This window comes from Nothoprocta perdicaria, unplaced genomic scaffold (genome assembly GCF_003342845.1).
Source record: "Nothoprocta perdicaria isolate Ctin4 unplaced genomic scaffold, notPer1 scaffold_61, whole genome shotgun sequence".
Classification (NCBI taxonomy): domain Eukaryota; kingdom Metazoa; phylum Chordata; class Aves; order Tinamiformes; family Tinamidae; genus Nothoprocta; species Nothoprocta perdicaria.
This window is the reverse complement of record NW_020455877.1, coordinates 3,888,222-3,958,875: the sequence shown is the minus strand read 5'-3', so window position 1 is coordinate 3,958,875 and position 70,654 is coordinate 3,888,222. Positions and strand designations below refer to the sequence as shown.

Here is a 70,654-nt window from a genome sequence, read left to right as displayed (position 1 = left end):
CTTTGATTGATGTAAATGTTAGTTTTGTAATACTGAAACATCTGACATGTCAATTCTCGTGTAGTGACGAGTGTCAATCTAGCTATGAAGCAACAGTTGCTCACTGAACCAAGGATGTTTTTTGTATCCCTTCAATTTGTTGCAAAGTAAGCAATACTTAACAGTATTCTGAACATCTTCATCTGTCTGCTTTCCTAGGATGCCTCTCTTTCAGGGCATGAAATTGAAATATGCTGAGAGACCGTAAGTATCATCATACACAAAATTTAATGTAGATTTCCCTTTAGTAAAGGCACAGCCTGCCTTTGCTGTATGAGCATTGCTCAGGCACAGGGTGACTGCTGCCTTTTTCTGTTGAAAAGCATTTGAAGTCCTCATGATGGACATGTAGCAATAGCAGAGTTTTGGAAGATACCTCAAGAGGATGATTCATGATAACGTGGTATGGATTAACTAGGAGAAAAGATGATGATGAGTTATCCAGTTATGAACTGATATTACTGGTTAGCCAAATAAAGATAAAAAAAAAAAAAAAAAAAAAAAAAAAAGGACAACTTGAAGAGAATAGCATAAAGTTTGCTGGGTAACTATTCTGTCTTTCAAGAAATACTTAGTTGAACCTTTAGAGCTAGACAAAGCATTCCAGAGACCATTGTGTGTTGAGGTGTAAAAGCAGGGAAGTAGCATTTCTGTCTTGTTTTTTCCTTTGAGGATGCAGAGGCTTTGTATGTACATTGTAATGCTCCTTGTCATTCTCTACTAGATGCTGGTTAGTTTGGCTGAAAACTTAAAAGATTATTTTAAGTTTATTTTAAGAGTGTTTAAATAAAGTGTCTAAACTTCTGAAGTGTTACCCTCAACCTTTGCTTAAGTCTGCATTTCAACAGTAAATTAATCTCTTAAAGAAAACTTCATAATTATATTTATTTGACTATTATTGCTTACTAAATATTACCCATTTTAAAAAATGTGGCAAAGCTACTTGAGTTAAATGATATTAGGCAAATTCAGAGTGACTGGCAAATCAAAGGACAAGAATGGAGATCCACAAATTTGGAACCATGTAATGACTGTCAGTTTGGAAGAAAAGTAGTAGTTTCTTTTTACAATCTTCGGCAGTCAGCAGAGTAGAAAATGAGTGCTTAGACCTGCTGTGATTTCATAGGTTCAGCAATGGATTTGATAAAATCCATTTTTACTTCTTCAGCCCCTTCCTCTTCATCCTCCCAGAAAAGCTAAAACACTTCCCCCAAGTGTAATTTGCCACAAGTGTTTAAACATACCTGACAGGTAAAGAAGACTTGGGACCCTCTTCTCAGTGCTGCCTAGTGAACAGATAAGAGGCAACTGGCACAAAGTGAAACACAGAAAGTCCCATTTAAACATAAGAAAAAGCTTTTGTACTGTGAAGGTGGTCAAACGCTGGAGCCTGGGGAAGTTGCTGGGGTTGACCCTGCTTGGAGTAGGGGTTATTTGTCTAGATGGTCTCCAGAAGTCCCTGTCAAAATCAATCAGTCTGTGACTCTGCAAAATCCTTAAGCAGAGGAAGAGATGTGTTGCTCTCTAGGGTCATGGATGCTGTGTGGACATGGAGATGGAATTCTACAAGCAAATTATCACTGATCCTGATCTAGTGATCATTTTGAGCCAAATGAGCCAAAAGATCAAATGAATTATTAAAATTGAGGGAAAAAAAAAAAAAAAAAAAAAAAAAGGAACTTCGCTTGCCTTTCTGTTGTCTTGAACTGACCAATGCTGATAGCAAAGCCCTGACCTCTGTTGTTACAGTAAGTGATTCTGAAGGATGGTTGATGCTGGCTCTGTGTGTGCGTGTGTGTGTGTAGAATGAATGTTTTTAAAAGGTGCCAGTGCTGCTAGTTATGCTCTGTAAGGTCATGTTGAGCCTTTTAAATGTTGACACTCATGCTGTTGTTCCTCGAATAGAAAAAGGCCGTCCTTGTAGTTTCAACAACTTTTCTGTTCAAACCCGGTTCTTTTCAGACTACTTGTCGAAAGAGCTGTCCCATCAGTTGCTCCAGATGACAGTACTGGAAGATTATACCATTTTAAAAGTATTTCCAAATGGTATCATTAAGTATAATCAACTATACTTTTCTTCATGTTTTCCTATCTAAAATGCTATAACTATAGGCTTTAAGTTACTGCATGAAAGATGCTCTTCTATTAACTTGTTAAGTATCCTAGAGGACTTACAGCAGAGGAATTCAGATGGTCAGAAATTTCTTTAGTGACTTTGATCATTTTTTAAAAATGCTCATTGAAGAAAACTTGCAGTGCCTATTTCCCTGCAGAAGTATCTTTTAATGAAGTATTTTATTTGTTGCTCATCCTACTGGCAACTCTTCTCCTCCCACCGTTACATCTTTTGAAAATGGAATAAAAAAATAATACTTGTCTTTTGTTAAGACAAGATAAGCTAGATCTTGAGCAAAACTTGGAGGCTTGTCTGGGTGCAAATAATGTTACTCAAATATTGTTCTTAAAACTGTTAAAACTGTTCATTTAAACTTAAAACTGTTCTCTCATGATCTGAACTTAGGTTCAAGATTAATCTTGAAGTCAGATATGGTCAGGAATTAAGTTACTAGTCATGAAGAGAAGTTCATTCTAGGATACTGCAAAGAGCCTGGCCCCATCATCTTTATACCTTCCCTTCAGATAGATAATATGCATTGATAAAATCCCCTCCACCTCACAACCTTCTCTTAAGAGGGATGCTCCAGTCCCATGATCATAAGACCAAACATTCTGTTTGGAAAACACCTCATCGAATCAATCATCAAATCCAACCATAAGCCCCTCAACACCATACCTGCTAAACCATGTCCCTAAGTGCCTCATCTACACATTTCTTGAACGGTGCTAGGGACAAGGACCACTTCCCAGGGCAGCCTGTTCCAATGCTTCACCAATCTTTCTGTGTAGAAATTCTTCCTAATATCTAACCTGAATCTCCCCTGGTGCAACTTGAGGCCATTTACTGTTGTCCTATGGGCAGTTAATTCTGGAGAAGAGATCAACCCCCATCTCGCTACAATCTCTTGTAGAGAGCGGTAAGGTCTCCCCTGAGCCTCCTCTTCTCCACACGAAATAACTGCAGCTCCCTCAGCTGCTCCTCGTAAGCTCTGTGCTCCAGCACATCATAGCAGCGCTTTGCTGGATGTGCTCTAGTAGCTCCTTACCCCTCTGGTACGGAGGAGCTAGACAGGCTGTCCTGGTGCAGCTTCCCCAGGGCTGAGTAGAGGGGCACGATGGCCCTTTTTGATCTGCAGGCAAAGCTCTGCCCAGCACAGCCCAGGGTGCTGTTAGTCGCTGTTGTTGTGAGGGTGCAATGGTGGCTGGTAGCCCTTGTTGAGGGGCACGCTCTCCCTTAGTCATTGATGACTAAGTTGAACAAGGGCAGATCCAGTGCTGACCTCTGGGGGACACTGCCCGCTACAGCCCGACCCGTCTGTGTCACTGATCACAAGCCTCTGGACTCTGCCTTTCAGCTAGTCTGGAGTCCACTGCCTGCTCAGCTAATCTAGAGTGCATCAGCTTTTCTATGAGGGTGTGATGGGAGGCAGTGTTAAAAACCTTACTGAAGTCAAGTTTGTAATACTGAGGTTTTAACTGATCCAAATGGCGAATGCTTATTAAAAATAATTTCAATAATAATAGAAACTAAAAATTTAAATGAAATTGAGAAGCTGCCTTTTCTCTTTAGTACAGTTTGCAAAGTGGTTATTTAGTTGAGGGAAATAAATATCAGTTAAAATAAATGAAGTATCAGTGCCACTGTTAAATAGAAATACCTCCCCTTTTGCATCATAACTAAAATACTTTGTCACACTTGGAGAGTTTAGCACTTTCAAGTTTGATTTCTTTTTACTGATTCTCAGACAATGACATAAAATTTCAAATCCATGCAGTTTGCAGATATTGTAATACTAATGGAGGAAGCCTTATGCTATAAAGATGACATTTCAGTCTTTCATCTGTCACATGATGAAAGCGTAAGATGTATAACAAACGAGCTGGCTGGCTGGCCAAATGTTAAAGTAATGTTAGATGATTCAAATAGAAATCTGTCATTCTAGGTATTGAAAAAAAAAGAAATCTGCAAAACAAGCTGTCATAGCGATGTTATTTATAAAAAATCTTTCAACTAAAAAAAAGATTTGAATTAAATATGTATAGAAGATGTGGGAGGGAATGCCTACAATGCTAAATCTTTAACATGCTGTGTTCTGGCTCTGTACCTATCTGGATGCTATCTGACCTAGTGGTGCAGAAATTCCTTAATTTTCTTCTGTACTGCAAGCTTATTGCTATGTATTTCATTTAAAAGCCATTAGTATTTCAGTAAAGGATGAAATAAATTCTATAACAAGAGGTTAAGAGATGCTGAAGTGCCTTTTTTAAAGAGCTTGGTGGATGCCAAGCATACTCCAGACACAACATTACCTGAACACAATTAGGCTGGAGCTTTAGCTCTAATTAATTAACTTCTTTTTAAATAAAAAAGGACTGCAAGCATTTCAATTTTGAATATCAAGATTGATACTAATCAATATGATCAGCATTTTTTTAACAGCTACAGGCTTTTTGATCATTGGATAAGGATCATGAGCTGATAATATTCCACTTGTGAATGTAGTACTGTTCTGCATCAGCTTTCTTCATTGCTAATCCTAAAGTTAGTCAGCAAAGACAACAAAAGCAGCTGTTTCCCAAAGACAAGCTTCATTTCCAATATTTTCAAAAACTGAAACAAAACCATATTCCTTTATGCTGTCATAGCCTTAATTTCAAACACTGCTTCGTCAGCTAAACAGTTAAGCCATAGAAGGTGTTTCTAGGCTGGCTACCGTTCGGATATTGCCAAGTGCAAGATGCTTTTCTGGCTTCCTTGCCTGGCCTCAGCAGTGCAAAGCATGATGCTTGCACTGTAACTAAAGAGTGGGGTTTCTGAGGAAACTTTATTGAAAATCCACCCTAAACCCAAACCACGCTAATACAACTGTATAGTACTTTGAGGAGAATCAAGCTTTTCAGTAAAATGGTTCAGCCTTTTCCAAAAATGAAATTGAAAAGTGTTGTTTTTCTTGTAACACTTGTCACTTTGCTGCTATTTTGCCACCTCCAAACTTCAGGAAGAGTTGACTGTTGCCAAGGAGGCTCTCTTGGTGCCTTGAATCTCTTGCTATCCCATAGGAAAACATGGACAAGTTGCAACCTGTTAAATACCTGTGTATTCAGCCTTGTCAGTTGTCCATCAAAATCTGCGGAAACTTCTACTTGTTCTGAGCAAGCTGCCTTGTCCAGGTGCGGGGACTGACCTGGTTGCAACAGATCCTAGTGCTCGTCAGGCACTAGCAGGTACACAGGCTGTGCTCTGGACAGCAAAACTTGAGCAGAAAGGTTTTACCCTCTGAGTCACCTAATACTCCAGTAACCTAGGGGAAAAACAACTGCTAACACACTGTGAGCAAAGGAAGTTGAGTGAGAAAGAAGGATGGGAAGAAAAGCCTGAGCAGAAAGGAGGCTTTTTCAAAACTTCAAGGAAAATAAAAGAGAAAAGTGATGTCATACACTTATATAGTATATAAGTGCTACACTTAAACAGGTAGGAGTAAAAGGAAGGCAGATACAAGTTGAAAGATATGTAACTAGTATAACAGTCCTCCAGCTGTAGCCTTAAGAGTGCTACAAACTCTGTAGCTCTATCACTACATATATTTGAGCATCTTGTTATTTTCTCCACTTTTTGCTCTCATTTATAGAAGAGAACAACCTGGGATCTGTACTGTTAGTCTGAATACTTAAATGTGACAACCAAAGTGGCTGGTGGTATGATACCACATAAATGACTCAAGTTTCATGATCACCTGCAGTGCTAAAGAAGAAACCCTTCCTTGAAACAGAAGGGATAAACAGTGGCCATTTGTTGAAGGAACCTCTTGGGGTAAGCACACAAGATCCTTTTCTAACAGGAGCTGGAAAATCCACCCTCTTCTTTGGGTTCCAGCACAAGCTGTTTATGTTACCAATAAGTTGTCATCTTCAAAACACAGTCTAGTTCTCTTAAAGTGGTGTGGAAAAAAATATTTTTGAAGGCTAAGACTTGGTGCAAAAGATTTGAGCAGTGCAAAAAGCAAATTAGGTGCTTTGCTCTCTAATAGGCCACTTGTGATTACTTGTGATAAAATTAATAATTTGTCTCCATCAAAGATATACTGTGCTGTGTGATAGTCTTATACTACACTAAAGTAAAAGCATATGAATTGCTCCTAGAGCTAAATCATTATTGTAGCAGGCAGGTGCAATTAGGTGGTTCAAAAACCTTCTGTTCAAAAAAAAAAAAAAAAGTGCCAGCTTTCAAAAGAGGATAAATCAGAGTCTATTCCTGTGCAGCTCATGCCACTTTATTTGCAGCCTTCTGCTCTCTTTCTTGATGTGCCCAGGGCCTGCAGACAGAAGGTGGATGCTGCACATCCAAAGCCCTCTCCGTCCTCCTCACTGCTGGGACCAGGCTCTGTAGCACCTGATTGATAAATGCCATTGAAAAACACCCTGGCTCTGCATAAATGTTATGTCCCTGCACAGCAGCTCTATGACTAGAAGGGTCCAAAACGATAAAAACAAATAACAGAAAATTTTATGATATGACAGACCAATATGTGCAGCTGGAGACTATCCCTGCTTTGAAGAGTTTTGCTCTATAATCCTGCTAGGCAGTGAGGTAAAGCTCCCTAGTCCATACTTACCCAGATCCTGCTTTTTGCCCTAGTGAAGCTGGGTGTGGCATTTTTTTCTGGTCATCAGGAACGTCCCCAGATCACCAGGATTACAAAAATGATCAAGTGCAACCTTGAAATGCTATCAGCCAGCTCCCTCAGTGTCCTTTTGATGCATCCTATCTGGTCACATGGACTTGCATATTATCAATTGATTTAAGTGCTCTCTAACTGGAAGATGGGAAAATCCTTCAAACTCCCTAGTCAGCTCAGGGATCTGGTAGCTTGGAGCAAAACTTTGTAAATGAAAGCAGCCGAAAGCATGAAGTACCTAATTTTTTCCATGTCCTTTATTAGTAGGTCCCCATCTGCACTGAATTGTAAACTCACACTTTCCATAACCTTCCTTTTGCTGCCAAGGTACTTGAAGAAATCACTGATGCTCTTCACATTCCTCTTTAGCCCCAATTCCAGCTAAACTTTGGCTTTCTAAAATTCATCATTGTTTACTCAGAAGATTACACCGCAACTGTTTTCCTCCTCCTAAAGCTCTACAGCCAACCTTTATCTTCCCTGTGTTTGCCTTGCTGACTTTGACCTCCAGCCACTGCTCCTTGTGTCTGCAGGCAGCATTTGGGATTGGGAACACCAACAGAGATGCCTGTGAGTGTGACTTACCGAGTCATGCCAGGACACGTAGCACCATCTGACAGATATGGCCAGGAAAGAACCTTTGAAAGTTGCTTGCAATTTGCACAGCTGAACAAAAGTCAGCTAAAGAGGATCTGTTCCACCCTGGCTGTCTGTGCAGGAGGCTGCAAACAAAGCCAGTGAGACCCAGCAGTGGCACACTGCAGTGCAGCTTCTGGAAAAAGGAGAGAAAGCAGAATTATCACATACCTACCCTGAAGTCACTTCATAATAAAACCTGCCTGCATCTAGCAATCCAAATAGAAGATAAGCTGGAGGAAAAGGATGTGAGGCAATACCAAGCTTCACATACAGAGATGTCTGAAGCTTCTATCTGTGCAGTCGCTGCATATGCCCTAAGCTAAGACTGCACAGCAGCTGTGCACTGGGAGAGTCCAGAGGGGCTCATTCCGGCTGCAGCCCGTAGCACTTCCCTTCCGGTGCATGTGCCAGAAAGGCACTGGAAAAGAGAGGGAAACACCCCACAACTCTGGCTGTAACTGAACCACACACCCAGACAGGGCAACTCTGAAGCGCTCCTGAGGCTGATTCAAGCACATCCATTGAAGGCTGAATCCAAGTAGCATCAAGCTATAAATTCTGATTAACAGAGAAGTAGGACCCATTTCAAACACTTCAGCCTTCTGTTCTATTGAAATACATACCCATCATATGCACATCTTGTAATTTTTCACTCACACCCACTAGTTCCCCAAAGCCTCAAGTTAACACCTACACTTTCAGAGCTATCAAGTTTTATTCCTCTAAGTTCAGAACAAAACACATGCCAGTCTTAAGGCTCCCTCTGCATATTATCAAGCAACCTCACTGTTACGCTCTGCATTAGGGCTGGATTACAGCTGTTTCTAGCAGCTCTTTGAGTTGCTGAAATATAGTTATCAGTTGCAACTGGAAGTGATAAAAGATACATTTCCCCATTTTCTAGCTAAAACTAATGCATATGTATGCACTATTTCCCTTTAGAAAGCAGAGTAAAAAATCTCCAGTTTTAAGGTTTCAAAACCTCACTCTACAGTTTTATATTAAAAAACTAAACTTTAGTTTAAAACAATCAATGTGAACTTATAAAACATCTCCTAATATAAATTCTGCTATATCCAAACTTCTCCTCAACAACCAGCAAATAGATGTACTGTCACCCTTTATTCATAAATTTGTTAAGCCAGAATTAGATTTCAAAAATGTTTTGACTTCCAGAAGACTTTTGATTTTTTCTAAAATTGAGCAGGTTACTTCAGATATTAAAAGTTATTTTGCTAATTAAATTTCTTATTTTCATTTCTCTCCTTCCTGCTTATTCCATTTTCTACCTCATTGTCATTATTGGTTTTCTTTAGGTATAGGCCACGGCCTTGTCATATGTAAATAAGCAGATACTTCATCAAGCTTCATATTCCCAATAACACATCAATTGCAGCCACCTTCTTCTCGTTGATTCAGTCTTACAAAATATATCTATATATTATATATAGATATTAATTGTAATATCTATATATAGATATTAATTCTAATATCTATATATATTAGCTGATGCCATTGCTTAAATGTACTAAATGGAGATATTCTACCCATTCCATTCTACGCCATCCGCTGAAGCACAAAGAATTTTAGACTAATCTTTGCTTCACTTGCTGAATTCTTCCAAACTTGTTCTAAACTTCATAAACTTAGTCAGACACATAAAAGACCCCAATTTTAAGCATGTCTAGCCACAACCCTCACTAAAGGAACTTGATTCCAGCACATGCAATTTTAAAATATACAATACCTTAAAATGGTATAAATAGTAAATAGCCATCATTAACACACATCCATTTAGAAAGTTACTGCTTTACTTGTTATTAGAATAGAAAAGCTGGATACAAGCACACAAATAAACTATTTACCAACATCCCATGGCACTGTCAACAAAACACTTATTACTGATACTGACTACTCATTAAAACATTGAAATAAAAAAAAAAGAGGAACAGAGAAAAAAAAAAAAAAAGTCTTTTAAATTTAGAATTGCAAATGGGTATAGAGCCAGGTAATGATGTTACTGCTACAAAACATCATATTAAATCCCAGGAAGTGTCATTAGTCAGACAAATCCTATCACCAGAAAATAATCAGTGGTGACAAATGTTCTTACGAATTCCAAAAAAAAGCATATATATTATAGGAACTATTATATAATTCTAATCTGGCATTGAAGATAACACTAATATAAGTTTCCATGCAGTTCACTGCATGTTAAAATTACCACATGAAGCATTTTTGCTGTGTTATTTTGCTAACTATAGAGAAATCCTTTGAAATTTAAATCCTAAAGTCATTAGAAAGATACATCTTTTGCACTATAGCAGCCAATTGAAGAAAAAAACTCTTTTTGGGTAACACCCATTTTTATACAAATTCCCATGAATTTAAGGCAGGCTCTCTGGCAGAGTTAAGTGCCACTTCTAGTCTAGATCATTATTTGCCTTACAACAGCACTTCTAAATTATGTAGTTTTCCTATATATGCTCCCCTTGATGCACTTTAAAGTTTCCATCCATCAGTACAAAACAAGGAAAAAACTCATACATCCACCAGCTTCAAGCTCACTTGCCTACACTAAAAGCTATTTGGGAGTTTCAATATATTGTTGCTGTACTTAAACAAGTCCCTACCACATATCCCTGCTCTCTCAGCGCATTTCAAGAATCAATGACTTCTGTATTATTTGTCTCTAAATGTAAACTTGTTGCCAGCTTTCCTGAATCAACAAAATCATAAAACTGACTCTAAGAAAGAACTTCTGACATTAATCCAACTTATTCTACATAATTCTAAAACACAATTCTAATTACTACTAATTTCTACCTGGAAAACCACACATGATTTGTATGTAATACCTAAATTGCCTGTTTCCAGAAAAAAAAAATCCAAACTGTTTTGCAGAACACAACAGTTATGAAGAGAACAGTGAAATAAAAACATTATAGACATTTCAAGAATGGTAGGCCAGTAGCACTATAATGCATTTTAGAAGGGCTGCAGCTATTTCAAGCTGAAAAAGTATCGGCCAAAACCACACCTAATATTACCCAGGTACCTTTTACTCGTTTTATATGCTGTCGTAGAATGAGTTAATAGACTGAACAAAGATGCATGGTGCTTAGCTATTTTATTTATTTATTTTTATGTATTTGTTGAGTGGTATCACAAATGTGAAAAACCTTCCTGAATTTTCTCTCTATTTCTCATACACACGGTTCTGACACTCAAAACACACAGCAAAACTTACCTCTTCCCACTCATGGCTGATGTAATGAAATTTAGATTTCTTTTAGATGAAACTGATGTTATTCTTAAGCCTATGGAAACAACACAATATAGATATTTTTTACTAGATCAAGTGATACAAGAAGAATTAAACCAACATTTTCCAATAAAAACATTTAAGGGCCATCTTTGGAGTAGAAACATTTTTTAAACTCTCCTCAAAGGTCTTCACAAAACAGAAGATGTTACATTCTTTTAGGCTAAAAATGACATGAAAGACGTTCAGGATCATCCTTGCATTTCAATCTCTCTGTACTAACTCACCATCCTTCTCTTCCACATTTTTGCTTCTGTTGCTGAACAGACTTTGACAACAAAGTTTCTCCAACCCAGCAATATTCCACAAATGACTTACAGCCCCAACACCTCCTTTCTCAACTGCTTTAACCTAGCAGAAAAAAAAAATATATAATAAAAGATCTCTAAGACTAGAAAGATGCTGAGGCAAAAGAGTATACAATCTTTAAGTTAATCTATTGATGTATTGATGTGCAGGCTGCAGCCTTGCACTGCGGTGAGCGCGAGTGACTGAGCAGCCCGCTGAGCCAGGGAGCGCACAGGTTGCATCCCCCTCGAGCGCCCAAGCGGCATCATCACCTGCTTCACGTGAGATGGGACAATTTCAGTTAGACTAGTACATTAAAACTGTCCCCTTGTGCACAGGAGGTTACTTCAGTTATTCTGAAATACCATGGGATCAGTGTAATTTATAGCTGCTTTGCAACATGTTAAATTTGTCAATGTGTCCTTGAATTCTATACATAGTTAAAATATGTCCGTTCCTAATAGGAGCATGCGATCTGTACTAACTTTAGGGCTTCTGGGGAAAGAAGTCTCATTCATAGCTAATTATTAAAAAATGAAATGTATAGAAGATAATGTTTCCTGCATATATATGGCTGTAACTCAGTACCTGTGAATAATCTTCACAGCTGCTGAAGCCCAGTGAGACATAATGCTTGGAAAATACTTTCTGATGCACCATTTATTTTGCCATCACAGTGTACAACAACTTGACACAGCAGATGCCACTTGTATACTGCAGAAGAATTTTTCTAAACCTTAGAAAATAGTTGCAACTCATAATTGTGTTATTAGAAATCACATTTATCTTGAAATAATTCTTAAAAAAAAATGCCAATGAGAAAAAAAATAATCACTATGAAAACTGTGAAAGATTAGCCACCAGCTTTGTACCTACAATCCTTACACGTAGTTGTGTAAGTCTGCAGCAGGGGGATATTTTGCTTGCTGTTGCTAGTGGCAGTCAAAGTGCTCTCAGTTGAGGACAGGCATCAAGGAACAATTCTCTTTGTAAATCCTGTAATCAGCAAAACGACTTTCCAGAACTTCATAGAGAGAAGGATGCCTCTCTCTTCCTCTCCGTAGTCAATTTTCCTCCCTCTTTGTGCCCATCACATGGCACTTTGCAGGTCAGGAATTTTATCAGCAGACACTGTTTGAGTTTATGGTCAACACACAGAATAAAGGGCAAAGATCTGCATGAAGAGGAACAGCTGTCAAGGCTGCAAATGGAGAAAGATTGAGCATAGATGGAAATTCTCACCTAATTTGCTAGCTAATTTTTTTTTTTTTTTTTTCTGGTGGGCGAGGGTACTTTGAAATCCAACAGGTTTTGAGGAACTTCTGCAACACACCTTGTACCATATGGTGCAGCAGACACATTAAACACTTACTGCAGCATGGAGGGCAATTTTTCTCATGGAAGAGAAATGAAAAGGAGATTACAGAACAACCTTGACCATTTAAAGCATGGTAATAATACCACATCTCAAAGGAATTTGATCTAAAACTAAACTGGTTACTTCCCTGCTGAAAGTCATCAGACACTGCTAATAAACCCAAAATAAAGAGGATGGTCGGAAGAATGGTTGAGAAATAGGTGGAAAACTTCAGCATTGGTGAGGAGGCCAACTGAATTTAAGTTTTATTAGTCACTACTTCTGTAGCACAGGACAACGCAAGGTGTTAAACTCTTCTCATTATCAACCTTTTTTTTTTCACTTAGTGATAACTAAAGCATATGAGCAAACACAAAGTGAGCTCAGTGAGGGTTTTTTTTTTTTTTTTTTAAGGACAGGTTAAGGACAACTCTATATAACTGGTCTCTATACAAAATACAAACACGAGCCCCAGAAAGCACCAGGAAGCCAGGAACCTATGGGGAAAATGCTGTTTAAGGAAACAATAGCACTGTAGCACCTACACTAGCTTAACACAAAGCCACTGCCTGAAGTGGAAAAGCAGCAATTAAGAAGTAACAATGTTCGGGTAATATTACTCAGATCTTCCACAGCTCTGAACATTTTACCTCCTCCAACAATGATCTGAAGGGAGGGGGGAAATTAAGAAGAGACAATCTAAAGCACTGGTAGATTTTAAAATGAGTGTTATTCTATTAAAGAGGTAGAATTTCAAATACATCGGAGGGGCAACCCCCTTTAACCACCGCATGCCCGCTCCCGCCCGCGCCCCGGTATCCCGAGGGCAGTAACGCACACCACCGCCTGCACTCAGGGCGCATGCGCACGGCGCGAGGTTAACGGCCGCGCAGGCCCCGCCCCCAGACAGGCGGGGCGTCCGGCGGAGGACTCGCCGCCCGCCCGCGGCGTAGCCAGGCAACGGCGCTAGTCGAGCGCCGATGCGCTGGATCGGGGGCTGCGGGCGAATGGGCGGATCCAAGGACGCAGCGCGGGCGCCGCGCGCGCTCGGGGCTCGGCTGGCGGCGCCTGGAGCGCGCGGCGTTTGAGGGCGCCGCGGTGCCGCCGCCGCGCGCCCATGGCCGCCGCGCTGGTAGGGGCGGCCCCGGGGCGGGCGGACGGGCCCGGGCCGCGGCGGGCGCCTCGCAAAGGGTCTCGGCGGGCGGAGTTGCGGACGCCCCTCACAGTGTCCCCCTCTTTCCCGCCAGGAGGACCCCGCGCTGATCCGTCCCTTCCGCGGGCACCAGGCGGCCGTGACCGGCGTCGCCTTCGGCGCGGGCGCCGCGGGGCTGGGTGAGTGCGCGGCGCGGCGGGACGGGACGGGGCGGGGCGGGGCGGGCGCGGAGAGTCTCGGCCCCTTTCGCTAAGCGACAACTTCTGGAGCGAACCGCGCAGCGGGGGCGGGCCCGGTCCCGCGGCGGCGGCGGGAGGGGAAGGAGGAAGCGGCCGCAGCAGCCGGGGGCGGCGGCGCCGCTCTGCGCCGCGCTCCGCGATGCGGCTCCGCCGGGCGCGCGGCTGGACGTGGCTGGGCCGCGGCTGCGCCCTCCTGGGCCTCCTCTCGGCCGCCGTGCTGGTGCTCGAGCTCTCGCTGTCGGCCCCGGGCGGCGGCGGCGGCACCGCGGGCGGCGGGGGGCGGTCGCGGCGCCTGCCCGGCGCGGCGCGCGAGCCGCTCGACCTGGCGCGGCCCGTGTACGAGAAGCCGCCGGCGGATCCGCGCGCGCCCGGCGAGTGGGGCAAGGCGGCCCGGCTGCCGCTGAGCGGGCGCGAGCGGAAGCGCGAGGAGGAGCTGCTCGAGAGCTACGCGATCAACGTGCACCTGAGCGACCGCATCTCCCTGCACCGGCACATCGAGGACAACCGCATGGCCGCGTGCCGGGCCAAGAGCTACAGCTACCGCCGCCTGCCCACCACCTCCGTCGTGATCGCCTTCTACAACGAGGCGTGGTCCACGCTGCTGCGCACCGTGCACAGCGTCCTCGAGACGTCCCCTTCCGTCCTGCTCAAGGAGATCATACTGGTCGACGACTTGAGCGATAAAGTGTACCTGAAGGCGGAGCTGGAGAAGTACATCAGCAACCTGAAAAGGGTCCGCCTGATAAGAACCAACAAGCGGGAGGGCCTGGTCCGCGCGCGCCTCATCGGCGCTACCTTCGCCACTGGCGACGTCCTGACGTTTCTCGACTGCCACTGCGAGTGCGTGTCCGGCTGGCTGGAGCCGCTGCTCGAGAGGATCGCCGAGAACGAGACCGTCGTCATTTGCCCTGTTATTGACACCATCGACTGGAACACGTTCGAGTTCTACATGCAAACCACAGAGCCCATGATCGGGGGCTTCGACTGGCGGCTGACGTTTCAGTGGCACTCGGTGCCCAAGCATGAGCGTCTCAGGCGCAAATCCGAAACCGACCCCATCAGGTCCCCGACTATGGCTGGCGGCTTGTTTGCCGTCAGCAAGAAATATTTTGAGTACCTGGGCACGTATGATACGGGGATGGATGTTTGGGGAGGGGAGAACTTGGAGCTCTCGTTCAGGGTTTGGCAGTGCGGGGGCACGCTGGAGATCCACCCGTGCTCCCATGTGGGCCACGTGTTTCCGAAGCGGGCACCATATGCTCGACCAAACTTCCTTCAGAACACAGCGCGTGCCGCCGAGGTGTGGATGGATGAGTTTAAAGAGCATTTTTACAACAGAAATCCTTCGGCGAGGAAAGAAAACTATGGAGACATATCTGAACGGAAGCTGCTAAGAGAGCGTTTGAAGTGTAAGGATTTTAACTGGTACTTAAAGAACGTGTTTTCGGAGTTGCATGTACCAGAAGATCGGCCTGGCTGGCATGGTGCTATCCGCAGCATGGGCATATCCTCAGAGTGCCTCGACTATGCCTTACCAGAACACAATCCCACTGGGGCTCACCTGTCTCTCTTCGGATGCCATGGTCAAGGAGGAAATCAGTTTTTTGAATATACATCAAATAAGGAGATTAGATTTAACTCTGTAACTGAACTCTGTGCTGAAGTCCCTGAACAGAAGGATTTCATCGGTATGAGGAGCTGCCCAAAAGATGGATCTCCTATTCCACAAAATATTATATGGCATTTCAAAAGCGATGGGACTATTTATCATCCTCAGTCAGGAAAGTGCCTTAGTGCTTATCGCACGACAGAGGGGCGGCCTGATGTGCAAATGAGAACTTGTAATGCTGCAGATAAAAACCAAATTTGGAAGTTTGAGAAATAATGTTTACTGCTAGAAGGAATCAAATGGACTGCAATCACCAAGGCTTTTACCTTCATGGGCAAAGGGCTACATTTGACTGTGAATGTCTTCAAAAGTGTCTTCCTTGTAGTGGTGCAGAAACTGTGTCTACTGCTGTGAGCAGTATGGAAAGCAAAAGCAATAATGGGGTTTAGTTTCTAAAACATTGGGTCCAGATTTAGGACTTTTTATTTTTGTAGAGTGCTGATCCTCAATTTCTTATTTTGGGCTGCCTTAATTACAAAGCCTGTATGGTGGACTGAACAGTTGTTTCTATTTTAGTACTAAACCTGCAAGATTATCTGCTATGTAAATTAAAGGATATATGCCTAGGGAAATAAAGGTTAAGGCTCTCGCAGCAATATTAACCAACCTACTTTGCAGCACCATTTTAATATATGCATTTGGTGTGCTATATAATGCCAGGGTAGCATATAGGTTGATTAGACTTGCTTTCTGGATTCTGGCCTTGGAATTCTGGTCTTGAATTTTCATATCCTTAAGGATTTTAGGGTGGCACCTAACTATGTTTGAAGAAGAAGGGAGTGGTTTTTTTGTTGGTTTGTTTTTGTTTATTAGTATATATAGTAGATGGGAATGGGGAAATGGTAGATTTTTGTCTTGGATGCTTCGTTTTGGCACTTGCAGCCTTGTCCCTGTGCTGGATGGTGGTCTGGCAAGGGTGACTGGGGAATCCGTATACGTTTGGAAATGAGAACGTAGTAGCACTGGAAACAAGGACATGCTCCATGAAGAGAGGAGAAGAAACATAAGGATAGTTAGAAGGAAGAGTTCTATTGATGAAGAAGCAAAGAGCGCACACGGACTTGCATGAGTCACTACTGCTTCTTAGAGATATATTTCTTATTTACATAGTATTTGCGTAAGCTTTCCCATGTTAAGCTGGAATTCCTAGGGAGCAACTGTACCACGCATCAATTTTGCCAGTTCAGAAAAAAAAAAAAAGGTCACCTCTTACAAACACTTGTATAAATCCTGAAGTGGCAGCAGAGTGGAGGAGAGAGGCACAAGGGAAAAGTTGGGCTGTTGTATTTTGCCACACGTGCTGTGTTTTGGCAGCAGCTGGCAGGCCCTGCTCCGTACGTGGTGCTCTGAAAGAGCTGCAGTATGTGCTGCTGCTTTCCAGTGACAGCAGTGTTGCAGGAGACGTGGAAGTTGGGCTTGCTTAGGTGAGGGGAATTGAAGCTACAAAAGACAAATCTTAAGAAACTTTTTCTTTTTTTTTTCTAGTTCTCAGAGGAACTTTTCATTTTGAGCATGTGTGGTATTCTGTTATTCTGTGTCCTGTTATGCTGAGCACTAAAGAATAATGGTTTCTGAATTGTGCCACTAGCTCATTTTCTTGTATTTGAGTGTGGTTACTGACAGTGAGTGTGATCAGCATTTTGTGTACTTGGAAAAAACATCCTGTGGTAGTGTCCATGTTTTTGCCCATAAACAATTGAGTAGAACATTTACCTTAATTTTGCTTTTTTTTAAATTACTTTCCTTGCTATAACAGATGTTTACAGTAGAACAGCAGCAATAAAGTAAATGTTGACACTGGACTGGAAGACAGGAACTTGAGCTGGTGAGCAATGAGAATGTGGATAAACACACTCAAGGAATGTAGTAGATGCAAGTTTGCTGGAGGCGTTGGTGAGTGTAAGAGTTGAAAGGGAAGCAAGTGGGACCTGAAGTAAGGGCAGGTTTGCCACAAAAAGACAAAGCAAAAGTAAATTAACATATACCTTTGAATCTGTGTGACTGGAAAGAGTATAAAGTTTTGGGTGACCACTGACAAGCAAGTTAAAACAGGCTAAAATAGAAGGGGAGCATAGGAGAAAAATTTGCATGTGGTGATTGATATAGGGCTCATAATAAAAGTGCTTGCCACTGTGTGGCATGGCTTGCTTCAAACCTTGGTAGCTTCTTTTAAAGAGCCTACTTGCAATTTGATTTTTTTTTTTCTGAGCTGATTTTGTGGGGGGAAAGTGGAATGTGTTTACTGTATAAGGAAGGCAGAAAATGAGCTTTTCCTGCTGCGACCAGGAGTTCTTTTGTGGACCAACAAGCTATGAATCATTTATAAGACGGCCACCCATTATGTACTGGGCAGCAAATTATACCGAGTCCCTGCTTTTGTGGAAAGCTTGCCGTTAACTGCTAAATTAGCTAGAAACAGCAGGAAAAGGACACGAGTACTCCTACGTAGCAGAGGCATTGCTGTATATGCAGTGCATGCTTCCTCGGATGAAAGTAACTGATCAGTGTGACTATTGACTATGCAACTTTTTAATACAGTTTTAACTTTTATTAAAGACTTGGTGAAAGTGGTGTTTTCTATGGAGAGTTACTTACATGCTATGTATGACATTCAAAGTGCTGTTAGAGCCAAAAAAAAAAAAAAATCTAGGTGAACCAGTCTCTTGAATTTTGAAGCCCTATTCTCTTTTCATATGTCTGAATCCTTCCTCCTCTCCACCTCATTCCATTATATTTATGGTTGTTTTAAAATATCAAAGTGAAAAGGAATGTGTGAATCAAAAGTAAATGATCTGGCCCTAAAAAAGTATTGTTACTTAAACAATATTACTTAATATTTACTTAATTTACTTAATATACAAAAGTATTGTTGCTTAAAGTAATTAAAAATTATAGTAAAATATAGTGGTGAGTAACTGAGGAAGGAGGGAAATGAGAGGGAGAGAAAGGATGAGAGAACAGCTACCATTCTAAGTTCAGCTAGCATTGAACTTAATTGTAGCAATGCTACAGAAATATTTTAATCCAGTCATTTTTCAGTGTGTACAGATTTCTGGCAAATCTGAAACTCTGGAAGATTTTATATTACATTATACTTTAAGAATTTAGGAACCATTTGTATATATTTTAAACTACTGATTTTTAAATCACTTAAAAACAATTGAATGTGAATTTAACACTGAATAAATAGGGGAGGGCTTGGGGGTTTCTTTTGAAAAATAAAATTTGTAATTATAAATATATATTGACTAATGTGCTGATTTTCTTTTTCCAATTGTCTATTTGTGTAAGTGTTAACATAGTATAAGTTTGTAAGTAACATTGTGTAAGTGACAGAATATAAGTACATAAGTAACATAGAGTATACAATGAAACTGCCACGGACTTCATGAGACTTATTAAAGATTTGTCATAATTTATCCACTATATTTATAACACCATATTAGTCCCTTGAGAGGGTTTAATTAATGTGTTTTTTTTCTCCAGGTAGGAAATTTTCAGAATCATTGTGAAATGTTTGCATTTTGACCTTGTCACAATAAGAGATTAGGTTCCAAGTTAGATTTTTCATGTATTTATTTTTACATCCACACCCTGCACACATCCTGGTATTCTGTATGTCCTATAATTCATGCACTGTGTGAGATACCTTAACTACGCTTGGATATTTATAGAAAAGACGGGTTATAAATTGGGCTATGTTGCATAGAGGCATCAACCTAGCATGAATTTTCTTTTCTGATTTCCTTTCTGGTGGTATTTTGTGGCTGGTCACATACCGTTGCTGTTGTGTCATGACCAGAGTGTTTTGGCTTTCACCGCCCAGTGTAGTTGAGGTTGTTTTTCTTGTGAGGGGTGCGTGCAACAGACCTCCCTGTGGTGCAGGCTTTCTTTAAAAACCCTTCTGGACCTTTCTTGCTCCTCGTGCTTTCTGTGCGGCTATTGTAGTGTAGCTTTGGAGATCTGCTTGTGGACCGTTTACTAGTGGTCTGGTAACTGAGAGTGAGACTTCAGAGTCCTGGCTTTTTATCTCATGCACAGAACATGAGGACTGGGTCCAGCCTGCCCTGGTGCAAAGAGCTCTGTGTAGTTTGTCTTGAAAGATTCTTCCTCCCATCTTTTTGAGCACTTACATATGTGCTGTATGAGCTTGAGATAAAGAAATGCAAAAAAGAAAACAAAATCTCTTAAGTTAGAATAAAAAGAGAAATAGAACTTGATTTGATAGTAGTAGCTTAGTGTATTTTTCTCACATGTAACACAGTTCTAAAAAATTAGTATTGATAATGGAAATCATTAGCAATGCTGTCTTGTGGTCTCTTGCGTTTACAGAGAGAGGTTGTGCTTTCCTTGCTTTGGAAACCGTCAGTCTTGTCGTCTATTCCACTTTTCCAAGATGATGTCTTCAAATTCTACTTTGGTTTTTATTTTACTTTTCTTTCTATTTTATGTGATTCTGGATAACTCTTTTCTGAATTGGAAGAAAAAAAATCATTCAAGTACAATTACAGCCTGCTAAAAAAACAAGCAGCTTTGAAAAGTTGAAGGGGAAGAAATAGCCTATGTTTCTGTGCCAAATTCAGGCCACCTTTTGCAGGTGTAGGGATAGTCCTGACCCCATCTTTTACCAGAAAACAGTATAGTTTTCAAGTAAAGTGACAGAGCAGAATTCTGGTGGGGAGTTTAACATCTGATCTGTTGTTCAAGCCTTGCCATGATGTATGTGCAATACGTAGACTCCTCTCCTTCTAAGGCTGTTTGTGCTGTGTTGGTACCTGCAGCAGATTTATCTTCCTTCTTTCATGTCCTCTTCAGTTTCTAGGAGCTCACTATTCTCCCATCCCTTCCTCTTTCTTTCTGTTAACAGGCCAAATGTTTCACATTCTACTTTTGAGCTACCAAGTGTTAGCATTAAAAGTGTGGTATTTGGGTAGAGTTTCAAAATTATATTTGGAGGTTAATTTCAGATGGTGTGCCCGGTGATGTCTTCAATTAGTTCTCTGAATTAGCTTCTTTATCCCCTGAATTAAATAGTTGGAGCTTTAAATGGAGCTTGGAGACGAGAGTGAAGTTCTGAGCATATCATTGAAAGTGTCTTCTCTTGCAGGTGAATATTAAGTAATGAGAATTCTGGATAGATTCATAATGATCTGTGTGATTTTTCTTTTTTTCTTAAAGTGTTTCAGAAGCCATTTGCTCAATTCTTGGGACAAGCAGTAAGATTTTTACTTAGCTAATGATTTGGTGTAATAGACAATATCTTTCAATTATCTCTTGCCAGCTACCTGTTCTCTGGATAGGTATCTCATGGTGTGGAAGCTGACGGGGCAGTGCAGAGCGTTCAGATTCGCAGGCCACGCAGACGCCGTGACGGGCGTGCAGTTCTCCCCGGATGGGCAGCTCGTTGCCTCCGCCTCTCAGGATCGTACGGTCCGACTGTGGATTCCTTGCATGTGAGTGAGTATAGGTGGGCAGGGCTGGCAATGGGTTTTGTTGCTGCTTTTGTTCTATGTGCACTGTGAATACTGGAGGAGCTTGATATGTTAAATATTTCTGTTTCCTTCCCATATCCCTCATTGAGCTTAGCCAGAAACAGAGACTGTAGGGGACTAATAACACAATTCTTTGCTCCAGGTTACTCTGCAGTTCCCAAGGAAAAGTATAGCAATTCAGAGGTCGTAGTTCCATGCGTGGGTCGGGCTGCTCTTGCTTCTGTGCTATTTCTCTGGTTTAAAGGATATATTTCTTCTCGTAAGGACTGCATAACTAGGTCTCATTTGGTGGAGACAAGTTGTAAAGAAAACGTAAATACCATTTGGAGAGAGGGAGAAAAAAAAAAGTTTTTCTCTTCAGACTTTTATTCTCCAGCGGCAGTGATTATGAACTATTAATGATCTTAAACTAGCACTACTTAAGCTTTAATTAAATTCTCTTCTAAATAGTATGTAGAGGCAAATGCTGCTACTTAATTGCTCTGTATTCAAAAATTGGTCACCTAAATGTGTATGATTACTTTGAAAGTCTGCATTCTGGTGTTTGCTTTACATATAGGGAAAACTGACGGCAACCACACAGTTTAGCTAGCCTACATTGTTTGGGTTTTGCATGAAATGTATAGTCATCCAGATTTATAAAGAGTAGCTTGGTTTAATACTTTCCTGTTGTTTTGTTTCTCCTTCCCCTGCCTTGGCCCAGTCATGGAGAATCATCAGCCCTGAAAGGCCACACGGCGCCTGTTCGCAGCGTGAGCTTCTCACATGACGGCCACTTCGTGGTTTCCGCATCCAATGATAAATCAATCAAAATATGGAGCATTCACCGCCAGCGCCTCTTCTTTTCTATATCCCAGCACACTCGCTGGGTTCGCTGTGCCAGGTGGGTGTCCATAAGCAGGCAGTTTGGGTGAATTTCTTGCACAAGGCTCTTCATACAGGATGTGTGTTGCCCAGGGCCATAACTAAGAGAGAGGGGAAAAAATCATAGAATCATAGAATGTTCGAGGTTGGAAGGGACCTCTAGAGATCATCTAGTCCAACCTTCCTGCTCAAGCAGGGACACCCAGAGCATGTGGCACAGGGTGGCATCCAGGTGGGTTTGGAAGACATCCAGAGAAGGAGACACTACAGCCTCCCTGGGCAGCCTGTGCCAGGGCTCTGTCACCCTCGCAGTGAAGAAGTTCATCCTCACATGGAGATGGAACTTCCTGTGTTTCAGCTTATGCCCATTTCCCCTTGTCCTATCGCTGGCCACCAATGAGAAGAGCTTGTCCCCTTCCTCCCTGCATTCTCCCTTCCTGAACTTATACATGTTAATCATATCCCCTCTCGAAAAATCATATCCCCTCTCAAAAATGTGAGAAAGGTAAAATTGATACATCAATAATAAGTTTTTAATCAGTAATATATATGTGTATAAGAATATAAACATAACAATGTTTTATATGTGTATAAAACACATGAATGTGTATAAAATATTTATGTGTATATATATACAAAATCTAATTGAAGTTTGAAAGCCTAGTATTATTAGCCTACATATATTCATTAAACATCTGTCATAGACTGTTAAGGTAAGTATGGATCAGAAGAAAAATATTTTGAAGAAGAGGTGGAGTCCTCTGTAATAACAATTTCAGTCAATATCCTGCCCTACTAATGTGTTCTTTGTGCTGTGCTGATAACTTGTTTCTTAGCATTCATTGTTATCTTGATTTCTTTATAATTCATGGTAGGGTTTTTTAAAAAAAAAATTTAGAGAACAGTAAGGGCACAAAAAAGAGAGGCCATGAACTAAAATGAGTTGCACTTCTAAAATTGGAAAGGATAAAAGGAAATATATTTGCGTGGAAAATTAAGTACTCTGCTTAAAGGGAGAATAGCCCTTCAGGGAAAAGAAAAGATATTTAACTGTTTTGTTTCCATATTAACAGAAAATATGCAAACTTCTTAATAGAAGATCTATAGCTAAGAAAACATCTTGGGAAGGAAGTCTGGAATACTAGAGAACTTGAAGAGTCCTGAAAAGTTCTGTAATATCTAATGATTGAGAAGAAAAATTGAATTTCTAAAAAAAAAAAAAAATCATGTTTGGAAATTATTGAAGAGTGTTTCAATATCGTTTTTAGTGCAATTGGTCACTCTGAGGAATAACGAGAAATGGTAAAATTACAGACAAAACAGCTTTTTTTAAAAAAAAACTAGTTTGTTAGCCAAGGGATGAGCTCAATGTTTTGCTAGCAGTTAGGAAGTTTAGAGAGAACTCACAGGAGAATATATATCTAGGTTATAATTGAATGTAAAGTTCCATCATGTCCTCTTTTATTTTCCTTCTCCCTCACCCTCCTTTTTCATCTGTAATTTCTATAATATAGAAATATAATTTCTATAAGCTTTTTGGCATCTAAAATGCCTCCTTTAGACTACCCTTTTCCTCACCTCTGGATTTGTTTTAATTAACTGGAGATGATTGTGTAATAACTAAAAACAAAAATCTTATTTATTAATTGAAAATACTCTTTTAACTTTTATTTCCAAGCAGACTTTCTTGGTTCTGATGTTTTGCTATCAATGTGTTTAATACCAAACATCTGATACTACCTAAAATAGAAATGCATATGTCTGTATATTCTAGATTTTCACCTGATGGAAGGCTAATAGCATCTTGCAGTGAAGATAAAACTGTTAAAATATGGGATACAAGAAATAAAACATGTGTTGATACCTTCATAGATTATGGAGGGTAAGTGTTACTCTCTTTTAAAAAGTCAATAAAATGCATAATTTAAATGAGATTGAAATCATAATTTCTGCTGTTAACATCTGTCTGTCATAGCTAAAATTAGATCAGTGTTCTGTCATCCATTAAAACTAATACTCATTTTGCATTTTTCTAAAGAGGTTAAGTGGTTCTATCTACCCAGCTATAAGAAATAAACCACAGAGAAGTTGTATTATTTAGTGGATTTTGACTTTGTTCATGTTTCCTTCATGTTTTTTTCCTTCTGTTTGGATCACTTTACTGTCAGGTGGTTTAACAGAAAGATATGTTCAGGAATTCTCCACCTACACAGTGTTGTTGATGAAGAAGGTATTCTGTTAACTTTGGTGGTCTGATTTGCTTAGTTATGAAAAACAAACGTTACTGACACTACTCTCAACCCTTGATGTTATATAAGTGTCTTCATGCTTCAGGGCTACTTTTGCTTCTTCTGCAGATTTTATACAATCTAGGTTGTGAAGATTTGAACCAGTATGATTGTACTGTCTTCTTGGCCGAAGACAGGTTATACAATCTGATTTTCCAGGCACATCTATTTTTTTCATGTTTGTCTGAAATACCTTACTTGAGTTTTTGTGGCAAATTATGTTGTCAATATTAAACATTAAATATTTCTACCAAAATGAATAATCAATCTATTTTCATGCATTATATTTAGATTTGCAAATTTTGTGGATTTCAATCCAAGTGGTACATGTATAGCTTCCGCAGGCTCCAATCATACAGTGAGACTGTGGGATATTCGAATGAACAAGCTACTCCAGCATTACAGAGGTAAAAACAACATGGTTTGTTGCATTTTCTTTCAACTGGAATTCTTTGCAACAAAATGTGATCAGTGTTCATGCATGACTTAATTTCTTACTGTGAATAGTGAGGGAAAATGGTATTTTGCAAGTATTCTTTTTGCAGATCTATAGATTAGACAATCTTAAAGAAATGAAAAAATAAACTGCATCCTGGTTATTCCTTTGCAATAGTGCTCTTGATTTTTAGAATAGAGCTTAATAAATGTTTTGGAGATTCTCCTATGCATCTAAGACTTTGTTTGTTTGTTAGTGGAGTCATTTTTTCCTTGGGAAATAGAAAAGAGGTAATTATTGGAAATGTATGTTTTATTTCTTAAATATCTCATATCTAATTCTAATCCTATTTAATCAGTTCACAGAGCAGGGGTTAACTGTGTGTCGTTCCATCCTTCCGGTAACTACCTCATCACTGCTTCTACTGATGGCACCCTTAAGATTTTGGACCTCTTGGGAGGAAGACTTATTTACACACTTCATGGACACAAGGTATACAAAATTATTCAAATCTTAAGATTTTAATGGGTTATGCAAAATCTTTTCACAGGGAAAATAACATTTATACCAACATGTCTTTGTCTTGCTGCTCTGGAACAACTTCTATGAAGAGTGCCGTGTGTTGCATTAATTCAGCTTGTCATAAATGGCCAAGGAGATGCATCCACTTTAGGCCAACAGTCAATATTGTATTCATGTTTAATCATGAGTAATAGTTCTTGTTTTGCTTTAATTAAGAGATAATTAATTATAGAAATCAAAAGTTAGTTACCTGGAATATTAGTTTTTTGTCTGCGGACAAGTAGTGCAGCAGTCCACCAGCTGAGGGAGAGAAAAGTTCATGAAAAATGTTTTCTGTGAGGAATGACAGCCTTTTTTCCTTATCTTCCCATGCAAAACAAACCCTACTTGTAATAACAAATATTCAAGCAAATTGCCAAATGTATATTGCTACAGACAATGCCACTATCTTCCTGTGTTTGGTTGTAGTAATCATAATGCAAATTCTTATCAAGATGTACAATATTCATTCTTCGTCAATAAAATGGAGTTTCATAAAAATTTTGCTGCAGTTGAACCATTCCTTATCTTGCTAAAATTGAAGAATATGTTTTCATTAACATTGTATATTATACAATGTTATATGCATGCAAGTATTTTTCTCTTTGCATTAAAATACTATGATTACAATAGTAACATAACTTTGCAGTACACTAATTAGTTTTTTACTTTACAGGGACCAGTCCTTTCTGTAGCTTTTTCAAAAGGTGGTGAAAAATTTGCCTCAGGTGGAGCAGATGCTCAGGTTTGTGATATTGGCTTTTTGAATAAAATGTCTTTTCAATGTTTGTTACATTGAATACATAAACTTACATAAACTTAATATACCATAGAATACAATAAACTTAAATACATAAACTTAATACACCAAAGTAACATGGTAATTGTAGTATGCTGACATGATTCCTTTGCATTTCTTCTTCTGTTGTGTTACATAGGCATTATTTGTCCTAAAGTTAAATTTCATGAGGCAAATACTAAATACGTAGTTGTAAAAGTTAATGTTAACTTGTTAAGTTGAATATCCTGAAGAGGAGAAAACCACAGTACTGGGCATTTCTATTATGCAAATTATATTAAAGGAGTGATTTTTAAGTATAAGCATTTTTAAAACTTTGCAATTCAATGTCAAGGAAGTAATTTTGCTGAATGCACATTTCATTAGGTTTTCTCTCCTCCTTTTGAATTCACTACTTTAACTGTATTCATTGAGTGAAATGTATTTCAAGAAGTAACAGAAAGAAATAGCCTTGAGAATAATTTCTTTTGAATGAAAAATATCAATTTGTTTAAAATGAATACAGCTGTCCTCAGTCTATCCTTCAGGTAGTACCCTTTCTAAAAATGATTTAAAGGCTCCCAAAAGAAATGGAAAGAGTTGCTTTCCATCACAAGGAATTAATAAGAAGCAATGGCAATTGTTAGAAAAGTGCACATCAGCAATCTTTTGATATTAATTTTGCAAGCAGGGGGAAAAAAAAACAAGAGTGGAGAGAGATGTGTATTTCTTGAGCACCTTTTGCTTTCTTTTGTTTCCATGCTCAAGGTTTTGAATGAGTGTTTTCCATTTCAAAAGGAAACTTTGATTCTTGGGGATTCCTGAATTGTTGCCCTCTATTTTCCTTTGATATTTATGAGGACTAGTATAGAATACTTTTACATTAACTTAACTTGAGAGAAAGAGATGTTTGTGAGGTATTTAATTAGGTCACAGTGCTGGAAGATTCATCATAGAAGCTCTGAAGGCTCAGGGCCTACCAAATGCACGTGTTTGGTGCAATGATGTCACTGCCTTTCTCCTGCTCTGACTCCATGCTGTAAAGCCAGTGGTACATGGAGTCGTGGAATGAGTGCGATTTTTATTGTTATAATTTTTAATTATGCATTTTGCAATATATATGCAAAACCCATAAAATGATTCCCAGCAGAGTTTGGTGGATTGGTCTCATGTTCAATGTATGAGAAGAAAGTTTCGTAAGGAAGTGATTTCTACGTAAAACTACCATAACCACTTCTTATTGCCTGTTAGTTGCTAACTCTTTTTTATTTTCCTTATTGAAAAGCATTTTTTCAGTTGATTATCTTTTCATTTCAATTTTTTTTGTAAGAGAGGGTCACTTTTTTGCTTCGACTACTTTTTATTTCTTAAGTTTTAAAATGTACAGTGTTACAATCTGTGTACGTTCTATTTTTATAACTATTGATATATATGGCTTTATCTGGGGTGAACACTAATGTATTCCTCAGCTTTTGTTTGCTGCTAACGTATGCTAACACATGCACCTGCTCTGCAAACATCAGTGTTTGCTGACCTCTCCATATAGCCCATGCAGGTCTGCCAGCACAGAAGCAGTGGGAGTGCTCGAGTGGATTTAATGTGGGCACTGCAAATGAAGATCTCTCCAGAATTACCTTGGGTTAAACCTTTTAGGGACTATTTATTTGAAAAGTTCTTACAGCAGATTTTCATAGGCAGTTGATCAATCACAATCAACCACAAGTTGATCAGCCCAGTCTGGCTGCAGAAGTAGAATCTCTTTCAGTGCAGAATCCTGAATATACTGTCTGCCCACAGCATGAGTTGGGGACACCTGATTCATTGTATACTTCCCATAGATTACTTGCCATGTACACGTTCTTCTGAGACCATGTTATTTTCCTTCAGATGAGTCTGTGGATTTTTATTTTACTTTGTTTTTCTCTATCAAACAGGGAAAACTGGTATCTCTGCTTCTAGTTTCAGGTTTTTTACTGGTCAGTGCTCAGCCAACCGAGAGGGGAGCTTTATTCAGAAGTACATTAAGAATATATAACAAGGACTGGATACTCCTTTGTTTCTTCCTTTTTACTTCCTTTATCAGTAAAAAAAAAAAAAAAAACAAAAAAACCCAAGCACCATACAATTCAGATATTTGACTATGCACTCATATGCCCAGTTATTTCACCTACCAGCATCATTGAGAAATTTAAGACTTTTAACGCTTACTTTTAAGTGAAAAAGCAAAGTTGCAACTGTTTCTCTTGAAGGTAGTTGTCCTGTGCTACCTTGCATGATGATGATTTCTAGTTGAGCTATGGCCATTTGGGTTGGAATGGAATTGCTATGTCATGTTACTACCTGGACATCAAGAAAAATACTTCCATATGGAATATTTACCTTTCTAGACTTGTGCCAACTACTTTGTATAGTTTGCACTGCAAGGGCAAACTATATACACTCACTCATGCTTGCATGGATGAGTCCTTGCTAGGTTTAATCTAGTTTAATTCTGCTACAGTGGCAGGTTTTCAGTTTAGAGTGGGAGAAAACAGTTTTGGATCTTGAGCAGCTCAAATGGCTCACTGCTGATGAAAGCCAAGGGTTGTATTTCTACTGCATTCCTTCTATATCTTTGTCTACTCAGATACCACTCAATGCTGAGCAAATTCAAATGGCTAAGCCAGCAGAAAATTAGTCTGGAAAGAAAAATAACAGAAAAGCTCAAGGCCATAAAAAAAAAAGGGGGAAAAATTGCTTTTAGAGATCTTTGACTTTTTTTTTCTTCCAAGTAAGATTAAACTGCAACTATTAGACTTGCAGTAAACTATACTACAGGGAAGTGCTTGTGATGAGACAAATGATGATAGCAGGCTTAGTCTAATGTTATGATCTATTAGTAATAACAGAGATCATTGAATAATTATATTTTGTGCATTGAATAAGCTTGAATTGGAGTTACTGATATGATGTCTTTTCACAGGTATTTCTCTGGAAAACCAATTTTGATTCACTTGATTATAAAGAAGTTCTTAAGGAACATATTAGAAGAGTGCATACTGATGACCCTCCTCACCTTCTTGACATTTACCCAAGGTCACCACATCCCCATAATGAGAGATTTCAGTCAATTGAGGTAAGTGCAATAGGTACTCTAATACATACAACCCAAAGCAGTGAACACCTTCTATCTAGCACTTACTGTTAAATGTGGGGTATGTATACCAGACAGTCTTTTTGTGTGCACAATATTTTGGAGACAACCATAAGTATCAGGAGCAGCGTAGCCAGCAGGACCGGGAAAGTGATTGTCCCCCTATACTCTGTGCTGTTGAGGCCGCACTTCAAATACTGTGTTCAGTTTTGGAGAATCTCACTACAAGAAAGTCATGGAGGTGCTGGAGCACATCCAAAGAAGGGCAGCAAAACTGCTGGGGTTATTTAGTGTGAAGAAGAGTAAGCTCAGGGGAGACCTTGTTGCTTCCTACAGCTACCTGAAAGGAGGTTGTAGTGAGGCAGGGGTCCATCACTTCTCCAGAATAACTACCCATACAACAGTAAATGACCTCAAGTTTCACCAAGAGAGCTTCAGGTTAGACATTAGGAAGAATTTCTACACAGAAAGTTTGGTGAAGCATTGGAACAGGCTGCCCAGGGATGTGGCGGAGTCACCATCCATGGCAGTGTTCAAGAAATGTGTGGATGAGGTGCTTAGGGACATGGTTTAGCAGGTATGCTGTTGAGGGGCTTATGGTTGGATTAGATGATCTCAAAGGTCTTTTCACAGAATCACAGTAATTTAGAAGTTTTTAGTAACTGCTTTCAGCACAGACAGCCAGCTATGGAACTCAGTCACAGTATTTGCCATCATATTAAATCGCTCTTACTTTACCAATATTTTGCCTCAAGACCCATTCAAACTGCACCTCTTTATTACCTGTGCTAAACAAACATGTTAGCACCTTGTTTGTTATCAACCCTGAAAGGTCATATAAAGCAAATCTTAATTGAATGCCAAGTTGTTTATAATGTGAACTTTGAAAAATTTAAACTAATGTCTGCATTTCTGCTATAACATTTGTGATAGTTTTATAGGCTTCTGGATTAGCTGCTTTCTATTAGCAAAGGAAGTTTGTGGCTTTGTCATTCAAAGTTTGAGGCTCCCCTGATATCTTGCCATAATTCTTCTCATGATCAGTCTGGGGATATTAACAGTAAGGTTACTAGTCTGATTTTAAATTAACATCACTTTTTATGTAAATGTCTTGCTCTCAAACCACTGTGAAATGTATTGTATTTACAGATTGGTAAACTGATACTTAGTTACTGATAAAGTTTTAGTGAAATGGATACTACTATGATGTCACTGTTTTATTTGTAAATTAAACAATTTACTAAAAATAAATGAGGTCTCTTTTGCAACTGATTTTCAGAATTGATAATGTAAAAGTTTAGATAAAGTATCAAAGTTAAACTTACTGAGTTTTAATTTCTTCATGTGTGACTTTCCCTGTATGCACTGCTCCTCCTGTCTATCCAAACAAAAATGTTGTTTGTTATAAGGAGGAAGAATGGGCCTCACCATCTGCAGATAGCCATAATTTACCTAGAGAAAATAGTGTCAGGTTATAACCACCACTGACATGCTTTAGTTACACTAACTATGCTTGAAATTTTGTAGTGTTCCTAAATATTGTTCACGACAATAAAGCAATGTTTTTCAGAGTCTTCCTACCTATTACCTCCCTTAGCTGAAAAATAAAACATTTCTACCCCCGTTGTGCTACAGTACTTTAGAATTTTCTCCTGCTTTCTTTTTTTTTTTCCTCCTAAAAATCATTCCAACATTTTTCTTGCGATAGGAAGTAGGTGATTTTATCACTAGGTGGGCTGACTGACTGCTGCAACCTCAACCTTATTCTTCAAGTTGCTCATCGTGTCCCCAGTTCTGTATCAGGAAAGCAGGAAATGAATTGCAGAAATGTTGATTAGAGGGAATTTCTGGAGGTCACCCAGCCCTACCCCCTGCTCGCTGTGGGAATGTTTCCAGGAGGCAGTCAGAGATCCCTGACTTTGCCTACTTGGCTGTTGAGCAAGGATGGAGATTCCACAGTGCTCGTGCAGCCCTGCACGGCCCATCCCGTGAAGCAGCTTTCCAGAGTGTCCAAGCTAAGCCTCTGACAAATTTTTTTTTTGTTCATTTTTTGTTAATTTTTTACATTTGTAAAAATTTACATTTTACATTTAAAACATTTGTTCATGTTTTGTTAAGAGCTTTTTTAAGAAATTTGGTAGTGTATGTAAATATTACAGGCAGGTAAGAAGACTAGTTGGAATACAGGAAATTGAAAGAACTGATGATCTTTTAAAGTTTGTTACAAGCAATTACAATGTCATCTAGATATGGTAAAAATGCATCGAATGTTGAGATGAATCCTAATCATTGTCCTTTGCTGAAATAAGGATTTTTTTTTTTGAAAATGGTATATTTATTTGGAAATAGTGTATATATTCAATAGTGTAGCTGTAGTGAATTATACAAAAAATGCAACTTTTCTCCTAATGGAAAGTTTTATTTCCAAATTTTCCGTTTTTTTGTGTTATTAATCCTTAGTATATCATAGACCTCCTTAAAGCTGTTGAAAGACTGTTCAAACTTCTTTAAAAAAAAGATATTATTTCAACCCAAGATGTTTTGGGTTTGTATCTTGAGCGTAAACATCTTCTGTTGATTTTTCATTTCCCATTAAAATCTTCAGTGTAATTTTGGAAGCAAATATTTTTTTTTCTAGATGAATAAAATGTGAGTCTACACTAGGTGGCAGTATAAATAAGAGAATAACTATTGCTTGTTCGTCCTGAGAACTCCAGTCTAACGTGAAATTAGTTTAATCATATTTAAATTTCTTCCTAGTATGTTTGCAAAGAGCTTTTCCACAGCTAAGTACATCACTCTTTCAAAGACATTTTGTGCCATTCAATTAAAACTCATATATTTAGCTTCATTCTATTACTTCATGAACTTTTGGTATAATATCCATGTTTTATGAAAGGCATTATAGAAATGTGACGTAAAACCTGCTGTGTTCTTTTAAAGATTGAATATACTCTATTAAATCCAGCAGAGGAATATTCATTTACCTAAAGCTTATGGTGAAGAATTAATGTCCTTAGATGATGCTGCTATGTTAGAGCCTCCCTTATTTCTCTGCTGCCTTAAGCAACAATCTTAATTCGTGCTTTTTATTTTCTTAAAGTAGCATTGTGTTTTGTACTACTGTAGTCTTCAGAGGTCTCTAATTCCCTACATATGAGGTTCTGGAGAACCTGTACTTTAAAAGTAGGAGGAGATTCGTGTTTGAATTTTGTTTTTAATTCTATGGGTCATTTAATAATATGTAATTTAATTACATTTAATAATATGTAATATAATATTGGAAGAAGATGCTCTATAACGTAGTTTACCAAATAATTAAAGGAAATACCAATTAAAAAAAAAAAAAAAAGCATCAACAACTTCAACACATGATTATTCTCTTTACATCACTTCTCAGTGTTCTGGTTTTCTCTCTTGTTTTTATTTATTTTTTTTTTTCCAAATGTTTGATGGGATTATTTCACAGCTAACTACATCACTTCATCAGGAGGTGTGTCAAGTGAGTCATTTGAAACTTTTCTATTTAGCTCCATTACTTCATTAACTTTTAGAGCAATATTAAATGCAGCTTACTCATTGAAAGGGTGTAGTTACACCCTTCATGTTTTATGCTGTTTTTTCCTTATGAGCTGTGCTATGCTTGAGCTGATGCTTAACAATTCTGTGCATATTTAGTTCTCTCCAGATTCAGTTCCTGCAGCACTGGTCAGTGGTTCCAGGTCTCCTCCTCCTCCCCTATCTCTGATAAAGTGGAAGCCAGAAATATTTGCAGAGGAGACTTGCATTCCAGTGCCAGGATGAGATACTCCTGCATAAGCAGCACTTTTTCTTCATGTAATCATACCACTTATTTAGCAATGCAACATCAGAAAAAAAAAATGTTTGCAATAATTTTGTATGCAACAAAGAGATTTTATTGCAAAGAAGGTAATAATTGTTAGTGATAGTGCCAGAGTAATTCAAGTTGGTCCTCTACATCAGAATTTTGATGGCATCTGGTGTCCCTATTCTGTGGTGTCCCGCAGGTGCCATGTCCTCTGTTCTTTTCAGTTCCTAAAGGGTACATGTCCAAAAAGGACTGGGCTCAGCTGCCAGTGGTGCCAATGACATTTAGCTGATATATTTATTACAGGAAGTTCTGACAGTCAGACACAGATCAGACCTTTTTATGCTGGACACTAAATAAACAGTACCTGATTATGAATCTTTGAATATTTTAAATAAATAGTAAATACCTATTTTCTGTTTCATTTAAATAGATGAGGTATGTATAGGGGAAAGAGTAAAATTTTTGGCATAGGATTTTTGCTGTATTGGTAGCAAAGTCCAGTTAAAACTTTAGATCTTTCAGATAAAGACAAAGTTACTGCTTAGACTGTGTTATCTGGCTCCATTTTATCTTTTTGCCTTTCTTTACTTTAAACTCATTTGACAAAATTGGAGAGAGAGACAAAAAGAGAGAGAGGAAAAAATAAAATAAAATAAAATGCCTCTTAATCATATTTTCTACAAATTGAGGAAGACTACTGACAGCTCTCAGTTCTTATAACCCTGTAATTGGTCGAGTGCAGAGAATTCCTCAATTGACCCAACAACAATCTGAATTAAAAGTCTGAATACCTACCAAAAGAGCTCATGGATGAAGAACAGCTTGTCTGAACTGAATTCAAGCAAATCTAAGCGTTGCTAGTCAGAAATGGTGATCTAGCTTAAAAAAAGGGGTTGAGATATCCCTTTAATGAAGTCTTGTCATCTCTGGGTTGTCAGTACTGCAAAGCAGGAGGATGCTTGAATGATCAGGTGACATCTGAGTCTAAATATGCCTTTTTTTTTTCCCCCTAAAGCTTGCAAGGAAACTTTGTAACTCATTTTCTTTTTTCCATAACCTCCCTTCCCCCATGAAGATCTTACTCTAGGGAACTTTCTTTATGCCAGTTCCAATCTGAATTGCATGACATAAGTTATAGAAATCTAAATAAGCTGAAAGAAAAGGCTCCAGGCAGTGCAGGATGCTATTGCCTGTCTCTCCTGGCTGCTAATTCTAGTTTAAAGCTTCTAGCTGCTTACTCAACTAATGGATGTGTGGCCTAAAAGGCTCTACTTCCATTTCCAGATCAAGCAGTTTAGGTTGAGGGAGTCCCACTGAAGTAGTCACGGAACAAGCAGCTCAGACTAGTCTGAAGTTGTGAAAGCCCTCAGGTGAGGTGATAGGTCCTTTCTTCTTAAATAGATGAGATAAAATGCTGTTTTTATCTTATAAATCTCCAGCAAGAAAAAGAGAAAAAATCACTAGGCAGGTGTGGAGGATTTATTTGTTTTTAGTTGAAAGTAAGATAGCTAGAGATAATAGCCTTTGATAAGTCTATTGATGCAAAGTTGAAAAGAAGAAAGTTTCTCTTTACTACTCCAGACTTCTTGATGATTTGGAAGTCATCTAGCGTTTCTTTGAATTTTGTCAGTTCATAAAATAGTTTGTACATCATCCTCAAAGGAAAAATATGTTAGGCCATGATGTGCCCAGATAATAAAATGATAAGGAAAATATGCAATGAAGCTTTCATAAGAATGAGATTCTGATTCTTAAGTCAGAACCAAAAACAAATAAAAGCAGCAGCTTTTTTTCCCCACAGTTCTTTATACTCTCTTACTTTTTATTAATATTTTACTTTTCAGGAATGGACATTAGGAAAATATTGTATTAGATTATTTCCTATTGCCAACAATAAATGAGTACTCAAACTGCAATACTAAAAGTCAGATTTTCAGACCTTGTGATGATATTTGTATATCTGAAACAGAATGTTCCCTCTTGTGTTGAAATCAGCCTCTGGAATTATCCAGTTTTTCGTATGACTTTAGGGACAGCAAGATTTCTATTTAGCTAGCTGATATTTAGCTAGCTGACTTATCACAGAAGTCAGTGTTGCCTGATACCTATTTTCCACAATAATGTTCTTTGCTGCTATTCTAAAATATCAGGAGTATCTTGTAAGAAGCAAACAAGTCTCTGGATTGCTCTGATAAGTGACTGGGGAAGTTGAGCATGAACTTGAAATGGAGCTATCTCTGCAGCAAAATGTATGCTCACAGATGCTTCTGGTGCTAACGATGCAGTACTTTAATAAGGCAATTTAGGCTCCTATATATTCACTGAGACAGAGTGGCTGCAATTGTATGGAGCCCAGGTGAAGCTGTTTTACCCTTTCCATTTTACTCTAGTGAGCTTCATGTCACACACCCAACACCAACTTACCAAAAAAAATATGGTAATGGAACTTGGAAGCTGTGGTATGAGACTGTGAGCCAGGATGTGCCTGTCGTACAACTGGCTGGGGCCCAACTTAACATAAAAACTTGGGTACTGTGTGCAGAAACCACAGGCAGCAGAGCTCCCAAGTTCATAGTCATCCATGACCCTTCTGCCCTTGGATATTTCATCTTCATGGAAGGAAGAACAGGAAAAAGAGCCTACAACTACACCCACAAATGACCAGAGCTAGAAAATAAATCTTGAAATGATCTTCTAGTTGTTGCCAAACAGAGGATAGGTCGAAGGAATGTATTTGTGTGCCCACACAGGAGAAAAAAGAAGTGGAATCACACAAAATATTCAAGAAGGGAACTAGAACAGATGCTGGTTAAGTCGCTATGAATAAGATGACTAAGAAAGCCCTTAATTTCAATGCAAGCTAGAGGTGCTTCCTGCTTGCTGAACAAACGGAGTTCAAGTAGCCAGACACTTCAGGCTGCGCACGTGCACAGCTGGCAGTGTCATGGTAAGTGCTGCAGCTCTCTCATCAGAAAATGCTGGTTTGGCACAAAACATGGAATTTCTGACCAATGAAACGCTTGACCTTAGTGCCTCATCAAAGTGCCTCTGTGTGTGCTCAATTTTCCAAGTAATGCAACGATGGAAGTAGCATTCCATGCTGCAGGTTTGTGGCTTTCTGCCATTGAGCCATAAGGTGCTTTGAATCCTGATACCACGGAGCTAGGTGATCAGAGCGCAAACGCTGCAGGTTCACTCTGAGTATGGCTGCCAGAAGCCCCTCTTCTGGTGAAGCTGCAAAAGTGGGATAATTTTAAAACCTTTATTCACTTTAGCTGAAGTGGGGAGCGAACTGGTGTGAACTAGAGAGACGCTAAAGCAGCCAACAAGCACGTGAGAGCTTTGGCTTACCGTGGGTTGGTTGGTTGTAGTTATAGACAACATAATCTAGTTCTGAAAACTTGCTATCAGTGATAAATTTGTGTTCCACATTTTGCCTTTAATGCATCTTGTGCATCTATGTCAATTTAAAAACAAAACAAAAAAAGTGTAAGAGTCGGTATAACATGAGGGATACAAACTAAACTTTTGAAGGCATCTGCAAGAAACATTTACAGACTTCAGGAAGTATTCGGTTAGTATCTGCAGTTCACTTTTTCAGCAGCATCTTTGGCCACTCTTTAGAAAATTTCTTAAACTGTTGTATTGCTTCAATTTTGGACTGTTTGAGTTAACTGTCTTGTCCATTCTGAATTGTGTTTGGCACTTCATTTTTATTCGTTTGTCCTAAAACTGAGTTTCTTAATATCTAGGTTTGTTGCGATAAGAGCCCTTGAGTTAATTTTGAATGATGTTTGTAAAGTATGAGTGATATCTCTGTCATAAATGCACATCTGGATCCTATTTCTGTATCGTATAATTGCGTGTTTTACTGTTGCAGGGGCAATCTTTTCTTTATTTCTCATATACTTTAAAGCCTTTAGAGCCTTTAGTTAATATTGGTTCCTTAGAGGCAAATGTTCCTTTTTAATTCAGTCTCGCTTCTCATACTGGTGCTGAAATAGTAATGATTCTATTTTCAATAGGTCAACCCTAGCTTTGATGTGGCTGATACACAAACACTCGACCCACCCATCATAGAGATAAGTTCCTCTTCATCTTTCAGTACTCTGGTAAGTTCCTTGTTTGTGAAAAGGGGATCAGTTACTGGGGGTGTATTTGTTTTGTCTATACGGATAAAATATACTTTTTAATAACTCCTAACTGTTCAGAGTTCAACATCTTAGATTTTCAACTTCAGTTTGTTTTCAATTTCCAAGGATAACCAGAAGATGGTGTAGTAGTGAAGCTTTTGTAATATCGCAGCACTTTTATCCTTGTACTAAGCAACAACTCCAATTCTAAGCCCATGCTAATTATATTCTAAATATTGTTGTTATTTGTGTCTTATTCTGAAACAGCCCTTCTAACTCTGCCTTTATCTGCACTTCATGGGAAGCCTAGAGAATAGTTACCTTACGCTAAAATTCCAGTAATGATATTTCATTTTTTTTTCCTTTTAAGTCATCTGGTAATTCTCTAGGAAAGCAAAGGTAACAATTCTAGGAAAGAATGATAGGACTAGATCCTTCTAGCATTAGCTTTTCATGTGACATTGGTATGGCATGTGGGAGGAAAGGAAGGCAATGTTTTAACGGTACTTTCGTAGGAGGAGAAATATGCTCTCCTGGTATGAAGTCCTAGAAGATGTACTGTTCTAGAATTAGGTTAAAATGAGAATTTCTCTTTTTTAGCTCTGAATCTGTTCCTGTGAAGGCGTGATTTGTATCTACAGTGATGTTAATTGCCCTATCAACAGTTGTACAGCTGAACGGTTAATACCTCAGCCTAGGCAGTAGGTGTGGTTTCTGCTGCTCTGTTTTATCATAAATGCCTTCTGAATAGGCAGCTTATGAGGGTACTTTTAATAAAGTACTTTGAGGTCATTGGGTGAAAATCATGGTGTAAAGATATGTTTAAAAAGAAAAATCTGCCAACAGAAATAACCACATGTGTCTTCTACTTGATGAGAAATGTTACAGTTTCATATACCTTAAGGCTTAGCAACGGTCGTATTGTCTCTTCACAAAAAATATGGATCTTTAAGATGAGATAATTTGTGTCAAAAGAAGTAATTTGGAGATTTACAGGAGTCTCTTAAGCAGGTTTGACAGATTGTAGCTTGATGCAGTTTATTGACTACCCGTTGCATTAAAACATGCTGTGTTCATTACTTCCTGATCTTAATACTGATTACAGTATACAGTGTATGCTACACTGTATTTCTTTGTCACATATCTATACAACTGCCAATCATATAATCTTCTTCATTAGTTCGTTCAGTTTGAAAGCACTTAATAAAACCTTATGCCCAGAAATCATCTGAGAGAGTCAAACAAGGATTTTTGTTTTAATGTAGATCCACTACAGGTAGCAGTCAGACCTTACAGTCTTATTAAAAAATTTGTTTCAAAAATCATACCTTTTGACTGTCAGTTCCTACATGTTTTTATTACCCTGAGCTGCTGTTCACCATTGACTCTCACCTTTCTGCATCCCAGCAACCATCATCTACCTTTTTTTCCTCCTCCCTCTTCCATCTAGTAACATTTTCGATCCTCATTACTCTGATTACAGTCTTAAGGGCAACTTCTCTGGCCCACAGAACCACTGTTGACACAAATCCAGTAGCCAAGTGCACATTTTCTCTGCAACTACCTCTTTTCCTGAAGCAACACTTCCACAAATTTGGCAACCCATCTGGGCTTCCCTGCTTTCTAATGTCATGTGTTTGTGTTCAGCATCACTGTGCTCTCCAGTACCTGTCTTCTGCCTTTCCTGCACCTCTTGTCTGTGGAATGGCTGCCTGTTTTTAAATTGAGATGTGGGTCAGCCATCAGATTTCTCCATGCTTTTTTCCCAAAGGGTTCTGGATCTCAGTGACTTAGACCTTTTCATGTAGAACTGGCTCAACTGCCATCATGTGTAGAGGCCTCTTCTGTAGAGTCTTTATATTCTTCTGAGAGGTCAAAGGCAGGAAGGGAAGATGATGGAATTCTGTCTCACTTAAAACTGCCAAACTTCTCCTTGATATTATTTATCCTCACATGAATGGCATAATTTGATGTCATTATTGTGTCTAACTGATCCTGTCTTTTCCTAATTCCAAAATCTGGCTTTTTTTTTTTCTTTTTCCTTCATTATCAGGCAATTCCCTGTATACTTTGGTTTTGTTTACCCCTGCAAAATTTATCAAGACCAATCTTAAAGCTGTTTGTAGGCTTTTTCTCCTACTTCTACTGAAAGGACTCTGGTCCAGTGCTCTGCTCTTTGGGCTGACTTCAGAGTCTTTATTCAGATTGCCAGCTTAATTCACAAATGTCCAGTGTAAACCTATTTATTCTTGTTCAAGTGTTACACTTAAATAGCTCTTCTGCCATTTTGATATATTCAGAAAGGAAAAATATACTACTGTGTTCATCTATCTTTAAGTATTCTTGTTCAATGACTTTATGTATTATGCATTTAACACAGCAGGGCTATTAAGGTCTTTCAAACAGATGGTATTTGAAAAGCACTTCAGCAAGTCCCTGGACCAGACTTCTTCAGAACAAATAAAGACGGTGAAGCTTTTGTAGGGTCTGTGATGAATTCCCAACAGCTCACTGAAAGATCTTCAGGAAGAGTGCAAATCTCTCTCAAACCTTGTAATATTATGTTGAATGATTATCGAGCTTCTAGACAGTAACTGGATTAATTCTTATAAAACTCAAGCAACTCCAGGAAGCAGGAAAAAGACACCCCTGTTCTGCGACCTCCCTCCGTTTATCTCTTCTGTGACAGGGTTTTTCCGCTTTGTGTGATCTACCAATTGAGAATCTCTTCAGGCTATTCAGTCTGTTTCTGTTGATACTGGTCATAGAAAGTACGTTAATACTGCCTCTGGAAGGACTTCAAACAAAGCAAAAAGGTATTCCTTTCTCTGATATAGATTTATTAACTGAAATTATTGAGCAGGATATGTTGGAAGGGGTTTGGAGGAATCTCTTCCAACCTTACACTTAAAACAAGGTCAACTTCGCAACTTGGATGAGGTTACAGAGGGCTTTTTCCATTTGATTATCTTTAGGAACAGAGATTCCACAAACTCTCTGGGCTACTTATTTAATATTTTACCATATTGTCATGAAAATATTTTTCACAAAATGCAATTGGAATTTCTTACATTCCAACTTGCATATTGCCCAAATCCTATCACAATGGTCCAGCTCAGTCTTCTGTATATTCTGCAGTCAGACATTTGAAACAGCAGTTAGATTTGCCCTGAGACTTTTCTTAAGGCCGAGCAAACCTGGTTCTCTCAGCTTCTCCTTATATATCATGTCCTGTGGCCGCCTCACATCTTCTTGACCCTTCACTGCACTTCCTCCATAATGTCAAAGTCTTCCCTGTATAGAGAAACCCCAAACTCTACACCATAATATGATTTAAGGTACAGTTAAGTAGCTTGTCCTCTGTTTTTCACAGCACTCTGCCTGGAGAAAGACAAAAAAACAAACCTAAATCATATTATTAGTAATTACCTTTGTTGCAGGTTTATATTTATGTAATCTTAGCCTTTGATTTATAATTTGAGCTTCCTCTTTTTTCCTTTCCCTCTTACTGAAGATTCTAAAAATATTATATTGCCTCTCTCCCAGCTCTTCTTTTCCACATGCCACGCAACTTAATAGTACTTTGTTTTCTGAGCTGTTGAAAAACAAAAGTTGGAAGAGTTGTCTCCCTTCGAGACCGTTTCCTCCTAATTCATCCTATGATTTTTACTTTTAGTTTTGAGAGGGGTTCGATTTGTGGTGTGTGTATATGGGTTTTTTTCTCCCGGGGTCTGTATCGGTCTGCAACTTCATACACTGGCAACCTCTGGTTCCTGATAAGCTGCTGAGAACAAGGGAAAGTTGATGATGTCTCAGTGGCTTTTACCCACAGTGGCAGGAAATCTCTGTATGGGCTCTGCAGTGTTCCGTCCCGTGACCTTGCTCATGTAAACAGGATTTGAAGGGAGCAAAGCAGCGTACTGTAATGTGAAGTCAGAAAGTCTGCACTGATTGTGAGAAATATGCTGTTTTTTCTCTTCCAGTGCTAGTAAACAACGAAAGCAAAGACATATTTATTCATGTACAGTATGATTTCTATGAAGTTGAGCTGTTAATTATTGGAAGGGTAAAGGTAAGGATTGTGTCTCTTTAGAATAAAAGAGACCTTGTAGATTATTTTCTTTTTTACACCAATTTTACCATTTTTGAGAGCAAATAGTAGTATATGTGCAGTTTTATTACTTAAGGTAAATCACTGACAGCGGATTTGTACTGCATTTGGGTAAAGTACAGGCATTTATATACTCAATTTGTGATACAGTTGTTGCCTCCACAGTGTGTCTTTCAGGTTTTTTTCACCCAGATATTACTGCCTTTTGTATTTTGGGTATATCCAAAAATAAAAGAAAGGGAAGGGAAGGGGAAAGAAAATAGAGAAAAGCATTCCCTCATGCGTTGTAAACTATGATAACAATTATGAATGCAGAATTTGTATCTAGTTCATCTGTTTTTCTGTGTATGTGAAGGCTTACACAGCTGTTCTCTCACACTGAAAGCAACTTCTGAAGAGGTCTTGGGATGAAGATCTTTCTTGTGTGGCTTAATCACAAATCCAGAATTTTGTAGAAGAGAGGATGATAAAAAGGAACGTCTTAAAAGTGCATCCTTTCCATGAAACTTTGTATTTATTCTGTTTTCCATCCTTTCCTGGCTGCAGTCTTACAGAGAAACAAACGCCATCTGCCTTGAATGACGTTAGTGGGAGGGGAAGAGGAAGACCTGAAAAATAAGAATTACGCAGCTAGATCACCTCCTTTGGGGCCCCAGTGCTATTCAGAAGGGCACTTTCAGTCGAGTAAAATTCACCTGACACTTCACAGTGCACAGTAGCTATCCTTACTGCTTCTTGCAGTTGGTCCAAAGGCACAAACAGAAATGCACTGCTTGTTTCTGCAGTTCATGAATCTCACATATTTTTGGACCTTTGAGACCCAGCCTTTCATTTAAACTCTGATCCCTATATGATATTTATTTATTCCTCTGCTAAAGGCAAGTTCTAGTGCTACTCCTTTGAAAAATTGGAATCTCCATCCTCTAGAAAATAAGACAGAAAGTGTCCTACTACTGCTTCTCATCCAAAACTTGTTCATTGATGAGATAGAGTTCTGCCCTGAGGATGGATCCCAATCATAGAAGAACTTTGCTCAAAATTGACAGTTCCTACTCTCCCCAGGCAGTATCTCTTGTATCCACCTTCCTTGTTCCCAGAGAGAACCCAAGTGCTGCTGCAGAGTATAAAATTGATATTTGGACATGTAGCAGAAAGCTAATCTCAGCATAACAAAGGTCACTTCCTCAGTAGCTATAGATCTATTTATTTTCTAAATTGCTACTCTTTACTGCTGCTAAATGCAGTAGGAAAAAAAGGACAAACTCCATAAACTAGATTCCGAATTTCAAACATAGAGTGAAATTACTGAGTAATGTGAAGAGATCTTTCTTCTCCAGAAGCTTGTGGTAAAACTCTCTGTACCTTTTCCGTAGATGGGAATGCCAAAAACTCTCAAAGAGGCTCTGAATTGCTAATGTTAGATTTTATAAAAGCATAAGTAGAATAATGAATGCTGCAAATGGAGGAACTTGAGAGTGTTTGATGTGAAAGGATAAAAGTAATTAGTACATTCTGCCTCTTGCATCTTTGCAAGTAAGACCTTCCCTAAACCAGTCTTACTCTTACATAGACAATTCTTAGTGTGTTGGCAGACAGCACCTAGACAGACATTCCTCTGTGTCCAAGGCATTCTTTGCGTCACACTGGAAGCCAAATGTGCTCCTTTCTGCTTTTCTCCTAGTCCTCACTTGCTATATGGGTTCAGTGCATGGAGGAAAGGGCGCGCTATGTTCTCCCCTGTCTCTAGCTTGTCATTTGCTGTCAGGAAAGCAACAAAGGCTGCACCTAGTCCATATGCAGTGTCCGTGAGGCAGCAGAGGCTGCCTTCTCTGCTCAGCTGCTGCCTTTCACAGAAATTATGGTATATGCAAAGAAAACAGTTTTTTTTTTTCCAGTCACAGGTGGCAAAAAGTTGAAGCATTTGACATGAAGCATTTTCAACAGTGAATTTGTAAACTTTGATCCTTCATAGAGGTGCAGGCATGCTTAAAATGACTTGGTTAGTTAATCTCACAAGAAAAATCCTCTGATAATACTAGCATTAGATAATGATTAATTTTAAAGATCAGATACATGAAGATGAATTCAATGTTTGTAATAAGAGTACCACCCAAATGGCTTTTGTGTTTTGCAGTGATGATATTCTAACACAGCATGTAACTTCTGGTTTACAAGGGAAGAACAGGAAATGTGTTGTGCTGCTACATAATTAGGTAATAATACATGTCTTGATATTCCTTAATAAGCTTCATTATATTCTTTGAGTGAACTGGAGCTTGAGAGAAAGTCAGGTTTCCACTAGAGAGTACAAGAATATAATATTTCCTGTACTATTTTTAGCCTACTTTTCTGAGGAAATGTAGCTGATGGGATGGTAGGTTTATTTGTCTTTATGTCTCAACTCTCTGATAAACCTTTGCTATTTTTTTTTTTTAATCAAAAATTGAAATCAGCAGTTGGTAGAATGAATAAACCAAAATTACTGCCTCTGCTAAAGAAAAGGGAGGTGACACTATGTGTGTTCATTCCTGTGACACTGTCAATATTCTTTTGGTGACAAGTGATTGAATGGACAGCATTCCCTGGTGCTGGGCTAGGTACTGACTGTCTGCCAAGTGGAGTGACTGCAGGGGAATTCAGGAGAAGGACCTAATGGAAAAAGAAAGCCCCAAACTGTAGAAGATTAGGCTCCAGTGTTTAGTCTTCTCATGTGATAGTTTGCTTAATTACATTGCCTTTGCTCAGTACTGACATTACCTGTTAACAGACTCTTTTGTTAGACTATTGGTAAGACAAACTGACTAACTATGGATGAATTTGAGAACTGATATGTGGCTCTGTGTAGAGCCTTACTCACGGCAACAGTACAAAGCTAAAAGACATGGATCAACTTGAAAGAACATTCCTTATACTGTTCCTGTAGCAAGTCAGCACATTTCTGGGAACTAGAATCACGGCAGTTCCAGGTATTATTTCTTTCCTAGCTTCCTGAGATACTGTACTTGTATGTGCTGACCTTGCCTGGCTAAGTAATGTCGTCGTCTGCCGCCCGCCTTGGGCTGGGAATCGAAGCCGAATCCGCAGATCTCACAGCTGATTCTGAGGCATGCAGAAAATGCCCGACAGCTCTCAGCCCACACATCCAATAACAACTGCTTCCTTCCTCTTCCTGGGGAAGAGTAACATCCTCTGAGAAGAAGCATCCCCTGAGGAATGTGACAGCAGCAGCAAGCCTTTCACACAGGAAATTACTACTATAGCACTTGCAGAAAAGTGTTTCTGTCACTTGGATTGTCAGTCCATAATGAGCTTCCTGCTGACCTAGGAGGTGATTTACTACTGATCTAAAAACGCCATTTGTGAGTCAGTTAGCTTAATGGAACTTAATGAAGTTAGCGTTCAGCAGTTCTGTACGGCTGTAAACACCTGTTTTAACTGGTGCTACTGCAATGAAAGAAGTATTGAATGCAGGATTCACTGCACTTTAATAATTCTGAGAGAGCACATGCTGGGGGCTGAGAGTGAAGGAAACGTTTGGATCGGTTCAGAATGTTCAAGCCTCTTGGAAAAGGTTGCAGGGTTTTATTTTTGTTTATCTTGAATTGGGTGATGAAACTGCTATAGATCTAACATGCCAGAAAAGATATTAAGGCTGAGATATATATCTCTTGACTTATCCTCTGTTCATAAGTACTACTGTACCTGCTTACAGCTATGTAGTGCAGTTTTGAATATAAAATGAAATATCTATATAACATTTTTATTCAAAATGATTAATGCAATAGTTTGTTACAAAAAATAAATCTGAATGATTATACTACCTAACTACTAAATATCTAAGTACTTATTACTATCTGAACCTCTTCTCATATTTCTAAATGATGATGCTTGAACAAATGCTAGGAGATTCTGTTTCTGACTTAGGTTACAGTGATTTCTAAACCCAGAAGATGCCTTCTGCCTAAAAGCTTGTTTTCCAAGTATATCAATTGTTCAAATAAAACCTCTTTCTTTTTACAAACCTTGTTGCATTACTATCTAGTTTGCTGTGAGAGATGTATTCTCTCTACTCCAGATAATGAGAATATTGTGTTGGCTCCAAAAATGACATAAGTCCCTTAAAACAGGATTGAGAGACTGAGTCTTGAGTTTGACAGGACTTTTTTATTGTTATAATTTTTTAAACTATGTTGATCCTCTTCTGGTTATGCCTTAAATCTTTCCTACTTATGTCCTAGACCAACTTTTCTGTAATTGACCCTGACATCATTCTCAAGGCTACTGTGACCTATGATCACACAGTTATCCTGTTTATCCTTTCTAAATATTGATGGAATGTTGGCTTCCCCACTCTTCTGGTATTTCTCTGTTATTCCCAGATATATCAACATCATTGGCTTACTGGTTCAGTTAGTTCAAAACTATGGAGTACAAACTGTGTAATCCTAGGTTTAAAAAATGTTTACATGTAGTATAAGTTGTTTAACAATCTTTTTTTTTTGTTTGTTTGGTTGGATTGGAAAGTATATTTCCAGAGATACAGTTAATGTTCATTACCTTCCTAAACAGTGGATAAAAATATTCTCTAAAATTATATTCTCTAAAATATTCTCTAAAAATATTAACCTCTTTAAAATTTTTCTGTACCACTCAGTGTCTCTAGGTAATATATGTGCCATTGCTAGGATTTCCTTCGCTCCGTGTAAAGTACAATAATCCTTAAGCATCAGAAATAAAGAACGCCGTCTTCTTGCAAATTTGTGTTTCACTGTTGATCATCAAGTTTTATTTGTAGCTTTTCACTTGTTTCAGGGTATTTTATAAGTTCTTTCTCTTGAATGCATTCTTCAGTGTCTAATAATTCCTTTTGCAGTGCTAGTACTTATAGATTTCTCTCTTTTGACCAGCCACCTATTCTCAACTATTTTATATAAAACTGGCTCTTTCTATCTATTTCACTGTCAGGCTGTTTTAAATCTGCAGCAGGTTCAAAACTTACAAATGAATTATGGGGACAGGCAGACAGAACTGGTAGTCAGAAATGGTCTGAGCATCCTTTCCTTGGGAAAGTGTGCTAAAATGTCCTTTTTTTGTTGTCTCTCATTCTAATGCTTATGCAGTTTTGCCTGATGAGCAGTGTCACCACTTCTAAGTTATGATGATTTATATTATTCTGCCTTTTTTTAAGTTGTAAAAGCAACAATAACTTTTGTCTGTAAAAAATCCCTAAGATGGAATGTGGCACTTAGATCTGGAATGCCGGCTGTTGATCTGGAATTACAGTGCCAACTGCTGGGACTTTACATTCATTTTTATTGTCATTTTAACATCTCTTAAAGTACACAGTGCAACACACAGTAGGAGTATATTTACTTCCATATTCCACATCCTGACTAGACCCCTTTGTGTAATAACTGATACCATATAACTGATTACACATTGGCTTCTTCATTGCTTAGCTCTTCTATTCAGCTGCAAGTACACAGTTTTAAACAAATGAAAAATAATAAAGGAGAAGTAACAGTATGATACTTCTGTTTATGTGCCTTCCAGCATGGCTGATTTTACATTCCTTAACTGCCACCTCACAGACAATGTTTAACATGGTGTTTCATTAACAGTAATTTAGTGACATATTTAAATATTATTGGCACCTTTATGTATACTGGAGATGTATATTGACATCTTTATATTCACCTTAACATGTGGATCTCACTCATCTTTATTAAAAAAAAAAATGCAGTTATATTTATAATTTTTCTATGTCTAGAGAAATGTGCATCACTTTCAAAGAAAATACCAAAATAAATCACCTTTCAGAAGAGATAACAGATCATGTTACTAGTGGAAAATGAGAGGCGTTTCATGTTGCCTTTCTTTATACTTAACGAAACTGAAGCAGGGAGAGGCTGCAATGAATGTAGTTATCTTTACAAAGCAAAAACACTCTTTCTGAAATTCATGACAATTTTTAACAAAATTTCCTTTTCTTTCCATGGTAGAGTATGAGAACTGTATTGCAAATAAATAACAAATACAAATAGAATACAAATTTCTGATTTTTGTTTGACCTGGTCTAACAAGAAGACCAAATTTCTAGAGCAGACATGCAATAGTTTATTTCTTTATCGTGATGTAAGCAAGCTGTATTCCTCTGTTCTTCAGTTCTTCACTTCTCAGCTTTAGACTTATTTTGGCTTTCAATTCTTGTGGAATGTACTGGTGTTCATCCTTTGACTGCCAGTGTAATTAGTTGTGTTGAAAGGATGTTCCTTTCTGTTAAAAAGAAGTAATTGTTGCAGGTAATTTTTTATGTCAGGGTACAGGAATATATTGAATTGTGTAGATTGAGGTGATAACAATTGACATTGAATACTATTTTAAAACTGTGATAGTTATGATCTGGATGTCACTAATCCAAAAAGCATTCCAAGATACTTAATGTACTCTATAGAGCAATAGGAAAGTGAGTTAAACAGTGCTTTTGTATATATAACTCTCTTTTCACTGTTGTTTTCTATTTTGAACATGGAAAATACTAATGTTAATCAATACTTTAAATTTGTATAGTTACCTTTTGTAGGATATTTCACATATATGCATGTATATAAAATCTTATTTAACAAAACACATTATTTTCCACTTATATATAGACTCATCGAATCATTATGGTTACAAAAGACTCTCAAGATCATCAAGTCCAACTGTAAACCCTTCAACACCATGTCTACTAAACCATGTCCCTAAGTGCCTCATATTAAATGAGAGTTATCCCAATCCACATTGAACCTGTTCTTCACAACTTCTTCCTTACAAAATACAGTACACATTGCTGAATGAAGGAATAATCTTTGATCTTGTTCCTTATGAGTCATGGGTCTGTTTATATTGTTTCAACTATTTTAGGGTGTAAGTATCACTACTGAGACTGGACACCTTTCAAGTTTCAATAAATAGAGCTTTCTCCTATACCAAGTGCAATAGTGTGTGTGAGTAATGGGATTTGGGCCACTAAATGGTGAATTTCCAAGGCCACTTGACTAGATTGCTTCTCTTCTGCTGTATTCTCCATCTGCTGCTGCCTTTCTGCAGCTCTGCAGCAAAAGGCTCCTGTAGGAATGACAAGGCAGAGCTTCCTCGAGCTGTGTCAGCCTCAGGAATGTCCTGCTGGCCAGACAGGCAACAGTTTGTACTAGTTTCTTGGAGGTGATGAGGGTTTTTTTTTCCCTTTTAGGTTCATGTAAAGAAGTCAGCCCAGACATGCCACATCATTAAAAATGTGAATCAGGATCTTAATCTGTGTGACAATACCACACAGTCATTAGTTCCTTCTCCACCCTTTTTATCAGCTCAGAATTTTGTATTTTGGCTTTCTTCCAGCATCATATGTGGAAGTATAGAAAAAAAACCCTAAATGTTAGCTGTCTATTTCTGTTATTTTGAGGAATGATTTATTCTTATTTAGTTTAAAGAAAGTCACTAGGATAGTAGATATGACCATTGTGACATTAAGGGCATCTGTTGAGATAGGAGTTCTGTGTTTTTCACTTGGTTAGAACATAATCTCTTCAAATGACATTTTATCTACTCTCAAAATATTTGTATGCAGGCTTCTTTAAATTTAAAAAGCTTAAAAATAAATAGTAATTTCTCAGCATGTCAGATGTTGTCAGCTCCAAAATAAGAGATTGTTCACTGACAAAGGTAGACACCTTTTATCTGAGAAGTGGATTAGTGATCAAGGGAGAACTCTTCTACTTCTATAGGCCTGTGAGATTTAAAAATGACAAAAAACAATTTGGAATTGTAATTCATTCAGTCTGTCAGCATCCGTTTCCTCCCTGTCCTCCCCCAAATTCAGGTCAGAGTGATGTTGCCATTTATCACATGTGTACAGTTAGTCACCTCCCATTGTTTGTTAATTCTTGTCACGTCAGATAGGAAAAAAAAAATGACTAAAATGTCATTTGTCAGCTAGTGACAAGAAGTGAGAAGATCTTTAAAGTCTTGTAGCTAATGAATTCCTTAAGCAATAAAACCCACTTCCCTGTGTCATCACAGTGAGATTTTTAATTGAATTCTGTTCTTTAATGAACAGCTAGAACTACAAAACATATTCCTCTATCAATAAGGTGGTTATTTTGATTTTCTTAAAGTTCCAACTGTCACAGCACAAAAGTGGGAGAAAATTATGAAGCATTTCAAAATAAGGCTATTATTAGCAATCCTAATGTTTTAGCATTGTTTTTCTAGCATTGAATTCCTTGTTTTTAATACAACAAGTGGACTCTACTTACCAATCTAATGTGCCAAGACATTTAGCATTTTAATTGGTACTGAATAATGTGTGTATTTTGACAGAAGTTTGTAAGAGAATACTAATTAAAATAAATTCAAGACCGTAACATGCATGTTAGACCACTCCGAATTTACATTTTGGGGATATTTTTATGCAATTCTCAAAAAACTTTCTTCAGTTGCCTAATTTTATTCCCATTACAATAAATTGTAGAGCTCAACTGCCTTAGGTAAGAACAAAGTTATGTTAGTGCTGCTAAAGTAATTTTTTTAAAATCACGTCTTTGAGCTCAACTCAATGGCACTAACTGTTATATTTACCCAGATAAACTGGATAGTGTGTCCAAAAGTTCTGTGTGTTCTTAATGCTGAAATAGATCTGTGTGGAATTTTGGTTCTTCCTCCAATTATTAAATGACATCTGATAAAAACATATATATTTGACTTTTCAAGTAAAATCTTGAAACTTCATTTTATCCTTTATTTATTCATTTTATTTATTGTGTTTCCTGTTATATTATTGTTAAATAAGAGATGACCTCCTAAAATCTTCCCTCATCATCCTTTATAAATTTAATATTTTATTAATAAAAACTTCAGTGAAATACTGAAGAGCATTGTACCTTGCTTGCATAGTACAATATTATTTTTCTGGCCATATTAGGGATATTGAAATTTGAAACTGTGAAATGTTACACAACTTTTTTTTTTTTTTTTTTTTTTTTCCCCTAACAGTAGCATCTGGCTCTTTGGCAAAGTCTACAAGCAATTTGCTGGCACTGTTGGACTTCTCTCTGAACTCTCATGTCCTAGATTGTTAACTTAGTGCCTAATGCTTTTTACTCCCTGTCATTTTCTTGCAAATAATTTGAATTGGAGGACGTTGTTTGCTCAGTGGACATTGGAATCCCATTCCATTGGAATTCCAACATTGGAATATCCTCCTGCAACCCCTACTTTGAAGGGAAGTAAGGACAGAACTCACACAAAAGGAGGCCTCCCAGTGAAGTCTTTGTGCGTGAGTGCTCTACACTTCCTGGCACCTGCCAGTGGAATGCAACCTGGGTTGGGCTGTGCAGTAAGATTTGTTGGTATGAGTTTTGCTGGTATCAAGCAGCACAAAAAATATTTCACACTGTATCACTGTCATTTTTATGCTGGCTATTGGTAGAGATGCAACTATACCAACAGGAAGGAGCCTCTGTTGGTTTGACATATAACCTTGAAAGAAGGCTCTGTGTGTATATCTACATTTTATATATACGTATGTGTATATATGTATATGTATACAAAAAATCAAGAAAGATGTGGCAGCAAAGAATCAGTGTCATTTTGCACTTCTGCACTGGCGGCTCTGCTATAGCACTTGGCTGTGCATAGGAGGAGAGGCTCTGCATTATGGGCAGTTGTGCGCTGTTCTCAACAGCAGCCTCCCAGCCCTTCTGGGGAAGCATCAGACTCCCTGCCTGTTGACTATGGAGCACAGAGACTGCAGGAATTATCAGTTTTCTTCAAGGTTTTAGAGGATGTTTTGCCCATGTCCTTCAATCCTTTGTCCTGGTGGAATCTTTCAGGTTTTTCCTTTCAATATTTTTTGTTTGTTTGTTCTGATTGAGATGCAGCATTTAAGACAAATGTGTGTTCCTTTAGCTCATCTTATTTAAATGTAGTGTAACTTCATTAAGAATTATTTTTCCCTAAAAATTAAGCATAAGATCATTATACAAATATATATTGTGATATACTGTATATGATTCAGTTTGAAAAATTGAACTCAAGACAAGTGGTTTTGATGTGATGCTCCTGGAAGTAAATACTCCTTCAAGTGCAGAAATCCCTTCACTTAGGTTTGCTGAGCAATCTTTTTTTTAATTTATTTTTATTGTAAGTTCTGTTTGAACAATACCAATGAATATAATAGGTGACTTGCCAACTATTTTAAGAAGATAAATGAAGTGCTAGCACTTATATATTTTTCTGACTCTGCGTGATAAATCATGCTTCTACCAGGTATTGTTTCATTATAAAGTGCAGCTAGATTTGTAGCTAGCTATTGGACTAGAGGAGAGGCTTTCAGTTTGTTTCTTAAGCAGCAAGAAGACGGAAAGAAACCATGAACAGGCAATGTAGAAGCGCAGCCCTCCTTTTCCTGGGTTGAAGTGCTCCAGGCGAGCATCCTGTGCCTCCATTCATGTACTTCCCAGCTCTCAAGGTTGTCTCGCTGCGTGTGTGCGCCAGGGCAAAACAGGAGCAGTTTGCAGCCCTGTTTCCTGCTCACACAGGATGATAAAAATACATTGTCTAGCTCCGTTCACTCTCTTTGTTTCCCCCGCTATCACAGTCCTCAACTTAGATACCCTAAACCTGACTGAATGGCCCTTTCTTCTACCCCACTGTGAGGTCTGTGATGACTCCAGCCTCTTCTACCCATCTATTCGATACCCTCTGTAATCTGCTGCCCTGCACACACGGAGTTTGCCCACAGCCTTTCTAGCTTGATGCTACATGAAAGAGTCCATTTTTTTTCTTCAGATTTATTTCAGATTTGTAATATCCAGTATAGCAGACTCTGTACTATTTTTAGTATTAGAAAGGAAGTCCTGGCCATACGGTTATTCATTACTTCACCTCCAGTATCTATTTCATTTTGTTGCCCATTTGTGATACAAGTATTTCTCCTGCCCTTTTTCAACCTTTCTCTGCTGTAGTGTGGATAGAAAGTTCTGCAAGCAGAGTATTTAATATATTTTTAATAGAACTCTATATGGGTTAAAAAACCCCCACTATTTGAAACTTCAGGATTAATTTTACCTATAAGATGATCCCCCGCTTTGTGTGTGCTCACATGCAGTCCAGAGTAATTCGTTTAAAATTGGTTATTTTATTTTGTGATGGTGAACAGTGGGAATGTGTCTGTGGTTTCATGTTATCTGTCCTTCTCAGTTTTACAGAGCTTCCTGCTGAAGCTATTTCCAGATATATTGAAGATCTCTTACCTTTGGGCCATAGGGTACATAGTGTTATTTTTAGTGTCTGTGGTGTGCGTAAGTATTTTTATAATTTATGAAAGTGTTTGAATATGGTCTTCCTGAGCTGTTATATTTAGAATTGACTTCCTGGCAGGGAATTTCTCACCTTTGGAAATTGAGCCTGTAATGATTTCTGTCTCTGGGATAAGTTAGTTTGTGCAGGGTGTCCATTTGTTTGTTTCCCTGTGGTTTTGTGTTTTTCTTTTTTTTTCCTGTTTGTTTATTTGTTTAATAATATTGCTTGCTTTATGAGCAGAAAAAGTTCATTTTTCTCTAAGAGCTTTAACTTGATGGATTGCTTAGAATATGTTTGAGAGTTGAGGTTCTTTCTTTTTTCATTACAAACTGCATAGTTACTGTGTTTACTCTTCGTATTTTATTTTAAAGGGTTAACTTCATCTTGACTGAGTTTAAAAAGCATGATAAGCTCTAAATAAGATTGCATTAAACAACAGAAAATGCTAATTTGATGCAGATTGTGCCAATGTACCATGTAAATATACACAAATCCCATGGAAACTGCACAGCTATTCACTTTTGTGGATCCCTCTAGAGGATGAGACTGGAACAGTGCAGGGAGCAATTGATATTAGCTATAAACAAACTAACGTCAATGTAGAAAATGAGCAAAGACAAAAAAATCCATTTTTCTCTGTTTTTAAATAAAACTTTAATATTACTGAAAATCCAAGAGTTGAGAAAAATCTTGTAGAAACAGGTTATTTGTCACCAAGTCACATACTCAAATGTTTGTGGATTTTTAAGAGTTATTTTGTGGTAGATTTTAATCATTTTATTTCCGAAAACAGATTATCTTTGTTTTTCCATCTCATTAAGTTGCATGCAAAGTTTTATTGTGTCCTTGCTTCTGTATATGGTAAATTGTATAATGCCCAGTGCATTAGATGTGCGTTTTTTCTGTACTGATGGTCTGATAAAACACCATGCTGATGGTGTTTTATCAGATCATCAGTAGTAAACACAAATCAGTAGTAAACACAAATAAAACTCTGGAAACAAAAAAGAAGAGATATAGTGAAACGACACACTCAGTTACTCTATATATTTGAAAGAACCCTTTAAAAGTTCTGTATGATTTCTTTACGTAAAACAGTCTCTTCAGAATGTTTTCAGATATTCCTGTGAGTAGAAGAGTTTACTGTTTTATGCCATTTCACTACTAATACATTTAATATAGCTGTAATCCTAGTAGAAAATACATAAAATTGGTTAATTAGTCATAGCCGTAGCATCAGGACTAATTAATTTTGTATTGATATTTTTAACCACAATTTAGCACCCTTTTTTTATTGTTCTCTGCTGGCTTCATGGCTTTTATAAACCTTACTAGCATCAGGCTGAATTTCTTGTTTGCAAGACCAAGAAAGTGGTATGCTCTTTTAAGTGAAAATGTGTGTTTTGCTCATGAAAAATATGCTCAGTTTGTTGGCTGAGAATTCATATCCTGGCACTCCACTTATGATTTGGTTCTAAATTAAAGTATGTACAACTTTCAGTGACAATACTTGTGCTGGAGAGAACGAAACCAAAAATTTCCTTGACAGACTGAATGAAATTGAAGTGCTTTCAATTCAAATGTTTGGTTTTTAACTTGGAGATTCTTTGAAGAACTAGAGAAGTTTAATATGACTAAGAAGCCATACAAGACTTTGAATTAAACGTGAAATTCTGCAATCTCTGCTATTCTGAAAAATTTCTGCCAATAGTAGACATGCCTGATAGAACTTTTTTTTTTTAGTTACGCTACACAGTTTATCTGCATTTTATTGCTGAAATCCAGAACAGGAAATTAAGATTTGGTGGATGGGAGAATACAGTGTTATACTTTGCTCTTCGATCTGTTTGCACTCAATGCCCTATTTATGACTAATTGTTTTTAGTTGTTGTAATTACAGTATCAGCAATGCTTTACTATTAGTAGTCAACTGTTCCATGTGTTCAAAATTTAAAGGATTATTTTTAAAAAGCAGGCCATGCCAATTTTTATGATTCATGAGGAAGCTTACCAATGTCACTTTTTAATTAAGCCCATCTTAATTATAAGATCATTAGGGTATTCATTTGGAAGCTGTTGTATATATTTTCTGAATTCAATGCTCTTAGAAGATTGAGGGCTAATGATTTTCACTTGAATGACAGACTTTTTTTCTTTTTTACTTTGGAGAATTTTCTTTCTCTATAAATAAAACCGTTCAAACATTTTTAGATATTGGTGCATTTACCCAGTTTCTATCTTTGTACATCATGAGATGAAAGGATACTGGTATCCAGGGTTTTTTTTTTCTTTTTTTGTCTGCCTGATCCATAAAGTTTCATGGGAAAACACTTGGTAATATGTAGGGGTGACAAGGTTATGTGTAAGCATTTTCCACAGATTCATTAAGTACCACCCACAGAGTTTTGGCTGTTTTGCTTGACAGAAAACAAAGATGAGCAATTATATTTTTCTGTTTATGACATCATTTATGGGCTAAATTTAATTTTCTACTGAACATCCGCTTGGTAATGTCATGGTAATAACTTCCTATTGATTAATTAAATCTGTTCCTTTTCCTCCTTATTTGTAACTGACATGAAGTTGCCCAAATGTGAGTCTGTTTTATTAGTAAAGGTCTATGAATGGAAACACTGTACACATTTTAATTTTCTTTTTAGCTTTACTCAGAAGTAACAATTTAAAATTGATTGCCTTATTCAAAGTTATTCTCTCAAAATAAGCTATAGCTCTGAAGTCTTACAGAGAGTTTGGAATTTTGAACTATGAGTCTTTTTTACTACATTGCTGGCAATAAATAAGATATTGTTAGAACTGGTGATGTTTAGATTGCTTTAGAAAGGGGCTATTTTGAAGGAAAGGGAACACTTACTTCATTAAAGTCAGCAGTGTGCCCTCGTGGGCAAGAAGACCAGTGGGATCCTGGCTGCATCAGGAGGGGTGTTGCCAGCAGGTCAAGGGAGGTGATTCTGCCCCTCTGCTCAGCTCTGGTGAGGCCGCACCTGGAGTACTGTGTGCAGTTCTGGGCTCCCCAGTACAAGAGGGATGTGGAGCTTCTCGAGAGGGTCCAGCAGAGAGCAACTAAAATGATTAAGGGAATGGATTAAGGGAATAGAATTCTCCTATGAGGAGAAACTAAGGGAGTTGGGCCTGTTCAGCTTGGAGAAGAGAAGGCTGAGAGGGGATATGATTAACATGTTTAAGTTCATGAAGGGAGAATGTAGGGAAGAAGGGGCCCAGCTCTTCTCATTGGTGGCCAAGGGGAAATGGGTATAAGTTGAAACATAGGAAGTTCCATCTGCATGTGAGGAGGAACTTCTTTCCTGTGAGGGTGACAAAGCACTGGAACAGGCAGCCCAGGGAGGTTGTGGAGTCTCCTTCTCTGGAGGTCTTCAAAGTCCACCTGGATGCCACCCTGTGCCACATGCTCTGGGTGTGCCTGCTTGAGCAGGAAGGTTGGACTAGATGATCTCTAGAGGTCCCTTCCAACCTTGAATATTCTGTGATTCTGTGAAATGACTTATGTAAAAAAGACCGTTAGGTAGAAAGAGTTCCTTTAAAAAACATTTTTATAAAACAGTATTTTATGTTGAATGACAGTGATGGGCATAAACTGATAGGTATCCAAAACCTAGGATGTCCCCTAATGTCACCCCTTTATAACAAGTTCCTGGCATATGAATGTTGTATTAAATTTCAGCAATTGGGGTCCTTTCACTGAGCTGGTGAAGACTGTCAGTTTTTTCACCTTCTTGATATTTACAGAGATTTTGAATGCTATGAGACATTAAGTATATACTTATATTTATGAGGTATCGGGTTTATATTTAAAAAAACTTTCCATGCCTAAATGTACAATCCTATAATAACATAAATAAGTTGGAAACTGTTTTGTGTCATTTATCTCTTACTAATGTTGAAAATTTAATTATTTTCTTAAATATATTTGATCCTTTTAGGCTTGAGAAATATTGAGATCCCTGCTTTATTTATGTTAGCCCTCCTCTATTGCATCATCCCTATATATCTTTGAGTACATAACAGAAGAATCGCAATTGCCTACTTAACCCACGAAATTACCAGGAGACTTCTCTCGTACACTGAATTGGCAATGTTGGTGTCAATTTACTCAACTACAAAGCATTTTTCAGAGCCCATTTTTCTGATACATTGGAGTTTGGATCACTTTACAGTTTTACTATATGACAAGGTGTTTGGGGAGATTTTTATCTAGCTTATTATTTGTTTTATTTGCCCAATTTGGCTGCCTTCCTACTTGAGTTAGAAAGACCCCTTTAGTTTTGCTTTAATTGCAAAATTTGTAATCAGTTTGTGGGAGTTTAAACTTAAGTCTTTTCAGTCTATATACAGCTGGCTTGTTGGAAAAGTGACTGAGAAACATCTCCTTTAAAGCAGAACTGATTTTAGAAAAACTTGTTGATGTCTGTTAATGTCAGATTGTTTTCCTCTTCTGGACCTAAAAATATCCATTTGTTTAAATTAATTTTAACTCTTAGTTTAACTCCTAGTTATCTGTCTATAGTATGAAGATGAATAGCATTGAGTGTTAAGTCTATTTTTGCTTATTTTTGAGTACTTGAGAAATAGTAAATTATCACAAGGACACTGAATTTGCAAAACAATAAGCCTTAAAAAAAATCAAAGATTATTGAGTCAAATTTAAATACAGTTACATCTGATTTGGCTGTATTATCTAATTTTATTGTTCAAACAATTGGAAGATGAATTTACTTCTCAAAGTATCCATGAACACTAGACAACCTAATCCAGTTTTATTGTTTTCTGCTTTTATTAATACTGTCTAAGAAGGTGACTGGTGTCTGAAAAGGTGTGGGCTCCCGTCAGCCCTTCTTGCACTTCTGGAGCTCGTGGCTTTATTCCCCATTGAGCTACTAAGCTGTGAATTTGTACAGCAACATTTATTTCTAAGATGTCTGGTAGCATATTCTTTTTGTTCTTTTTCTTTCTTGAATCTTTAAGGAACTTGTTCATCACTTCTCCATCATTGGAAATTCGTATTTCTCCATCAGATTTGATGAAAATCAGCAACAGGCAACAACGTTTTAGGAGGACACCTGCGGGTGTGAAAAAAGAATGATTGCATAAGCTTCACTTTGTTAGGAAATCACAATACAAACAAATTGTTCCTGTTCCAACTGGTGATTTTTCAGTGATGCTTTAACTCCTATCAACTGCCTGCATTTCGTAAGGCGCTGGACTGCTTGACAGCTGACATGCAGAATATACAGTGCTCTACCTGCCTTTCAGTCAGCATGTGTGCATCATCTACCCTGCCTTCAATTTCCTTGACCTTTGCTGCAGCTTAATCAGTGATCCCACTGTGTCTGTCAAGTTTAGCTAATAGTGGGTGGGATTTGGAAGGTGCTAGGCAAGCAGTGAAAGATTACAGATAAAATCAAGGGGTTGGTGTAGCCACCTTTTTTTTTCTCTTTATGTTTTAATGCTGAATCAAGCTTAGTCTTTTCCATCTTAACCAGCATTTGGAACTATCTCCATTTTCTGATCTAGTAAGCAGGCCAAAAATCTTCATTTAATCTTGTTTTCCAAAGATCTCAGATATAACTTGGTAAGTGAGTAAGTCTGAGCAATTCCAAGGTATGAATGAAATGTATCTAACGTATCTAGGTCTGAAAAGAGAACATTATAACAGTCTTAAGCTGCAATACTTCTGTATACCTTGTTGATCTAAAAATATATGGGATACATTGTGAGCCAGGATCTGAGATACTGAAAGCACGTTCTCTTGAAGGACTTTTAACACTGTAAAGCAAAGAACTAAAGCAATGTACAATTAAATGGGAACTTCATTTTAGACTTGATAGCTAGGAGTGGAGATGTTTTCGGTTCCAGTCTTTGCTTCTAAGGACTTTTTATGAATTATGTCCATTAATTACTTAAAATAAAATATAGAGCTGCTCATGGGAACAGAACTCACCTACTTCTGATGGAGTAGCCTAGCTGTTGAATGAGAGCTGTTTTCTGTTGGCCAGGGACCAAATTCTCATAGCTGAGTTGGAGAGGACCCTTTTCTCCACAGTTTTTCGCCCTTAATAGGTAACAGACTAGCTGACAAGGCACTGTGCCATGGTCTGTGAGTTTAAATAATCTTAGACTGAGAAGGCCAATTCTCTGTGCTCCCGAGGAAATTTTTTAACCGTTAGGATGCTCTGTAGAACAGCTCTGGGTACTTAACATTAGATGAAATCTGTAGTTCAGTTTCTAACACTCTGTTTTTGACTTGCTCCCTCATTTATACAATTCACTGGTAGGTTTCGGTAAGAGTTGGATCAGACCTTGAGCAATGAGATGCTTATGTTATTTGTGTAAATCAGTCACCAGGCACAGAAAAGAGGTCTGGAAGAAAACTGGAGAAACCTTGTAGTTCACCAACCTGATTCTTTCACAATAATGAGGTCAATGCAATTAGATTTACCAGATAATATAGCATGATTAAACCTTCAGAATTATGAGTGAAGGTCTGAAAAGTATGTATGAATATCTGCCACTGCTATGACAAACCCCATGCTCTGCACTTGATGGGTTTTGATAGGTTCACACTCATCTTCCTAAGATACAAAGCCCCCTTGCCCCAACATAAGCTCTGCATTCAGACATTCCCCTTTCTACAGCTGCAGTCTTCCATTGACTGTGTGTTTTGTAGTTTTTCACTTTGCTCTTTTTTCTAGTGTTTCATTAAGAAAAAAAGAAAAACTCCTCTTGGTGAATGGCGGACAAAACTTGCCTCCTGCTCAGTCATTACCATAAGTGGAGAATGAATGAAATGCATGTAACACAGCCAGAGCACTAGGAAAGAAAGGATTCTGAATAATAACTCTGTAAATTCAGAGTGTATGGCCAGAACTGGGCAGGATGGCACCAAACAAGATACAGGAATAGTATTCAGCATACTGCAGCAGTATCAGATCCTGTAAATATTGGTATGATTTAGTATTACATATATTTTAAACTGTGATTCTACAATACTATTTCACCCATCACTATCTGATACTACCTGATACATTCAAAGGCAGGGGAGGATCATATTATGTATATATGTATATAATATATATAAATGATATGTAAATCATAAATCATTCCTGATAGAGAGTTATCTAAACTGTTTCTAAAATGTCCTGGTACTGGTGACTCATCAACATCTGTAGGCAATCTTACAAATATTTGCCACTAATTCTACCTAGCAATTTAAGTTCTATAAATCATTTCAGAGATTTAGCACATTTTTAAAATCTCACAATGATTTTAAGAGCTTTCATTTGAAAATCTGTTTTTCTTTACAACAAATATTTTGGATACTTTATAAATATTGTGTATTATATGTACATTAGATAGGACTGTACAGTTTCTTCGTTCTATAGTTTATGGACACTTTCATCAACTGTCAAAAAATTCAGAGAGACAGTGAAACTGTAAATGTGGAAATGGTTCCTTGTACAGTAGTTGTGAATATTACAAATACAATTAAGGATAATGAAATACGATTGCTTCAGATTTATTTATTTTATACTATTTTAAGCTGTAAGAAGTTTTCAAAGAAATCTCAACAAGTACTTTTTAAGTCAGGTAAAGTTATGAAGGGCCATGAAGTGAATTAGTGATCATTTAACCTTTACTGGCTAAAAAGTGCCATTAAGAACTTGGAGGCACAAATAAAAACAGAAGTGATGGGGAAAATCAAACTCTCTCTTTTACCCTGAGGCAAGCTTAATATATATCCAAATTATTTCTCTCGATTTTGCATTTTCTGGATCTTTTCAGTAGTTTCTTTCTGTTGTTCACTGAAGGAATTGGCTTCTCAAAACAAAATGAAACTGAATAAAGAACTGGAAACTATGTTTTTAATTAAAAAAGAAGACAGGTACCTTTTTCACTTCATACTAAATAGAAGTTTCATATTTTCATGTTGGAAGAAACCTTTGTGATTATCTACTCTGATTTGAAAGATGAGAACCATCTGACTGCTGCGAATGAACTTGTTTGTGAACTACAGCTACCTTTTTGAGGAAAAGTCTAGTTTGCCAAATATTTATTCAAGCTTTAATTTAAACTGCATCAGTAAACTCAGTTATATGTACCCGAAACATATTCATGTTGAAATTGTAAAGATTGCTGAGATTTCTCAGTACACCACGAATGTTTATTGTCTCATATACTACAGCTTAAACTCTCTCCTAGGTCAGAATGAACTGAAGCATTATGAATTGGACCTGGTAAAAGAAACAAATCTAAAGGGAGTTGTTTGTGTTAATATATGTCTAAATAAATTTCTGCATGGTTCCAATTAAATGAAGACAAGTTGAACTACATTTTAAAATGGTGTTTTTACATTCAAGGATGATGTCAGCAATGAATATTCGCAGTATCCCCCTGCTTCAGGCTTGGCTGCGAGTCTCAAAAGGAAGTCAGAGATCGAGAGCGAATCAGCTATGCGGAACGTGGAGAAGCAAAGAGGCATCTCTCCAACCCTGGGTAATGCTTTGGAGCACATAGTGGAGCAGCTGGATGTTTTAACTCTAGTAAGTATGCAATAACAGATGACACTCACCGTGTAGGATGATAGTGCTGTCAATGGGGGAAAAAAATCCAGAAACCATATTCATAGATCAGAGTGTTTAAGTGTGAGGAGTTATTTTCAATGATTAGATAGACAAATGATCATTTTATTTTGTTTTGTATCCATTCAGCAAATATTAAATATATTGCATTCCTTGAAGTGAATCCTTCCTGCTACCTAGTCACAAAGATTACTGGTGTATTTTTAACTCTGGGAGGAAAAAGTCACTATACTTCAATAGCGAGATCTAGTACAGATTTTACTGGTGTATTTTTAAGTCTGGAAGAGAAAGGTTTTTATTTTTCAGTAGTGAAATCAAGTGTAGATTTACCAGAAGCCAATTGTTGACTAGATATTATCAGAGTCCAGCCTGAACAGTCAGGCTGTAGCAGTGGATGAACAAGGTAAATTGGCAATGTACCATTAAATCCTGTTTGAAACCTAGTACCTAAGGTTTTGGTTTATCTATTTAAGCAGTGGAATAATTCTAAGGCTCAGTGAAACAGTGCAAAGATTAGGCTTGGTGAATAACTCTGATTCACTTTGTAGTTGCTTAGTGCTGCTTTTTATTAATGCAGGTTTAGTCAATTTATGTTTTGAGTTATAACTATAGTCCATAAGATATTAACATTAAACCAAAACAAAGGGGAATAGCTAAGTTTTGGGGTTTTTCCTACATTCTTTTGCACTATATGTGTGTGTGTATATATATATATATATATATATGTATATATAAAATATGTATATGCTATCTCAAGAAATAAGCATTGGTAAGTATGGAGTAAAAAGCCATCGATTCAAAATTGTCAGCCTGTTTCTAGAAACATACCTTTCTTAAAGGAGGGTGAGCTCTTGGACAATAGCCTTTCAACTGTGTATTTTTTTTCAAACATTTTCTTTTGAATACTTGGAAAGTACCTTTTAGGTTGGTGGAAGACATCAGTTTCCAGTGATGTCTCTTTTTCTATTGAAATATACTTGTAACTTTTGCATAATATTTCTGAATAATTTATATGTACATATATACATGAATACATAATACACACATTCCAAGGAGGAATATTTTGTGAGAATAATTTTAAATCTTTAAACAATTTCCCCAGACACAAAGCAATTGTTACTAAATATAGCAGTAAATACTGGAATAGCTGCAACATGGCCATTTTAGATTTTTTTTTCTTGTTTAGTTAAAATTATTTTTTATTTACTGTGTTACATACTTTCATTATACTATGCAAGTCATATAAAAACAAATTGAAGGTACTGTCCTCTTCATGCAGACTATTTCAATACTGGAACAACGGCTCACATTGACTGAAGATAAGTTGAAAGAATGCTTAGAAAATCAACAAAAAATGTTACTTCAGGGAAGACAGGCAGAATAAAAAATGGAAATTATCTTTACTGATGAATATGTTTCATATGTTCTCCAGCAAACGATAAATATTGCTTCATTATACTTAACTGTCAGAAAAAAAATGTATTTTAACAAAACAGTTAAATAAAAAGTGAAGAAAAAATACCTAACACATTATAAACATTGGTAGCAAGCAGGTATTCTTGTTACATATTTGATAAAATGTTGCCCAACCAAAACTGATACTTTTTAAAATCATTCCTGTTGAAAATTACATGAATGTTATTTCAACCTAAGATCTTTAAATACAACTAAGCAACAAACTATGCAATTTTAGATGAACAGTAATGATTATGAAGTGCACTGTGCTGTTTTTTCAATCCAGATAAGGGCTGTAAAAATTATGCTCTTTGTGGTAAGGCAATTTTACTCAATTACTACTAATTGCTAAAATGACATAGGTTTTCACTGTCTCTTACACACATTTTATGAAAAAAGTGGCACCAGGTACTCTTTGTCTTCTAATATTTCAGTGACAATTGTGAGATGTTTCAATGTAAAAACTTTCAGCTCCAAATATAAAAATGTAGTTACTTAAACTTTGAAACAACTGTTGTATCTGTAAATTCAGTTTCAAGACTGGTTACTTTGAAACAACTGTTGTATCTGTGAATTCAGTTTCAAGACTGGTTTATTGCCTTGGATTTTCATTTTTATTGTAATCCATTAAAATTCATTGTTCGTATTTATAAGAGCGAAATATACTTTTAGGTTTTGAAAGAATGAGAAAAACAAACACAAAATAGTATCAAGTTCATATCATAAATACAAGAGATTCTTGTCCTTCAAGGACTTGCAGAGGTGCTAAAACTCTGCATGCTATGAATGGCCTCTCAAGCAATCAGTTAGTGCTGTATAAATTAATTCATAAAACAGTAAAAACCTTTTTTGAGTTGTTTTGAAATGTACGATGAATTCTGTTTCTATTTTTAATAAAGATAAACTTTTTTAGAAAGATATAAGGTGTGAATTGTTCCTTAATAGAGAATATCTTTTCTTCTTTATGCTTCTGTACTATTTCCTAACTGTCCATTAAGTCCATTTCCTAAACTGAACCTCAATAAAGTCAGTAGAATTCAGCCTAAGCACAGAATATCACCATGCAAATACTATTGCATTTGGAACCAAAGCAATGAGCAATAGATTCTTTTGTAACTTTTAATTTTCCTCATAATAATCATTTTTGCATATGCAGACATGAGTTGATTGCTAAACTCTGGATTCTGCAAACAATTACTAGATAGTTTCAACTCACTCTTAAGCAGTACTGTTTGTTTTGGAAAAAATTACCTCTTCTTAAAAGTTTTAAGTGAAACTATTTCTGTGCAACATCCTAGTTGCCTATTTTTTGTGAAATGATGTTCTTGCATATTCAAAGGTTTACAGACTGACCTTTGATCATGCAGCTGGTTATAATGTGTACCTATGTAAATACTGTCTTTTATATCCAGTATGCTTTCCATTTTGCATTTATAAATACTTCTGTGACCTTTCTTGGTTTCATTAAGAGACAAAAAAAGTAACCATTAAAAACTCATTCTTATTTCTTGTTTTCTCTTAATATTTTCTTCAATTTCTTTTAATTATCTGCAGGTTCTTTTATTTTATTAGACTTTTCAGGATTATCTTTCAACACTATTTGGCTTTTTTTTTACTTCTGTGTTTTTTTAATAAAGTTTGTGCTGAAATTTTCCTTTCTACCATAGCTCTTACCATTAATTCTTCTTCCTATTCAGTACATGTTTATCTAATGCATTTATTACTTAATCCATTTTGTTTTTCTGTTGTTTGTGAATCTAGTGAAATAGGATATTTCCAATTTAATTTATGCTCTTGTCATTCTATAAGGTAGTCTGATGATTTTGAAATCCTTAGCATGCATAGGATGCTAAGGATAGCGTATGCACGTAGCATATGCACGTGATTAGAGATGGGTGTTAGAGAAAAGGCCAGAGTTATTTTCCTCAGATGCTCACACTCTCCTAAAATACAATTACTACCTAGGACAATATCCTTTCGGAAGGAATTTGTCAATGGACTAATTATCTCATTCTCTTGGTCCATTTAATTTTAAGTAGAACCACCAAATATAAAGATTTCCTTTAAAAACAGTGGAATTTCCTGTAGGTTTTTCACTCTGTCAAATAACTGGTGATTTATTTGCATTATCTTTTAGAGATAGATGTTTATGGCTGAACTTGATTTTGAAGGTTTCTTGCAACCATAATGATTCTATGGTTCTACAAAAGTGAATGCTGTTCAGCCTTAGTTGCACTCCTGGAGTATTTTAAGAAATAATTGCAGAGATCTCTAAGTGATTGGGAAAGGTATATCTATATTGCAGATGGTAGTGAAATACTGAAAATCCATACTTACTCTAAACAAATTAGACCATGTACCTGATGCAATCAAGCTTTCCTCAGCGTTCCTTCTATAAATAAGGCATCCTGCTGAAGGAAGACCACTTACAGCATCCAGGTCGGCTACTGAATTAAAAAGCAAAAATGGCTCAATTGCCTGTTCAAAAAAAAAAAAAGGAAAAAAAACTAGTGGCTCAAACACATACTCCAAAAATGTGGTAGATCTCTGGTACTTGTGAGGGAAGGAAACAATCTGGCAGAACGAATAGTATCTCCTACTAGTGTCACAGGAAGACTGTCACTGGAGAAGCAGACAAAACTTCAAATTCCTCAAGTTTCCAAGTGTTATGAGTTAGTTTAGCAACTCAGTGTACATCCAGGGAGATTTATAAGCAAAACAGAAAGGTACTGTCCAAATTCAAAGAAATGCCACCAGTTATTAATGTGTCTTGAGTTCTATTTGTAATTCCCATCAAATGTATATGTCAATTTTAATGGCTTTTTTATTTTAAGCATTACATAAAATGTAACAGTGAAGCAATAAAGATGAAGTTCTTCATTTTTCACTTTGGATTGCAATATGCAGTGTCTTTGAGACTACATTTAGAGCTTCCTGACTTATACTGCTTATGTAACTTAGGCATATAAGTCATGGTTCTGATTTCTATTTTACAGGCAGACAGTGAATAGCTAAATGTTGCAACATAGATTTTATGGCACTTAACATTTACTTTTGATCTGAACATACAGGGTTTCAAGTACCTGGGTAAAATCTGACTAGAACATTAGCTTATGCCAATTATCAAGGGTGCTATATGGGCCTTCCTGACAATTCAAACTGTAGATGGTTTTACTATTCTGAGGAAGTGGGGAGGGAATTGTCTTTTGATTTTTAAAAAGAACACCATTAAATTACCCAGAATCTTCATCATTTGCTTTTTACTGCTGTTAACACACTTTTTATCAATTTATGGTTTTGGAAAAGATCCTGGAGGAAAAGGCCTTGTTCTGTTATTGTGATCTTTAGGTCAAGAAAATAAATAAACACATACATACATACATACATACTTAAATGTAGGCTTAAATTCTGATTAAACTAATCTCTTGGAGAAATTGTGGTAGAATAGCTTCCTCTAGCCATTTCAAGGTACCTGTAGCATGAGGGAAGATTTGATTGACGGAATAAAAAAGTAATCCAGTCTTTATTCAAATAAATGTACTGTGCAGTTTTTAAGGTTAAGAGTTATTCTTTTCCTCTTAAAGATCTTATTACACTGTCACATTGCCATATCACAAAACCACTCTTGAGAGGAGTTGGGATCAAAATGTATTTCAAAGGACATAATTTCATGTAACCTGTTTACCTTGTGTGCCTTGTAAAAATCAGAAATTGTGTCTTTTTCCCAAACAATTAATGAATATGAATGTACACACTGGATCCAGGAACAGTATGTTTTTGTCAGAGTGTCCCCTCAGCGACTTTTGCACGCTTCAAATGCATAATACAATTGAAGCCGTTTCTTTGTGAGAAAATAGGTTAATGACTTGCCAAAAGGCAGATGTTAATTGGAAAAAGTGCATACAAGTCGTTTTCTTTACAATGTATGTGGGTTGCATTTGTTTTGACTTGCATCCAAGAACAGGTGCAATTTCAATTGACTCAGCTAGCAGGATGTGCTGAGTGCACCCTTCACCAATTTTACTATAAATTTTATATCCAGAAGGAAAAAATAGTTTCTAATTTGATCAGTGAATGATAAGCTGCATTTATTATCTGTGTTAGAAAACAAAATTATGACTTGTGAATATACTTAGATGTAAACATCTTAATAATATGAAGATAAGGACTGTATTTATCAGTGTTGAAGAGGTTTACTGTTGAGCACAGATGAATCTTACACAAGGCAAAATATGTCTTCCCTTTCCAAATGCTTTTTTTGTAAGAGAGTCGGCAGTTCTATGCGAGCTATCACTAGTGTATTTATAAATGTAACTTAAAACAGAAAAAAAAAAAGCTATTTTTCACTAATGTATTTTTTTTGCCACTGAGCTACATAATCAGAAGCAAATTTAGAAGGAAAAAAAGCAAATGGGAGAAACCCACCAGGGTTGGATAGGATCAGAAGAGCTTATGTTTGATGGTTTCCTAAAAAGGAAGAAATGCAATTATGGCCTTTTGGAATTTCTAGTGTACCCTGAAGAGTCCACCAAAACAGTTCAGACAGACACTTCTACTTTCTTTCACCCTAGCAATAATGAATGCAAAACGGGGCTATATCAGAAGCAGCTGAATCAGCTTCACTCTAGAATACCCAGTCGCCTCGGAATTAAAGCATATGGATAGGATGGAGAAATCTTGGATTTGAACATCTACTCAAAAGCCAATGGAGTAAGTATTTGTAAGAAGACCTTCTACAAATTTCAAAAATTAACTTAAATTTCTAACAGATGAAGAAATCTCCTGAATTAAAGAAAGCATATAAGATTTTTAAGAAATCTTGATCCTGATGGCTTTTCATGTGAGACCCAAGCCAGTATGTGCTTTGAGATACTGACTAGATCAAGACCTACAGTCTAGAGCAGCACAGGAACATCTAGTTCAGGAATTACAGGAGCTTTAGCATGAGCAGGAGTACTGAGATTGGCTGCTGGTGCTGGGTTACACAATTTTCACATGGCTCCAGCAGGGCTTCTGCATCAGAGGGCTCAAGACACTTACAAAAAGACAGGAGTGGGCTGAGAATAAATGCCATCTCAGTGTCACCTCAATACAGAATTTTGCAAATCAGAATGGTTGTTTGAGCCATAAGTCCCTTTCTGGATTGAGCCTTTACAGACCAGGATGAAAAAAGAAGAAACTATCTTCACAGCTGCTGAAGAGGAAGCAATGGCCAAGAGAGGGGGAAAAAAAAAAAAAAAAAAAAAAAAAAAGACAGACCTCTAGTATATCTTTTTCTTCTATCTGTGCTCTGTATTGTTATGGAATAGTACTTCTTTCTGGAGTTGTTACCTCCTCCTTATCCCCAGAGGAAATCCCTGCTCCTTTTAGAGAGATAAAATATTAGGGGAAAAAAAAAAGAGAGAGAGAGAGAGAGAGAAAGTAGCAAGAACTACTAGTGTCTATTGCACAGAATATTACTGAAGCCTCTCCTGGCCATAGCAGTGGAACCCAAAGGCTTAGAGCTTTTATTCCAACACCTGCATCAGGTGCCTCAGAAGAAAGGAGTATTTTGCAGTAGTCTCTTGTTTAACCGGTGTTTATGAGCAAGTAGGATGGAGAAAGAAGACTATGAAGTTCAAAGAACTAAAAAACACTTTTCTGATTTTCTGATTTTTTAAAGAAAAATTCAAATGAGCCATATGCTCTGTTGCTTCATGCTACCTTCAACTTGCATGTCTCTCAAAATGAAACATTACAGATGTGATACACTTGAGTGGTGAAAAGTACAAATGTTCCCAGCGGCATTTCTTCCTCATGAGAGCACTCGTCTAACACCTTTTAATCATTCCTTTTTATTATTATTACTGTGGTTCTGTGATACCTGTGAATACAGAGCTCAGTATGCATGCTAAAACATAAAAAGAACAACTTCAAAGAAAAAGGAAGATATTTGGTGATGATTTCCAACAAATAGTGTTCTGCACTTGTTATTGGGGTTACTCTGTCAAAATTAAGATGATACACCTAAAATTTGATGTTGCAGGCAAAATTAGGGTTTAGCCCTTAGTCCTCTGCAAGACTTGAAAATTCTTGTAATTCACAAGACTAGCTTTAACTTACAAGAAACCTATATAAATGTAAGAAGGTACCATTAACTTTCCAGTTAGGCAGTGAGCATAATCAAGTAAACCATAGCAGAATATAATGTTTAATTAAATTAACCACACTCAATAGGTCCATCCATACTAATGTATCTGTACATTGTCAGTGCTAAAACACTTTATTCTTACGCGGCTTCCACAATTTAGTGAGTGTAAGCCTAGCCTCTAAACAGTCACATTGTTGAGAAGATGTAAGAGGTTCATTAGAGAAGTTTTGACAGCCCAATTCTAGCCAGAGCTGATATGGTACCACTCCAAGTCATCAAAGAATTTGAGCAGGTGAATTGCTTTAAGAACGACACAGGAGTTTTGGCCATGCAGCTGAGAAGAGTGCTCTTTAGGTGCCCTGCAGTCATCCTCTCCATCATCCCCACGGCAGGCTCACAAAGACTCTTTGCAACTCAGGCATTTCTCTCCATTTCTCACCAATCTCTCTCCATGCTGGTCGTGTCCCTGCACAGATGCAGCCAGGACATGTGCCTGGGGCAGGAGTGTTGGATGTCCTGCAGGACGTACCTTCCCGGTGGTGAAGATGCTGCCAATAACATCAGTTGTGTTCTCCAAATCACATGCAGGCCTAAGTGCATTGCCGACGCGGTAGGAAGCCACTGGCTGAAATCAGTGGGACTTCTCACATGATTGAAACTCCATGCTGAAAATGTCTTAATCTTATATACTCACATAGTGGAGTGACAAAGGAAATACGAATAGCAACTGATGGCTATTTTTTTCAAAGATGTATGAAAGACAAATACAGACATTAGAGCTCGAGCTGCTGATTAATTCAAATGGCTACTGCTTTATTTATTTCACAGCTACCTGATTTAGAGCCTCCCACTTCTGATTTTGGAACTCGGATAAATGAAGAGTTTGCAGGACTGAGTCCCTAATTTGTATGCAGACCTCATCCTGCTGCCTTTTGGGTATTCCTTTGGAAGATGCGCTAAAATGAGAAAGGTTTCCAGTACCATTCAAAACCACAGAAAAGGAAATAGAACTAATTTTGTCTTTTGCCTTTTAGAAAGAAAAATGTTCTCAGCTATTCAGCTATTCCAAGTATATGTGTGTTTTCCACATTGCTCTCTGTCTTCTCTCTGGTGAATAATGACCAAGTTAGTCATTTCAAAGTGGGAGAGTTATGCCTTGGTTACGTAATCTGAGTACTGGGGAGGGAATTATCTGTGTTTTTCTGTGTAATGGATTTGGGATGTACAGGGAAGAATATAAAACTAACAAGCTGTGATATTTGAAAAATGCTATTCAGAAGCCAAAATTGAGGGATATAATAAAATCAGCATATCCTCACCCAGCATCTCACGATTCTTTTTACATATATAGACACTCTAGGGCAGCAAAGCTGAGCTTTCAGCACTCATCATGCTGGCAAAACCAGGCAGAAGTGCCCAAGGGCTCAGTGTTTGGATTTGCCCCATATAAGGAGTCACTTGCCTCAAAAATATAAAAAAATGTACTCCATTGCTGTTAGCTCTGACATACCCAGTTTCTTTTTCTTTTAGTGCACAGCTATACCATAACAAACACCGACTGGGAGTTTTCCAACGGAACAGGTTTTTGTCAGAGAATGCCGATTTGTCGTAAGCAAAATGTTTCGCAGAAACGTATCTGTTTGGATGAACTTCCGAAGAAACGCAGGCAGGTTTCCATCACAAGCCTGCCTGACTTCCTGCCAGCTTGCCTGGCAGCTTTCCAGGCTCCACGGCTCCAGGATGGCTTGGGACTCAACCTGTGATTTTCCCTGACTGCTTTTTTTTTTCTTTTCCTTTTTGAAAATAGAGGGAAAAGGTCTTGGAAGAAATATGTATCAGCTCTGCCAGGCTTTTTTTTTTTTTTTTTTTTTTCCTAATTCTTTAGAATTAGAGATTTCTCTTGATAATGACGACATCCCACAGCTGTGTGTCTTGGTTTGCTGTATGGGAGACACGGAATAGCTTTCCTGCTTCCTAGAA

The 70,654-nt window shown here is 37.7% G+C and overlaps 2 protein-coding genes across 3 annotated transcripts; both read left to right on the top strand.

Moving 5' to 3' along the window:
• The first annotated feature begins 13,559 nt into the window (after positions 1 to 13,559).
• Positions 13,560 to 62,494, top strand: POC1B (POC1 centriolar protein B). 2 transcript variants are annotated; one of them, XM_026049713.1, is made up of 12 exons: positions 13,560 to 13,574; positions 13,690 to 13,774; positions 20,785 to 20,956; positions 21,699 to 21,878; positions 23,634 to 23,741; positions 24,439 to 24,554; positions 24,942 to 25,075; positions 25,821 to 25,889; positions 28,885 to 29,037; positions 36,913 to 36,999; positions 60,868 to 61,050; positions 62,369 to 62,494. In XM_026049713.1, exons 1-12 carry the CDS (start codon positions 13,560 to 13,562, stop codon positions 62,471 to 62,473), a joined length of 1,407 nt encoding a protein of 468 aa, XP_025905498.1. In that variant the 3' UTR covers positions 62,474 to 62,494. The 2 variants fall into 2 exon arrangements, with proteins under 2 accessions (XP_025905498.1, XP_025905499.1); XM_026049714.1 differs by lacking the exons at positions 60,868 to 61,050; positions 62,369 to 62,494 and adding an exon at positions 50,165 to 50,307.
• Positions 13,974 to 18,345, top strand: GALNT4 (polypeptide N-acetylgalactosaminyltransferase 4). The gene has a single exon (XM_026049712.1). The coding sequence runs from the start codon at positions 13,974 to 13,976 to the stop codon at positions 15,717 to 15,719; it is 1,746 nt and encodes a 581-aa protein (XP_025905497.1). The 3' UTR covers positions 15,720 to 18,345.
• Positions 62,495 to 70,654: the final 8,160 nt, after the last annotated feature.

Bases quoted from the DNA above. Each gene is read 5' to 3' on its own strand.
- POC1B (XM_026049713.1), top strand. The intron at 24,555-24,941 runs GTAAAAACAACA...CTATTTAATCAG, and splicing joins GCTACTCCAGCATTACAGAG to TTCACAGAGCAGGGGTTAAC. The intron at 25,076-25,820 runs GTATACAAAATT...TTTACTTTACAG, and splicing joins ACACACTTCATGGACACAAG to GGACCAGTCCTTTCTGTAGC.
- GALNT4 (XM_026049712.1), top strand. From the start codon at position 13,974: ATGCGGCTCCGCCGGGCGCGCGGCTGGACGTGGCTGGGCCGCGGCTGC.